Here is a 70,620-nt window from a genome sequence, read left to right on the forward strand (position 1 = left end):
AAGATTATTCTGCTAACACCCTTAATCATTGTGATTAAGTGCTGTTATCATAATTTAAGTCTTATTAATGATAGTTTCTTAGTTTCATTCTAACCATTTCTCACTTGGCTAACTAAATTGTCTTACTAAAATAATAAACAAATCTACTAAACTATGAACTTAATGAATTCGCCTAAACATTTAGGGTGGCGTATACTCGACAAAAGAATCCGTCAAACCACAGATCTCGCCAAAACACAGAATTCGCCAATTGGAGCATACACAGAATCCTATACTTGGCCAACTAACACTTTACTTACTCAGAACTACGCTTAATACCATAGCACAATAAATAGTAACTAGATACAGAGATTTCGCCAGTTGTGCTGTTACAAGAATTGTAAAGATGATAAAGGTCAAAATGGTTATTATTAAAATAAGATATTTATGGATAATGATTTGGCCAAAGTGCAAAGATGAGAGGATGAAGGACTAGGTAGCAAATTAACCATTTTTAAGTTAAAAATCATGAGATATTTTTTAATGAAGTGTGTAGAAATTGGAAGAAAAGATGAAAGCTCTCTTCCTTCTAAAACAAGCAAACGTCTTCCACCTACTCTTTCATTCTTCATCTTTTGTTTTTATTCCATCGAAGTTATTTTCCCCATTTTTTAGTCATTCAAGCTTGTTTCTTCATTTTTCTTTCATGATTTCTCAACCAAATCAAGAGTAGAGCAAGGTAGTTACTTTAGCTTTATGGAAAAGGAATTGATAGTTACTTGAAAGGAAAGAGAAATTTAGGGTTCGTTTGTATTACCAAGGATTTAAGGTGAGAGATGGAAAGTTTTCATGATGTTCATGTTATTTTCTATTGTTTGACCACAAATATGTTATATGTTTATGGTATTAACAAGTAAATTTTATATGTTTATCATGGAAATCAAGAAAAAGAGAAGAAAGAAGGGGACCAAATTGTAGACAAAGGAAAATGTGTAGCCAATGAGTGAAGAAAGAAGGAAACTCTACAATCAAGCCTTGTTCATAAGTACTACAAGGATTTAATCATATTTCTTTAGATATCTATAGTAAGAATTATAAATTAAGTGTTTAATTTTAGATTTATGTATAATAGTAATATAAAGGACTAAACTATAAAGATAATAAACTATGATACAAGAATATGAATGAGAATTAAAGTGGCAAAGTAAGTTAAGTATATTTAGATTATTGTATGTGTGTGAAAAAGATGTGGAGTTAAATAGAAGTTATATGTGAAATTATAAGATTAAAGGCTAAATTGAAAGAAATTTAAAGTTGGTATAATTGATACTAAACCCAAGTATATGGATATGAATTGTTAGGATATTAATGGCATGCCATTAAGGAATATATTGTGCGCTTATTGTTTATCCGCTTCGGCGGTGTTCAGTTATTCACTACAGCGATGTTCAGTTCTTTTTCGTATGTCCTAATTATTCTAATCATTTTACTTTGGGCCTTGTAAGTGTAATATGAATTGGAAAGTGTAATTTAATAAATGTGATTGTTACTATGAATAATTATACATGTGTATTTACAATATAAAATGTAGTTTACGATTAAGTTCTTGCAGTACTTACTAAGCTATTTTAGCTTAACACATTTTTCTTTTAACGTGTAGGTTAAAATCAAAGGGAAGCTAGAAGTGGTTCGAGACCTGCTCGTCCCATCACATCCCGAGGCCAAGAGAGTATGACTTCTAAATTTTGGGTTAGAATGGCATGTACATAGGTATTTAGTATGTGTTTTTAATAGGAAGGACTGAAATGTAAACTTTATAAATTATAAGAACTTAATCTAAATGTTTGAATAGTATGATTGTAAGATGGTGTTATGGTGGTTTTAAATGTTTAAATTATCAACTTGTTGGTTTGCTATTGAAATTTGATATACAGGGACTAAGGTGTAAAAGTTTAAAAATATTACAAAATTTTCTTCAATTTTGGCCCACATGGGGTCAGAGCGTTACATGGGCTAGCCATAGGATTGTGTTACCCACAGGGGCTAGCCACAAGGTCGTGTGAGTGCTGGGACAATTTTGGAATCACACGACCTCAAAGACTTACATGGCCATGTGGTAGACATGTCCTGGCCACACGGTAATTTGCCCTGTTTTTCACAAAAATTCATATTTCACTTTTAAACATAGTTTTAAATACTAAAATGTTTCAAAAACTTATAAGGCTCCTCTCTATCAATGATATTGGTTAATTAATGACTCGATAAGTTAAAAATAAGTTCCAAATGAAAGTTTACATGTTAAATTTTGGATGGTTAATACTCTGATATTTAATGTAGCATTCCTATATTGATAGTCGAGTTAGGTGTAGGGGTGTTACATTCATTATCATTTCCAATACTTAATCTTTTTGGCCCCTATTAACCAACGATAGACAATAGAACGAATATTTGGATCTATATGACAAATTCATGACCCTTTGGGAATTGGGACTATTTTATTCTGCCACTTCGGGTTGCCTGACAACAATGGCTTTTAATATCTGCCCATGACCCTCTGGGAATCGAGACTATTTTATTCTATCACCTTGGGTTGCTCGACAATGATGGCTTTTAGTATCTATCTACAACACTATGGGAATTGGGAATGCACATGACCCTCTAGGAATTGGAGCTAATAAACCATTGATAACGTTGACCCTACGGCATGCCAACTACACTCGGACTACGTCTAACATCGTTTAACAAGGCATGATCATACTTATTATCATTATGACATAGTTCAATATGGTATCAAAGTCTCAATAATATATACAATTATATCAAGCATATATGTAAACACACACATATATAAATCACAATTCAAGTATTCATACTTGAACCAACAATCACAATATCAAATTCATCATCTCATAGTTCTCGAGAAAGATATGATTACATTTATTTCTAATTCATTTATAATGACTTTTTAGACCATGAACAATTTATTGAAGTTGAATTATAGAAGCACAATCTGATTTCGCTATCTATTGTTCGCCTTCACCTTTAACCCTCGACGATTCGACCTCAAAATTAGCTTTGTACGATAATATGATTATAAAAATGATATTAAGTTATAATTAACAAAGGTATAGTTAACAACCATACAAAATTACATTCTTTACAAATAAGTCCCTTTTAATCTAAATATCCAGAATCGTCAGATATCTCGATATTTAACATTAAATCAAAATTTGATTTCATATTATTTCATTAGAGACTTCATACTTTTAATCCATAACATAATTTCTTAACAAATTTTAATTTATTCAACTTAATCCCTAATGTCATAAATAAACTATACAACTTAATTGAATTTCTAATCAATTTCAACACTTTTCTATACCCTTTTAATTTAGTCCTATGCAAAATCTCATCAAAATTAAGCCCAATTTCACTAAATTATTCATTCATGGTAACTTGAATTAACTTTATCAATATCAATAATTAACTAATGGATTAGTTAAAGTAAGTTCTGTACATGAAAATTCTACTAAAAATTCAAAGAAAAAGCTTATGATTTACCTTCAATTTGGACCCGCCATGGAAGAATGCTCAACCCCTTTTCTCTCTTGTTATAAACGGTGATGGATGGAAGAAAACTATAGAAATATGACTTTGGTAATGAAAATATATCGCAAAGAAAATAGAAATAGAAATAAAAATAAAGAACACACAGATTTTACATGGAAACCCTTTCGGGAAAAAACCACGGGCAGAGGAGAAGAAAATTCACTATGTCGAATTCGAATCATTACAAGAGGAGTAGACTATGTCTATTTATAGGCTTGAAAAACCATTTTCTAATAGGAGTGAAACACCTTATTCTAATCAATATCAAATAGATGGAGTTTAATAAGGTTTAAAAAACCTTATTCTAAAATAAAATAAAAGAAGTATAATTCTATAGAGATTTTACTTTTATTTTATTTTATCACAGTATTTTATTTAAATAAGGATTCGAGTCACTTAATTCTAACAATCTCCACCTTGACACGAATTCTTAATGAACAAGTTCTTCATCGCGAACTCTCAACGAACAAGCTCTCCACCTCTTCCATAAAACCCTTTAAGGGTTTATCTTCAACAATGAACACCAACCAAGTCTAAGCAATGCTCAAACTTGGTTATAGGAAGTGACTTAGTCATCATATCTGTAGGATTTTCATGAGTACTAATTTTGCTCACAACAATATCACCACGAGCAATAATATCATGAACAAAATGATACCGAACATCAATGTGTTTTGTTCTCTCATGAAACATTTGATCTTTTGTAAGGAAGATGGCACTCTGACTATCACAAAATACTATATTGATTTGAAGGTCTTCATTGAGTTTACTAAAGAGTCCCTTCAACCAAATAGCTTCTTTACAAGCCTCAATAATCGCCATGTACTCAGCTTCAGTGGTAGACAAAGTGACTGTAGTTTGCAAAGTGGCTTTCCAACTGGTTGCACAACCTCCGGTTGTAAAGACATAACCTTTGAGAGATCTTCTTCTATCGAGGTCTCCAGCAAAATCAATATCAACATACCCAATGACACTATCTCTAGTTCTTCTAAATTGTAAGCAAACATCTGTAGTACCTCGTAAGTATCTTAAAACCCATTGACCTGCTTTCCAATATTCTTTACCAGGATTTACCATGTATCTGCTAACTGCACTAACTGCATATGATAAATTTGGACGTGAACAAACCATGACATACATGAGAGATCCCACTGCACTAGAGTATGGAACATGTGACATGTAAGCAATCTCATCATCTGATTGTGGAGACAAAGCCAATGAAAGTCTGAAATGGGCTGCTAAAGAGTACTAACAGGCTTAGCATTCTACATATTGAATCTGCTAAGAACTTTCTCAATGTACCCTTTCTGACTTAGGTACAATTTACTTGCTTTTCTATCTCTGAGAATCTCCATACTAAGTTCTTCTTTGCTGGTCCCAAATCTTTCATCTCAAATTCTTCACTTAGTTGGGCTTTGACTTTTCTTATCTCTCATTTATCTTTCATTGCTATCAACATGCCATCAACATAAAGGAGTAGATACACAAAAGAACTATCACTATTTTTCTTAAAGTAAACACAACTGTCAAAGCTACTTCTTTTAAAATCATGAGAAGTCATAAATGAATCAAACCTCTTATACCACTGTATTGGTGACTGTTTCAAACCGTAAATGGACTTTTTCAGCAAGCAAACATAGTCCTTTTTTTCTGAGACTATAAAACCCTCTGGTTGTTGCATGTAAATATCCTCCTCAAGTTCTCTATGCAAAAATGTAGTTTTTACATCTAACTGCTTAAGCTCCAAATTATGGATGGCCACAATACCAAGCAAAGCTCGAATCAACTATACTTCACAACTGGAGAGAACACATCTGTGAAGTCCACTCCTGGAATTTGACTGTAACCCTTTACAATAAGCCTTACTTTATATTTGGGTTCTTCAACTCTTGGAGTCCCCTATTTTTTCTTAAACACCCATTTACAGCGAACAACCTTTTTACCTTTAGGAAGCTTTACAAGATCCCATGTTTTATTTTGTGTAGTGATTCAATCTCCTCTTGCATAGCAAACATCTATTTTTCTGAGTCTTCACAACTAACCGCCTCAGAATAATTAGATGGCTCTTGGTTTGCATTTATATCTTCAGCCACATTTAAAGTATAAGCAACTAGATCAGCCTCGACATGCTTCTTTGGAGGTTTAATTTCTCTTCTAGTTCTATTTTTGGCTATAGAGTATTGTGGTGAAGAAGCAACTTTATTTTGAATTTTTGTACTCGCTTCAGTTGTCGACTCTGTTATAGTTTTTGTATTAATCTAATGCTCCACCTGCTTTTGATTTTCTTTATTGGAAGAGTCTTTAATAGATAAGTTAGGTAGCATAGCAGTTTCATCAAAAACATCTCTGCTAATCACAAATATTCTATTTTTAGGACACCATAACTTATACCCTTTTTACAACAGCTTTATAACCAAGAAAAACACATTTAATGGATCTCGGTTCCTATTTTCCATTATCAACATGAGCATACACAGCACAACCAAAAATTTTTAAATCAGAATAGTCAGCAGGATTACCAGACCATACCTCTTGTGGAGTCTTTTTCTCAATAACAACGGATGGAGATCGGTTAATCAAAAAACATGCAGTAAAGGCTACTTCGACCAAAAATGACTTTGGTAAGTTGGCATTTGACAACATACATCGAACCTTCTCCATGTTCGTTCTGTTCATTCGTTCTGCAACGCCATTTTGCTGTAAAGTATGACGAACTGTCAAGTGTCTCACGATCCCTTCTAACTTACACAGTTTATTAAATTCATTAGAATAAAACTCTAAGCCATTTTCTGTGCAGAGGTATTTTCTTTTCTTTTTCTTCTGTTTTTCAATCATGGTTTTCCAATACTTAAATGCGGAAAACACATCGCTTTTCTACTTCAGGAAGAACGCTTACACTTTTATGAAAAAATAATCAATAAAAGTTAACATATAATTAGCTCCACCTCTCGAAGGTACTCTGGATGGCCCCCACAGGTCAGAATGAATATACTCCAACGTTTCCTTCGTGTTATGGATTCTTTTAGTGAATCGAACTCTCTTTTGCTTCCCAAAAATGTAGTGCTCACAGAACTTCAGTTTGTAAATTCCTTGCCCATCAAGAAGTCCTCTTTTGCTCAATTCTGTCATGCCATTCTCACTGATGAGACAGCTACATCACCAGTAACAGTAGAACCCTGAAAAATATATAACTTGGCAGTCTTTCTTTACCCTTTCATCACAATGAGAAACCTTTAGAAATCTTCAAAACCCCACTTTCAGCTGTGTGTTTGTACCCTTTTAAATCAAGAGTACTCAACGAAATTAAATTTCTCTTTACTTCTGGAACATGTCGTACGTCACTAAGTGTTCTGACAACTCCATCAAACATCTTAACTTTAATTGTTCCAACACCTGTAATTCTACATGAAGCATTATTTCCCATCAAAACAATACATTCAGACACTATTTCATAAGTTGTAAATCAATCCCAATTGGGACTCATGTGGAAGGTGCAACCCGAATCAAGGATCCACTCCCGCTCGCTTTAGAATTGTTGACAGAAGCGACTAGAAGTTCACCATCGCTATAGTCTTCTACAACATTAGCTTTACCGAAATTTTCTAGTTGTTTTCCATTTTGATTCGCAGCCTCTCTTTTGATCTTGTTCTGTGGCTTATAGCACTCAGATTTAATGTGCCCTTTCTTCTTGCAGAAGTTATAAGTTTTACCTCTATTTGAAGACTTTGATCTACCCTTAGATTCACTGCGAGGATTCTGTTTCTGTGTCCTTCCACGATCATCATCAGTATTACGATCTTGTCTCCCATGAACAATAAGACCCTCTCCCTGAGAGTCAGTTTTAACCACAAGATGATTCATCTTATCATACGAGGTTAAAGAATCATAGACCTCATCAACTGTGAGAGACTCACGGCTATATAAAATCGTATCTCTAAAGGTTGAATAAGATGATGTAACGAACAAAGTAGAATTAACCCTAGATCTTCCTTATCATACTGAACCTCCATGGCCTCCAAGTTTGAGAGAATTTATTTGAACACTGTTAAGTGTTCGTGCACAGATGCACCTTCCTCTAAACGATGAGCATAAAGACGCTTCTTCATATGCAGCTTGCTAGTTAGAGTTTTCGACATGCATATTTGTTCCAACCTCTTCCATAATCCAGCGGCGGTCTTCTCCTTCATCATATCCTGTGAAATTTCGTTAGACAAATACAGATGTAACTGTGTTAACGCCTTTCGATCATTGCGCTTCTTCTCTTCCTCCGTTAATGTTGAAGGCATCTTATCTACCCCTAACAGGGCTTCCTCTAAGTCCATCTGTGCAAGAACTGCCTGCATCTTTATTTGCCACAACGCAAATCTAGTATTGCAATCCAACAGCGAAATTTCATACTTCAAAGACGCAATTACCGAGATTGAGATGAACAACCCGGAAGCTCTGATACCAATTTGTAGAAATATAACTTTGGTAATGACAATATATCGCAAAGAAAATAGAAATAGAAATAAAAATAAAGAACATACAGATTTTACATAGAAACCCTTTCGGGGAAAAACCACGGGCAGAGGAGAAGAAAATTCACTATGTCGAATTCGAATCATTACAAGAGGAGTAGACTATGTCTATTTATAGGCTTGTAAAACCATTTTCTAATAGGAGTGAAACACCTTATTCTAATCAATATCAAATAGATGAAGTTTAATAAGGTTTAAAAAACCTTATTCTAAAATAAAATAACAGAAGTATAATTCTATAGGGATTTTATTTTTATTTTATTTTACCACAGTATTTTATTTAAATAAGGATTCGGTCACAGATAATCTTTCTTCTCTTAAATAACCATTAGGTCCTTTGCTTATTTGTTAATCAAGTCTTCATGTATTTTTAAATTAAAACTTAATAGCAATTGCATTTTATAACTTAGACCTTGCACTATAGTTAATGACTTTCGGATTTAATAACTTGATAATTCTATAATATATTCTTAAACTAAATATATAAATCATTTTATTCATGATTTCACTGACTAAATTTATGGAATTTGATTCCAAAATTACATTTTTACATCTGACTAAAATCGGGTTGTTACATAAACTCTATATAATTCAGAGACTTGTATAGATTTATGTCTTGAATTTGAGAGCACTTAATCATTAAAGGGAAGAACATTATGTATTCAATTGTTAATATGCATTTCAATAACCCAACACAAATAGATATAAACTATTCTCAAATTCAAATAAAATGAAAAATTTTAGTTTGATCAAAATAAAATATTAATTTGATTAAAATAAATTTATTTTATTGAAAGAGAAATGACTAAATTAATATTAAAAATAAAATAACACTTGAGAGTCATCACCTTAAATGGTGACTTCAATCAATTTAAACATTAATTAGATTATCATTAGATTATAATACCCTCACAATATTAAAAATATATAATTATGTAATAAATATATTTATAAAAATTAATAAATAAATAAGGTTTTGGTTGAATGATAAATTATACTTGTTAAGGCCTATAGAAATTTGAGTTTAAATTTTATTATTTATATAAAATATATAAGATAACAGAAATATTCTCAAAATAATAAATTAGGACGTGTTCAATTAGTAAATAATTTATTTTAATATTAAAATAAAAATCAATATATAACTTTTCAAAATTTTGATGAATTCGTTGAGAAACCTTTTCCCAACAAATTTCCTTTTCATATATATATATATATATTGCTTTTAACAAATGTTAGGACAAAAACTCAATATATAACTTTTTTTTCTTCAAAATCTTATTATATTGTCACTCTTCTTTTATTCATCTTTATATAAAGTATACTACCTAAAAGAATATAGGGTAAATTACACTATTGGTTATTAAAAGTAAATTTTTGTTTTGGTTATTTAATTTAAAAAAAGTTACAATTTGATCACTGAACTATTCAAAAGTTTTTATTTACGTTAATGGGTTGTTATTTTTTTTGTTATAATTCTGCCAACGACCTCCAAGCGATGATTCGACAATCGATATGGTGAATCAGTACCCATTAGTGAATAGAAGAACATACTTTAGATCCAAGTTGATCTAATGGTCAATGCGGAGATTGGAGAAAAAAGTTATTTGTATTTAGTTCGCAATTTGTGACGTCTAAAATTGTTTCATGAAAAAAAAAATTGAGCTATAGAAGAGAAGGGGAAATAGAGCTTTGATTGGTGCAGGTAGTGCGAACAAAGAAAGCCATATAACTTCGATTTTAATAGTCCAGAGACTTAAAATGGAACTTACAAATAGTTTAGTGACCAAATTGTAACACTTTTTAATTAAATGACCAAAATAAAAAACTTATCCATAATTTAGTGACTAATTGTATAATTTACTAAGAATATAAAATTTAGATACCGTTTACATCACTCAAGATGTTGATAGGCAATGGTTCCAAAAATGGGATTAAACTTAGACCAAATATTTGCCTTGGAAATTTTATTATAATGACTATTCAGCTTTGAATTTTTTGTATAGAATTATATTTTCATCAGTAAAATAAAAATTTTTGAACAATTTTAATATAGGTTGTGATCATATTTGATCTTTTTGAACATAATACCTAGAATTGCCCATAGCTTCTCCCTAACCTATAAATAGGAGGATAACGCGCTTCAGCGCACTCGAACCCACATTCTCCTACATTGATAACAATGCTTATACCAATCGAATTAAGACTCAATCAACTCATCGGTAAAATTAATTTTTAAATCACAATAATTGAATCAATCTATTATATGTATTAAAGGGAAAAAAATAAACAAGTTGAATTAACAATAATTTTATAGCTACTTTATTTTTATTTAAAATATTTACAAAAATTTGATGACTGAAATTAAAAATATTAACAGTTTATTGACACATCATACAGTGATTATTAATAAATATAATTAAAGTTTTATTAATTGAGATTCCAGATTCTATTATTTGCAAAGTCTTCTCTCTTTTAATTAAAATAACCAATAATATATAATTTAATGGAAGATGCATGGTATGAGACGCCAGGATTAGACGGAGCAAAATCTGCACAACAAACTAATTTTATGGTATATATTCAATTTGCAATACTAATCTCCCAACCAAAATATTATTGGGATTTGACTTTCATTTTAAAGAATAAAATAAAAACAAATTGCCTTTTCAACATAATTAAATAAGTGTCATATGTGTTACCCAACAACTATCATTCATATATTATTGTATTTGTATTATTATTTAAACTATTAAATGAATTGGTAATACAAGTCAACCGAACATTAATTTTTTTGGTGTTACAAGATTTTTTTCTTCCACTACTCCACTTCTTTTCACAATTGGAGTGTGGTCATTTCCTCTTCAACGAAGGCCCTCCTTAAGCCATGCATGATTAACTACATCTCCCATTGCATGAACTTGGGTACCCTTCATCAGCTCGCTTATAGTAAGGTGAGCAACATCACTTCTTAAAGCTTAGCTTGGATATAAAACCTCTGTTGAAGCTCGAGGAAAACTCTCATCCCAATTAGCGATCACATTGGTAGGAGAAAATGGGAATTCACTTAAAAGAAATTTATACTTCCAAGCGTAAAAGCTTTGAGGAGGGTTATCAACCAAATGTGAAGTAAACCTTAGGTAGAGGAGTAGCATTGGGACCACTACTAACGGTACCAAAGGTGCGAGGCACGATAGGGAGATTGTTGTCAATGATCACCAGAGTACCTAGAAAAGCATAAAAGTTAGCAGTAGATGGAGCACCTTTGGACTTTTCAATCACCTTGTCCTTGTGAGGTTCTTTGTTGATGAATGAGGTCCTTCCATTTTTTTTGACATGATTCTTCCTCGCCATACGAGTCTTTTTTTTTTACTCTATTGAGATTCCCTTATTTCTTGTAAGGAGCCCTTCCTCTCAAAACTAGTCTCTTCACTGTCACAAGCCTGGTTGGCAATAGTTTTTTTAGCAACTAGATTAGCATCCTTACTAAGTTCGTTGCTTTTGGACCATTTATCACTAGAAATGTCTTTTGTCACACCCTAAAATATATAGGGGTTTGTTGTAATAAATAAGCAAGAAATAAGCTTTAGACTTCATGGTTAAGTAGATTGTACATCCCTTAGAAGCTTTAGGTTCAAACCACACCTTTCCCAATTTTTCTCTTTTTATTTTCAGCAACCTAGGATGAAAATCACATTAGAATAAACAATCTTTAAAGTGAAAAATAAACAAGAAAGGGGCAATAGCCTAATGCTTAAGGCATCAGCCCCCTAAAGTGACCAAGATTTGAGCCTCCTCCTTCACCCCTTTAATTTTCAATAAAATTTTCATTCTATTGCTTAGAATTACTTTTGTTTTCTCGAATTGAAATTGATTTCCGTTTGAAATATTTTCTATTGGATTCGTAATTACCGTTCGAAATACCTTTAAACTTTGCCAAGAAGAGGTAAGTAAGACACAATCTCGATGTTTAATATGGAATCCTTATAGAATTTCTATCTAACACAATCCTACAATTGATTAAACGATCTTTCTCAGTTTTTGCCGAAAACTTCCATAAATCTTGAAATAAACCATTAATTCTTGTGTAAATATCATTTGAAGGACATGTCTTAGGTGACTTAAACCAAATTTATAGGCCACATATGTGGACCACACGGCCCCTCACACGACTATGATCCCCTGAAACCCTAGGTTTTTTAATTCTCACAAAGCCTAGGACCCTCCACACGGTTGTGCCTCCCCTATAGGTTGATTTTGTAATTTTCACACGGCCTTAGTCTGTTACATGACCCAGCCACACGACCATGTACTCCCTTTACACAGTCCAGTCACATAGTCGTGTGTCCCCTGTTTTACAAATTTACAATTTTGCCCCTATTTTTTTTCAAATTTTACAATTTTCCCCTTACTTTTCTTATTTTATAGTTTTGCACCTATTCTTCAGATTTTACAGTTTTTCCCATTTTTTTAGATTTTACAATTATCCCCTATTTTTTAGATTTTACAAATTTGTCCCCTGTTTTACAAATTACAGTTTTGACTCAAAATTATATGATCTGTTCAGTTTAGTCCCTAATTGAATCCCCAAATTATTTTTAGTATTTTATTTCATTCAATTGAGTCCTTGATAATATGAATATGATCGATTGATTGGATTATTACTGTATATGCATGATATGAAAATATTACATGTTTATTGTCATTGTAATTCTGATGAATTACTAATGTTTTTGATACAATTGTGTTATTGATTGCATGACGTACATGCCTACTGTTACTGTTAAACCAAATACATGTTAAGCAAGTTTATTACTACTATCATAATCTGTTATAAGCATGATAATTGTTGCTATATATATTTGTTATAAGCATGTTATTGCTACCATATTGATCTGTTATAGCATGTATGTTGCATTGCATGGGGTGGGACGATTTGAATGGAAAAAGTATTAGCAGTTTGTCTGCACTGATTAGTGGTTTATCCACACCGTATTAGCAGTTTTAATATGTAAATGTGTCGTGCATCCAGAACCTACTGGTAGCTTGTCTGCAAAATTTTTTTTATCAAAAACCTCGGTGGTTTATCTACCCTTTTTATTATTAGTGGTTTATCCACATCGTACTAGCAGTTCATCTACAACATTAGTGGTTCATCCATACCGTGGTTTAAAGGTAGAGGAGTTCTAGGGAACTCCTACTGTGTTGTGTAGCGGAGTTGGGTAGAACCTATTCTGATTAATTAAAATTGCATTGCATTCATAAGACATATACATGGCTTTGAAATTGAGATATTATGTTGATGAATTGATCTAATTTACCGATATTCTGTATTGTTAATTAATTTTGATGTACTCTATGAATTGATATTCTGTATGTTTTGTCTACTGTTTGCACTGGTTTTCTTATGATTGAACTCACACTGAGCTTTATAGCTCACTCCCATTTGTTTTCCATCTTTACAGATAACCGACCAGGTTAGGACGCGGACGCGGCATATGAAGGGCTCAAAAACGCTTTATTTTTATGGTAATATTATTAGGCTTATTTTTATAATTTTTGTTATGTCGGAACTGCACTGTTTTATTTATTTTGTGGCATGAGACTCATTTTTAGGGTTTATTTTACATGCATAACATTTATCTTAATTTTAAAATATAGTTTTATTTAATTAAGGCGTGAAATATAGTTTTATTTAAACCAAGTAAAAATCATTTTTCCGTTACCAAATTAAAATTAAAAATTGGGAGTAATAGATAAATGTAAAATTAACTAAGTTTTTCTTAAAGAAGTCACTGTTACTTAGAAAAGTTAAACTACGATGTTTTTTTTTATAACTCGCCAGCTTTTTTGAAAATAAACTAAATTTTCTTCTAAAATAAATAATTTTTTTAAATTGACTATTTTATAAACCTCAATCGTATTAGGCCATCTCGGTGGTCGATGTAATCTCCCGAATTCGAGTCTAACGTCTAGGCCAAGTTAGGGAGGTTACATATTTGGCCAAATAGAGAATATTCATTGGGTTTCCAACAGACGAGGATCACAAGTATGCACTTGGGATGAACTAGAACTTCTCGCAAAATAATAATATAAACAACATTAGTTCAATGAAACAAGGTTTGTGAGCTACCAAATCTTGACACACACCAAAACTATTAGTCTAAAGTCCATGGTATCTTTAGTATCACCATAATAAACATTCAAAGAAGTTACATCTAGTACATCATTGTCATCCAAACAAGTTAAATCTATCATAGGGATGTTGGTGCTGCTTACTATAATGATAAAAAAGGAATCTCATGTTCGCTAACTTCCATTACTTCATCGCAAGCTTTAGCAATGCCTGTACCAACAAAAACAACAGTGTCAGCACCTTTATTAGAACCATTAATGCTCACCAAATCATCTTTATAGAGGTCTTTTCTATGTTACTATTCATGTATGTGTAATTTACAATATAACCAAACCCTAAATCATCTTCAAGGCTAGGCGTCTTTGCAAAATACTAACCTTTATACATTTATGCTTCTCCTGACATCATCTACCTTGAAACCATTTGGACTCCTTTCTTCGAGGCAATACTTCCAAACCTTTTCGATGGTCACCAAATCCTTTACATTTAAAGGGTGATCCCACCTTAACCAAGTATATTGGGCATGCACAATCATATTTTCTAAATTCAAAACATTCATATAACTGGTTTAAAAGGACACATATCCTGATTTTATTTGATTCCAATCAATTTGATTTGATTTAAGTCAAATGGATTTAATTGCTCTTTTAATGCAGATTTTGTATCCTTATTTCATGGATATTTCCAAAATTCCTCTAAATTGAATGCCTGTAAAAGGCTAAGACTTCTTCAAAAAAAAATTTCTAAATCAAACTCTCCCATGCCGAGTTTATTTTACTCTAAAAAAATTCTACTCTTTTCCTCTCCATATTTTCCAACGTTTCGATGATAGAAAAAGGCAATGTTTGTTCATTGATCACTACAGAGGTGCTATTGCTTCGATTATCGTGTTGTTGTATCCAGGGAGATAGTCGATCAACGTTTCTCCAAGTACCATAAGAGCAGACAAATTTACCTTAAGGAAACTGTGTAAAACAGGCCTCAACATATAGTAAAACTCGATTCTTCTTTTCGATTTCTGATTTTCGTTATATTATTTATTATTTTTTTGTATCTGATAATTTAAATATAAATTATTCAATTTATTTTATTATATATATAAATATTTGTTTATTTGTATTTATATTTTTATTTACTAACGTGTTTTGTCCAACAGTTGTGAAGAGGTACAATCAAATGTTTGGAGTGAATTTTTAGAAATTTTTGCTCTTATGGCACGCTTGGATACAATCAGGATGTTACTTGTTTTGGCCGCACGAATGGGGTGGAAGATTTATCAGTTGGATGTAAAATCTGCATTTTTAAATGGTTATCTTCAAGAAAAAAATCTATGTAGAGCAGCTTGAGGGATTCCAAGTCAAAGGGCATGAGAAGAAAGTCTACATGTTAAACAAGACCTTATACGATCTTAAATAAGCTCCTAAGGCCTAGTACAATTGGATTGATGAATATCTTCAAAACCTTGGATTTGTTAAAAGTCCAAGTGAAGCTACACTATATGTGAAGAAAACAAATGCTAATTTAATTATAGTTTCTGTTTATGTTGATGATCTTCTTGTAACAGAAAGCAACAAGAATTTGGTGGAAGAGTTTAAAGCTAAAATGTTTGAAGCATTCGAGATGACAGACCTTGGTTTGATGTCTTATTTTTTAGGCGTAGAGGTGAAGTAAGATGTGATAGCTCAAAGTACAGCAAAGGCAGATATTAAGTATGACTCCTATTTTCAGTCAAATTTGAAAAATAATCTTTTAGTTAAACTCTGTTTATTTGTTTCAGTCAAACACTGATTAGTTTAGATTATTTTATTATTATTTGACATATGAATTTAGCCTATAAATAGGCTCTTTTACAACCTTAGTAAATACACCCATTAGAGATTAGAACTCATAACACATTAAGAGAATTTTGTGTTTACGTTTTGAGGGTTCTTTGTTTTCGGGTTTTTGGGGTTTAGTTTTATCTCCATCTTTTGTACTCTTCGTTCTTTTGCCATTATAGTAAAACTATCTTTGCCCGTGGTTTTTTATCCTCTTTGGAGGGGTTTTTTCACGTTAAATTTGTGTGTTCAATTTCTCAATTTATTCCGCTATTTTTTGTTACTTGTTGCTTAATCGGGTCGATCCCTAACAACAGAGTATGTTGCAGCAAATGCTATAGTGAACAAAGCAATTCGGATTAGAAAAAATACTTGCAGATATATTAATGAAGCAAATAAAGCCAACAAAGATTTATGTAGATAATCAAACTGCTATTGCAATTTCAAATGATCTTGTTTTTCATGGAAGAACAAAGCATTTCAAGATCAAGTTGTATCATTTGAGAGAAGAACAGAAGATTGGTGAAATCAAGTTGGTTTATTAAAAGACTGAAAATCAAATTGCAGATATGTTAACCAACACTCTTCCAGAAGTTATGTTTGAAGTTTTAAGAAATAAAGTAGGCCTTTACAATTACTAAGGCAATGAGGGTTGTTGAGAATGTGTCTTAGGCTTGCTGAATAATAGGTTTGTAGACCAAGTCTTCCGGTATTTTTTAGTTTGTGGCATGAATTTAAGAGTTAGTTAGGATGTGGCTAGAAATCAGCAAAATATATTTTCTGTTATATTTTCAACTATATAATTTGAACAACGCAACAGATTATAGTGTGCTTCCAACATATTTGCTTTCACATTTTTTGTCTTTTATATTTTTGACTAAAATAACAATAGAGAGAAATTTGCAGTGTTGCATTATACAAACGAGCCCATGCTTTCTCTCAACACTCGTTATTTATCCTCTTTAGATGGTGTTGATTTCATTAAGACATCAATGTGAGATCTGGCCGGGGAAAACACAATTGTTGCCATTCATTTATCTATTATCTAGTAGTAAATTTATCATACTCTTAAGGTTAAAGCACACACACAAAAAGATAAAAATATTTTAAAGTTTTTCTAAAAATATCAAAGTTTTTAATAATATTATTATTCAATTATAAAAATATAAAATTACTAAAAATGCACGTCTAGAATGAACTTGGAAAAAAGATGTCTAGATTGATTGGAATTTGGACATACATTTGTCTAGATTCATTATGCACATGAAATAAAAATATATTTTTATATTATTTTTGAAATTATAAAATATAAAATTACAAAAGAAAATGTACATCCATAATGAACTTGAATAAATGGATGTCAAGATTTGTCTAAATCTAAACACCTATTTGTTTAGGTTCATTATACATGTGAATAAAAAATCGGGTTTTATTATAGTATTAGTTTTTGAAATTATAAAATGTATATATAATATTAAATTACTAAAATGCCCATTCAAAATGAATTTAGATAAATAGGTGTCGAGGTTCATCTAAATTTAGATATCTATTTTTCTAGATTCATTACGCACATGAAATAAAAAAAAAAGGTTTTTATTTTTATTTTTTGAAATTCTAAAAATTGTATTAAAATATATGTTATATCCCTTCACCACCTGAACATGTGTCAACAAGATAGAAGGTGTTGGCCTCCCCTTTGACTCCACTTGAGGCAATGTTTTGGTTGACCATCCGTCCTGACCAAAAAATCGACACCGTTTTTGTTTTCAAGGCCTTTTGCTAGATAAGCATTCCTGACAAGTCCATCCACTCCTAGATAATGAGATGAGCGCTTATTTTTGAGGCACTCGCTTTTAGGTGTGAACGCTCTTCAAGTGTGAACACATTCTTAATACAATAAGGGGCCCATTTATGCGTAACATACTCATATTGATTGAGTGCATGACGGAATGGGTCCCACGATGCTCGTCCTTCACTCTTTACATAATGGTAACTTTCCTTATAACAACTTGCCATGTCAAGGTAGTGAGCAAGAAGACCTCTTCTATAAATACCTTTTTAACAATGAAGAAGAGATCAATTTTTCAACTCTAAAGTTACTCTGAGCAAATCCTTTCTCTCTCTTAGTTAATCGGTCCTTTTGTTTCTTTCTAGCTTTCCGCCTCTTTAGATGAACCAACTTCCATAAAACCACCAATAACTACTCTTTACTCTCCTCCCTTCTTGTACTTTGTATCAACGATATATTTTAACAAAATTTGAACACACATGACAATATTTTATTAGTTGCCAATACAAAATTTAACAGTGTCCATGTACTCAAGAAAAGGACCAATTTGGTTAATGATTTTCAAGTTTAGGTATTAGTTACGTCCAAAATAAGTTTAAATACCAACCAGGTACAAATTACCAAATTCAGATACTAAAATATACATTACCTTATAGTATTTTAATAGATGAATGGAAATGATTTACGAATCTTTTCACAGAAATAAAAATATACATCCATTTAATAGACAAGTTAAATTAACAGTAATATCAGCACATAGTATTGCGATTATAAACTTTATTCTTTTTATAAATCATATTGTATAATTTATAATGAATTGAAGTCTTCTCTTTTAGAATTAAATAATGAGAAGAGAAGAAGGAAGGTGCATGGTATGTGACGCTAGTGTAAGCAAATAATCACAAAGCCATTTTAAAAAATTGAAAACACCTTGCCCTTTCAACATTATCAAACAAAACTTACTTATGTCATCACTGACCTAATGCAAAGTATTTGTTGAAAAAAGTTAATGTTTGATTTTTTCCTTTAATTTTGTAATATTTAAAAAGCATGAGTGCATGAGAAAGGGAACGTTTAAAACGATTATGCCGAATTGTTCACCAAATTCAATCATTAGTAAGCAATTAAAATTAGATATTTTGCTCACATTTTATAATATTTTCTTTACATTTTTTGATTTAATTAATTCACTTCATAATAAAATTCATATTTCAAGGCATAATCTCATTTTATTTAGTATTAAAATTTAATTTGATAATACAAAATATATTTTAAAAGAACTTCAAATTTATTGATACAAATCACGAATAATGAAAAAGAGCACCAATTCATTTGTGATAAGTGAAGAGCTTGTGTAAGGAGAGAGGAGAAGGAGAAGATTGTTGCATAATGTTGGTAAGGAAATGAGCCGACCCTTGGCCTCTTGTGCACTTAAGATTATATAAAGAGGTCATCCCTTGTCTTGTGACACAACATAGTTAACAATACTATGTCCTACATGGTTGTAGTCTGGCCAAGTGCCGAGTCATTGCAGGTTAATTATCGTCATAGAATATATTGTGTAGTCTTACTCTAACATTTCCATCTTTGAGGTCATACGTACGAGGCAATTATACATTAATGATCTCAGCGAGGACTGTTTGAAATTCAATGGACTATTTTTCATGATGACGTCGGACTAGATTTCTAATCTTGGCTAGTCCGTACTAACTTTTCTTCTTCTATAAAAGAAAATAAAAGGTTGGATATCGACCCGATTAAGCAACGAACAAATAAAGATAGTTAAAGAAATTGAGAAATTGAACACATAAATTTAACGTAGAAAAATTCCTCTAAAAAAGAGAAAAAACCACGGATAAAAATAATTTTACTATAATGACAAAAGAACGAAAAGTACAAAAGATAGAGATAAAAACTAAACCCAAAAACTAGAAAACAAAGATCCCTCTAAAAGTGTGTATTTTCTAAGATTGTAAAAGAGTCTATTTATAGACTAAATTTATAGGTCAAATAATAATAAAATATAACCCTTTTTTGAGAATAGAGTTGTGAACTCAAACAAGAATCGCCACTATAAAAGGCAACGCAACCTGCCTATGTTTTTCACGTCTTAGTGTCTATTTTCAAATCTGTTCGTTTTAAAACTTGTTTTATTATTCTTTTGAAGAATATGTCGCTTCTTACAGATCTCGTTAACCAAAATCTCTCGGACTGCACTGACAAAATCATTGCCGAATACATATGGTCGGTCCCTACTCTCCTATTCCTTCCACAATTTCTTTCTTTCTTCCAAAACATGTCTAACTCAGTGTGCTCTTCAATGTGTGCGCGCTCTACATCCTCTGTTTTGCTTGGTAACATAATCAAAACAGAGTGTTCATTTTTTTGCTTTCAACAAGGTTTCTCTGTTAAGTAATAAAAGGGTCTATATAATTAGAAATGCTCTTTATAACTGGAAAGAATCCAAAATCTTTTCTTCTCTTCTTACACAGTTACACTAAACTACATAGCCGACTGCTTTACATCTTGCTTTTGAATACTGAATATTAGGTTAAAAAGTGTTTGGAATGGCAACTTCTGATCTGGTTTTTGTTACTAATGGAAGCTTTTTTTCCCTTTTGACATGGTTGAACAGGGTGGGTGGATCAGGCATCGATCTCAGAAGCAAAGCAAGGGTAATTGATTTGAACATTTGATTTTGCAGGTATTTTTCTTTACATTGTAATAACATGATATGCTTATATACATGCATATATAGACACTTTCTGGGCCTGTTAGCGATCCTTCAAAGCTCCCAAAGTGGAATTATGACGGTTCCAGCACCGGTCAAGCCTCTGGCGAAGACAGTGAAGTCATCTTATAGTACTACTTTTTGCTCCTTTTTCTCTTTTAAATGTTTTCATACTTTTTGTTAGATATATTGATGGATTTTTTTATTTTTGTTTTTTGTGTGTATATTTACAATTAAATGGAATAGTCCTCAAGCTATATTCAAAGATCCATTTAGGAGGGGCAACAATATTCTTGTAAGTTGTGTCTCATCTATGTTATTTATTATTCCATACATGCTCTTCACCTGCAATTTTTCTAAAATCTTATACAATTAAGAAGTTGAAACAAAAAGAAAATTTAAATTTTTCATAAATTCATATGGAAATAAATATTTTAATCAAAATAATATAAAATAGATATAAAAAGTAAAAGTTGTATTTTAGTAAATATATTGAGATCGAACCGCTTGCTCTAAAAATTTTAATTCATAAAACCCGATTTTCAATGCTATGAAATTTTTAAAAGAATGTTGGGCACATCCATCCGCACTTGACTCCAAATAAGATAAATGTTAAAACGGCTGAGTCCTAACTTCCATATTAAACAGTGATGATTTTTTTTTAGGTTATGTGCGATGCTTATACTCCAGCTGGTGATCCAATTCCCACAAACAAGAGATGCGCTGCTGCTAAGATTTTTAGCCATCCTGATGTTGTCGCCGAAGAACCCTGGTATTTCCCTTTTGTTCTTTTCTTTCTTTGAACTATTTAAGAATGTGTGATTTAGTACATACATATATATATTTGTGTTGATTTTGCATATGATATATGAGAGCAAAACAGGTATGGAATAGAGCAAGAGTACACCTTGTTGCAGAAAGATGTTAAATGGCCAATTGGATGGCCTGTGGGTGGCTTTCCTGGACCTCAGGTAATCATTTCTTTCTTTTTCCAATTGCTTGTTTTATAGAAGAAGCAGCAGTGGGTGATAAATATAATCTTACTTTTATGACAGGGACCTTACTATTGTGGTGTTGGCGTCGACAAAGCCTTTGGCCGTGACATTGTGGATTCTCATTACAAAGCTTGTTTATATGCTGGAATCAGTATCAGTGGCATCAATGGAGAAGTCATGCCAGGACAGGTACTATAACCTTTTGGCCTAAATCCAAATATATTTATATTCGTTTGTTATGCTGAATTTTCTTTTCTTGATGGCTTAAAGTGGGAATTTCAAGTTGGCCCAACAGTTGGCATCTCTGCCGGAGATGAGTTATGGGTTGCGCGTTACGTTTTGGAGGTAATGAAGCACTACCCCTTCACTTGACAACACTTTCGCTTCTTTTGATCTTAATATTCTAGTTTCTAAATTACAGAGGATCACTGAGATTGCTGGTGTGGTGCTCTCATTTGATCCCAAGCCCATTCAGGTTTGAATCCTTTGCTTCCCTTTGCTTTTACTTTAGCTCTATTTTAATGAACTTGAAGATTAACTCATACACCTTAATACTAATGATCACAGGGAGACTGGAATGGTGCCGGTGCTCACACCAATTACAGGTATATTTTAATAGATCTTTCCAAGTTTATTCCAAGAACTAATTGTGTGTCATGTATGTATGTATGTAACAGTACGAAGTCCATGAGATGTGACGGAGGCTATGAGGTTATCAAGAAAGCAATTGAAAAGCTTGGGGCGAGGCACACACAACACATTGCTGCCTATGGAGAAGGCAATGAACGCCGCCTCACTGGTCGACATGAGACTGCCGACATCAACACTTTCATATGGGTATACACTGCTACGCATTCCATTGATTCAATTGGGAAATTCTAATTTCTTATTCCTTTATTCAATGTACAATATGCAATGGTTGAATAGGGTGTTGCAAACCGTGGGATATCGATTCGTGTTGGTCGAGACACAGAGAAAGCCGGAAAAGGTTATTTCGAAGACCGGCGGCCAGCTTCAAACATGGACCCATACATTGTCACTTCCATGATTGCAGAAACCACCATCCTGTGGAAACCCTGAGGCATATATATACCTTGCCTTACTGTTTCTGTGTGGTACAAAGGAAAGAGCTATGTTTGTTTTGTTTTGCTTGCTATATCGAGCCGGATCGGACCAAAGAACTAGTTTGTTTTGGGGTAGGGTACAAATAATCATGTCTTTTTACTTTGATGGATGCTGCTACATTTAATGGCTACTTGGCCTTTCTATATCTTCTGTTGATTCCTTGCCATTAAGTTATGCTCTTTTCAAATGTATCTTTTATCAATAATATTAAGAGCTATTTTTTGAGTTGTTTAATTGTTGATGCTGCACTGTAGAGGTGATCATGGGCAGGGTCGGGCCCATACAAAATTTTAGGCTCGGGCCCAGCCCAGCCTAAAATATGGGCTTAAAAATTTGTCCAAGTCCGGCCTGAAAGAAAATTATTAAGCTCAAGCTCAGTCTGGCCCGACCCATATTAAATATATACATTTAATATATATATAATTTATATTTGATTAAAAATAAAAATATATAATATTTGATTAAAAATAAAATATATATATTTAATATATAATTCGGGTCGGGCCGGGCCAAAAAAGTTTTACCCGAGACTCGGCCTGTTTTCTAAACGGGCCTCATTTTTTTGCCCAAACCCATATTTTGGGCCTATATTTTTACCTGAACCCTCTCATTTTTTGGGCTGGGCTGGGTAGACCAACTCATGATCACCTCTATGTTGCAATCCTTTCGTGGAGATTTTAATCTTATGGTTATTTTCGGAAAAAAAATTTAAATTTTTCTAAAATTATAATATGATTTTTTAAATTCCGATATTTGAAAGTAAAATTTTTAAAATTTCAATTTCATTTCAAAGTGAGCTCCCAGTGTTGTTCATCTTATAGAACTCATCTGGGTTTAAGTCTCTAGATAAGCAGTTAAAAAGTTCAATTTCAGAATAACTCACTCTTATGATTAGTGTGTGTGAGTCGTGTGGTATTAAAGTTCCTTCTAATTACTAAAAAGTGTAATTATTACTTTAATAATTACATTTTCATCTAATTACTTTAGAATCTCCAAATATAAGTTTAAGCACATTCAATTCAAGTAATTCATAATATTTCTTAGTTTTGAGTTCGAAGATTACTTTTAACTAATAATTTTAGATTTCCTTGGTAATGTGAAATCTTTGACAAATCTACCCAATTTGATTCATTTTACTTAATTAAAAATAAAACAATAATAATTTAGGATAAATCTCAATATGAACTTTGATCAAATATGAAATTTGATACATAAACTTAGATTTGATGTAATTATACATATGAAACTTTTTTATTGTGGTTCCAATGTTTACATAGAAATTTGATTTTAATTTAATTGTACGCATCTAAGTAAATAGATCAATTTATTTATCATAAAATGATGTTACAAAAATCACATTAAATGATTTCTTTTTAGACAAGGGAGTATGGATGATTGATGTTATATAGATATTCGTCTTAAATTCTGAAATTTATGTGTACAAGCCCATTTTGCCCGGGCCCATACCAGCAAAACAGATACACTAGGCCTAACTAACCCAAACAAACCCAAAATTATTAACCTAGCCCAAAATTTAAAAAAGGATACCAATGGCCCAAACGGCCCAAAACATAAACAAATTTCAGCAAAAAAGAAAACCCTAGGGTTTCCCTGCCTCTCTAGCGCCGCCACACACTACTACCATGTCGTCGACGCCTCGCCACCTGCCATACGGTCACCTGCAAACACGCAAGAAGAAAAGCAGAAGCAGACAAGACTAGACAGAAAAAATTTAGCTTTCTTTGGCTATAAAGCTGAATATTGTAAAATGAAATAGGGGGCTTCATGACTGTAATCGGGAGTCCCGATTTTTGAAAAGAAAAAAACATTAAAAGAAAGAAATACAAAGCAGAAAACAGAGAAGGTTTCCCTTCTTTTTCTCTATCATTCTGTTTAGAAGATCTTTTTTTCTTTTGTTTTATCTACTCATTTTTAGAATATTAGTAATAAAATAAATAAAAGGGGACTCACCGGGAACCGCCACGGTTTCACCGTCAGAGGGCTTCTCCTCCGTCTCCGATTCGGATCCGAAAGGGGTTGAGGATTCCCCTCTTTCTCGCGGGTTGAGAGAGCTTGGCTCTCAAGGACGCCGCAGCGAGGGCTAAAGGGCCTTTCTTTCTCGGCGTTGACCGCCGGCCACGGGGTGCCGCAGCGGAGGCCGAAGAAGGCCATCGTTCGGATGGTTGGGGGGGGGAGGTGGAGAGTTTCTGTTTTTTTTTTATTTCTTATTTTTTTTGAAGCAGATTAGAATGAGATTTAGGGTTTTTTTTTTTAGTTTTTATAGCATTTAAAACGGCACCGTTTTAGCCCCATAACCCGCGCGTCGACCCGACCCGCGACCTAGGGTCCGCGTTTTTTTGTGCAGGTGGGTTATTTACATGCGCGGTCCTTCCGCTTTTGAAGCGCGTTACAATTTGCCCCTTTTTGTTATTTTCTTTTATTTTTAATTTAGCCCCCGAGTTTTATTTTGGTTTCATTTTGGTCCACTGCAGCACTGCCTTTTGGGGCTATGGTCTATTTACCTTTTTGGTCCCCCCTCTTTCGGCGAATGTCACAATTTAGTCCTTTTCGTTTTTTATTTTAAATTCGCCCAATATTTTCTTTTTTATTTCAATTTAGTCGGCATTTTAGCACTTTTATTATTTAAGTTTATTATTATTATTATTATTATTACTATTATTATACTAATATAATTGCTTCTATATATATATATATATATGTATATATGTGCCCATATGTACGTTTATTTTTTATATATACTATAGTTTATATATGTATGTATTTACATGCATATATACATTCTTACATGTATTCTCTTTTATTTGCATAACTATATATATATATTTACATATCCTTTATACTTCTAATATATGTATTTTGTATATACTCTTTATATTTTATGTATTCCATAACTTTTATATACATATATATACATTCACTTTATGATTTATAACTTAAATATGTTTATATATATACATGAACATTTTATTTCCTACTATTTGTATTGTTATTGTTATACTATTTGATATTTATTTATTTATTTATTTATTTATTCATGTATTCGTTATTATTTTTAGGAACCGCTTTAATTTTCTCATATCTTTGGATTTGTTATTTTATGTATTTTATTTCCTTTTGATTATTGCTTATATTAGTTTTACTTGTATTATCATTATCATTGTGTTATACATGTTAATATTGCATTTATTCCTACCATTTTGTGTTAAGTTAATTTTATTTAATATGATTTTTAAATAAAACCAAATCTCGTATTTAGATTCGAGAAGGTCGTACCCTAACTTACTGGGTTTCGATTTTCATAATAAATCTAAATACACGAATCTTTTTAAACTCAAGTTTTAAACAATCTCGGGAATTAAGAAAAGATTATACCCTAACTTACTGAGTCTCGATTTTTTCGTTAAACCCGAATAGCAAAAATATCCTTTTAAATTTCCAAACACATAAAATTTTGAAAATAAAGGCAATATTCTGTATTTAGAAAATTTGAGAAAATCGTGCCCTAACTCACTGAGCTTCGATTTTTTTCGTGTTGATTCTAAATAACTGAATATCCTTTTTAAAATTAAAACGCATGCGGTTTAAATACAAAATAAAAGGCAAGCTTACTCTCAAAAAATACGAGGTGTCATGTCCTAACTTACTGGATGTGACATCTTGTTAATTCGAGATAAGAAGGCATTTTTCATTTTGATTTATTCGAGTCATTTTTAAAATAACGCAATGTAAAGAGGGATCGTATTTTTAAATTCTTTTCGAGTTTTTAATTTTCGACACCAAGACATTAAGTAATCAACTAGGTACTAATTTTGGGCGCATCGAGGGTGCTAATCTTTCCTCGTGCGTAACCGACTCCCGAACCTATTTTTCTGAATTTCGTAGACCAAAAGCGTTGTCTTAATAAATCTAAACCGTTTATTAAAAATAATCATTCTTCGAGGTGACCCGATCACACCTCATCAAAAAAGATTGGTGGCGACTCCCACATTCGATTTCATTTTTCAAACCCCAAGTCGACTCCGTTTTATCCAAAAAATGGTGTCAACATTATGTATTATATTGTATATAAGATAAAATTTTTAGATTTATCCCTATTTTTAAAATTTTTGATATATTGACCTTTTATGAAATATTATTTTTATGACAATTTTATCATTTTTTAAAATCAATTTGATTAAATTTTCCTTTAATGGCAACAAATAACATAATTTAGTAAAAATATAATAATAAAATAATAAAAGAAACACAAATTATGTAAAAAAAACAATTTAGTAAAATATGTACCAAATAATAAAATCTTATATTACAACTAAATAAACCAAAGGATAATGTGCTAATTAAATTTACATTCCAATAAAAGAAACTTATATTGAATTGTTAATAAATATAAATACAAGGAGAATTATATATGAATAGTTCTAAAACATAGAAAATAGATGCATTCTTACAGGGAAAATATAAGCTTTTTCATTAAAAAATAATGAAGGAAAAAGAGGGAAAAAAAGGGTTAAAAATTAACAATATTACACATCAAATGATCTGATCCAATGATCATAATCAATGAATCTTATCCAAAATTTAGAGTCAAGACATCCCCCTTTAAACTCTCTCATGTAATGGCAATTCAATTACCATGTAACGGTAAAGCATTGAAAACTCAACTGATTTGCTTTACATTACAGGTGCATTCAAGGCATTAGGGTGTTCCGATCCCTTTGTTCTTGGCCCCAGCCACCGCTCGGATTCCCATACTCTCTATCCCTTTGTTCTCGACTCCAGCCACCGCTCGGATTCCTGTAATCTCTATCCCTTTGTTCTCGACTCCAGCCGCCACTTGGATTCCCATTATCTCGACTCTTCCAGCTACCTTGACTACCATCGTCTCGACTCCTCCAACTGCTTTGAGAGTGATTAAAGAAACTCGAACTGTAGTCTTGACTGCCAAATGCTAGCCTTTGGAACATTCTGATTTGTGCAGATTGTTGTGCTGAATCGTAGACTTCACTTTGGCCAGGTTTCATTCCGTTTGTGAGATCCGATGACTCGTCCAGTGAGTCTAGAGCTCTCACCACCTAAGAAATAAATGAGGAAGAACACACATAAACACGCAAGTTGCTTACTTTTGTTACTCGGATTCCCCATTTTGTTTTGAGTACTAGTATGATCCAACATATATTCTGACATGAGTATAAGACATGACCCTCTAATGATTCTCAAAATAGTTCCTTAGTACTTTAATCTATTTACCTGACTCATTCTAGGCCTTTTAGCAGCTGAATGTCGCACACAAGCAGCAGCTGCCTCAATCATTCGAAACATTTCATGACCCATGTAGTTCTTTTCCAGCCTCGGATCCACCAACATATCAAAGTCTTGATGTTCAATTGCTTCGGCAAGCAAAGGTCGAGCCTGAGTAACAAGGTTGAATCATATTATATGTTTGAAATTGGAACATTGCCACAGGTTCTGTTAATAACAAACAATCAAGGTCATACAATATTAGACTGCAACTTCAGATTTTATTCAGACGAAAATCAAATTTCTTGAAGATTCTAACAGTATAAGCTAAAACTTACGAAGAAAGCCAAAGCAAAAGGCATGTTAAAACAAGAAAAAACTTTTGAAAACACAACAAAACATAGCGGAATAGCCTTTTACCCATTCAACCAGGCTCTCGTCACCTAACGGCTGAGAATCATCAACAGGTTTGCGCCCGGTAATTAACTCCAAGAGAACAACACCAAAGGAATAAACATCGGATTTTTCAGTTAACTTGCCACTTGTTGCATACTCTGGAGCCATATATCTAAAAAAGAACAAATCCATTTATCAGAAAAAACCTGAATATTCAGTAGTTAATTTCCAGTAATATAGTATGATTTTAACGATTGAGAATCAGTAATTAATTTTTCAATTTATTGAACAATGTCTAGTGCTAACTTACCCAAAGGTTCCCATCACACGTGTGGTTACATGGGTATTTGAATCCAATGCTAATTTTGCAAGCCCAAAATCCGAAACCTGAATTGCGAGACAGAAAGTTAGATTTGACAAAAGAAGTCCCAATGCAGGTCCTAAGGAAGAGTACAATTTGTAAATTCTAAAAGTAGTGCATAAGTCTCGAGTTAACAAACTTGTTATGTTATTCATAAGCACTGTCAAGAAGCAATTCAAGATCAAAATAATGATGCTGGCAAAACTTTATATTTGTAGAAAAGGGAATACCTGAGCCTCAAAATTCCTGTCAAGAAGAATATTTGATGACTTGATGTCCCTATGAATGATGCGAGGATGGCCTGATCAAAGGAACATATTACTTTTATAGCATAGCAACTCAATGGTATAGATGTTTAATCTACTGTTGTTTTTTCTTCATATTATTAAATGGTTTGCAGCATATGTCAGGGTTTCAAAGTACGACAAAGAAAAGAAGAAAGAACAAAAGATTACAGTCTTCATGGAGGTAAGCTATCCCGCGAGCAGCTCCGGCAGCAACCTTGACTCGAAGAGCCCAATCCATAACCGGCCCGCCTCTACCTACAAAATTCCATAAAAGTGCACAAAACTAAAACATTATCTTCAATCCAATCTGTATAGGGGATGATTGTGTGCATGAAAGTGTTAGTCGCGAAAATATGGAGCTTCCCAACTTAAGTACAGATGCTCAAGTGGTTCAAATCCAAAGAAGCTAAAAGACAGGAATCCTCTCACCGAGTTGGTATAAATATCCATGATATCAATTTAATTTGAACCATATTAATATTCGTGCAAACTATTTTGACCTTTGAACTTAAAATTATATCCAACTTCGTCATAACCAGAGAATGCATGGAAGATGTCTTACCATGGAGATGGTAATGAAGGGTATTGTTCGGGACGTAATCATAGACAAGCAATCTTTGATGCTCAGATATACAGTACCCCACGAGTGAAACCAAATGGCGATGATGTACTCGGCTAATGATCTCAACTTCTGCTCTGAACTCCCGCTCTCCCTGCCCACCACCAATTTTTAGCTGCTTTACAGCCACTTCTCTACCATCTGTAAGGATACCTTTGTATACACAACCAAATCCACCTTCACCCAAAAGATTACGTTCCGAAAATCCATCTGTTGCCTGGATTAGCTCTTCATATGTAAACCATGACCTGGAACTATTGACCCCACCAGGGTCTGACGGTGAATAAAAACCACCACTAGAACCACTTCCTACCACCAGTTTAAGTGGAGACTGGGGCCTCAAAAAGGCTGAATCTGCGGTGCAATGCAAGTACATTATAGGGCATAATTGAAGTAATATCCAAAAGGAATTGAAACATAATTTGCACAACCCGGAAACAAAATTTATCCTATATCGACTTTAAATCTTTGGCAAGTGATAATTTAAGATAAAAAAGGTTGATTTCACTTGTCAATAACATGGCATGTTTACACATAATATGCATAAACTATTGTAGATAAGCAATGTTTCAACCATATACCTGAATTTTGAGAAGAGGCAAATGGAGAAGGCATGGCATACCCAATTTTCGTTCCAGCACTCTTCCTTTTTCGTTTTTTTGCAAACCACACAGCCAACACAAGAAGACTGAGCACTATAAACCCAACACCAATGCCGATTGCCACAGACCCTCCTGTGCCTAAACCACTCTTACCAGAGGATGCCGCATTTTCAGATCCATTGGTACCATTAGTTGACCTTGCAGTTGGTTTCTCGGTTGGAATTGAGGGCAATGAACTAGGACTTCCAGTAGTATTTGGGGATTCCGGAGATGAAATTGTAGGTGGTGAGGAGGTAGATGGAACTGAAGGAGGAGGGGATGATAATGTGGGTGTTGAGGGAGAAGTTGTGGCAGGAGCGGGAGCAGTCTTAGAACTGGGTGGTGGAGGTGTAAGCCTAGGAGGCGAGGAAGAGCTTTCCGGCGGTGGTGTTGCTGATGGTGAAGATGGAGACTTTGAGGCAGGCGGTGTTGGAACATTGTCAGGGGGTGGTGGTGAACTTAAAATGACAGCAGGTGGAGGTGAAGCTGCAACAGGAGGTGGCTGTGCAGCTTGTGGAGGAGGAGAAGCACTGGATTGTGTTGGTGGAGATAAAACCGGAGAGGGTGGTGAATTATCGGAGGGAGGAGGAGCATCAGGAGCTGAAGGTGGCGGAGATGTCGGCAGTGATGGAGGTGGGGAAGCTGGAGGGGACGGAGGAGGTGAAGCTGGGGTCGATGGTGGAGGCGAAACTGGTGGTGGGGTCAATGCCGGTGGTGGAGACAGAGGTGGTGATGGAGGAGGAGCTGTAGGGACAGCTGGAGAGGATTCAGGGGGTGGAGTTGAGGAATTTGAGGGTGATGGTGGGGGATCAGTAGTTTGATTAGGCTGAGATGAAGTAGGGGAAGGCGAAGTGGTTGAGGAATTAGAGGACAAGGTAGGAGACAACGGTGGCGGTGGGATATCATTAGAAGTTGGTGGAATTACGGAAGGTAAAACTGAAGTCATATTTCTATAAATGTTCAAGCCTAATATATTCCCTACACTTTCATATCCATTTTATAACATTCAAGTCTCCAATTATTCTCCAACACTAATCACTAATCTTTTCCACAACACAAAATGCTAAAATTCAAGCCTTCAAACGTGTATTCAAACTTCCGTAGCTAAAATAAAAATAAAACTCCAAAAAATTGGCAATAGAAAATGTCTCAACAAGTCAGTCTCAGGCAAAAGAAATAAAAACCAATCAAGTCAATTCCGTACTCCAACAACCTCTAAAAACCCAAACTTAAACAAGAAATGAGGAAAACCCAGAGTTTAAAATCCTCCAAAAAGCAAAACCCAGATTGCCAATCTCAAAAATTCACATCAGTAGACTGAGTTCTCACTTCCACAGAACGACAAAGCAACTGTTAATAAGCAAAATGCAAGATTACCATATGGATGAACACTGAGGGAAAAAAACCCAAGAAGCTGGAAAGAAAAGAAATGCTTACCTAGCTCTCCAAGAAGTGAAGAAAATTGGAATCTTGAAAAGCTCCCGAGATGGAGGTGTTGATTAGTAGCAAGAAAACAAAAGAAAAGTTGAAAAGAAAAGGGAAAAGGCTGTCCCTTGCTTCTTTTTTTCTTTTGAAGGAAATGTGTAGAGAGGGAGGGAGAGAGAGAGAGCGTGTTTTGGGGAGAGAAGAAGAGAAGAGAGCCCACAAATGGTGCAGAGGAAACGTGGGGGCAACTTGGAATAGGGAGTGAAATAGTGAGGCAATCGTGTCTTTCATCACATGTATGAGAGCCTACCAATGGCACTGTCTCTTTCTTAGCTGTTTACTTAATATTCTTTCCTTTTTTTCTTTTCAGGCTTAATGCCCCTGCCCTCAACCATCATCAAACCCTGTATCCACACCATTCTTTTCTTGGCCCCATTATCGCCCTTTTCAAAAAGGAATGGTTAAATTTTGATATTAGTCCTTCTAGTATACCTAAATTATGAATTTAGTTCTTATATTTTAATTTAGTCATTTTCAGTCCTTGTACTATTTTGAAGTTTTAGTCTTGACCAAATGGTGGTTGTTAAATTCACGAAGTTAAATTTTTTTATTTTCAAAATTTAATACGATAAACATATTATTGCACATGTAATGGTATGTCAACTTACTATTTTCATTAATGACTATCATTTTCATTAAGACTGAAAATTTAGAATTAAAAAATATAGCAATTAAAATGATTCAAATAGAGTAAATCTACAACTTTATGCATAATTCAAAACTAATATAAAATTTTAATCAAACATATTTAACTACAACTGTTTGGTCCGAACAAAAATTTAAAATTGAAAAATATAAGGATTAAAATTAATCAAATTAAAATATAAATACTAAATTTACAGCTTATGCAAAGTATAGGGTCTAATAGCATAATTTGATTAAAAATTTCAATTGGTGGAAATAAAATATTTAGGTTTTTTTATTCATAATACTTAACAATGATTTTTTAAGTTTGAGCTTCGTTATTGGTCAGGGTTTTCCAACCAATTGATTATTATATTTTAAATATATTTTAAAAAGATATCGAAATCTTTTTAAAGCTTTCATAAAGGCTAAATTATATTATTTTAATTAATCTTAAAATATTTTATGTTGACAATTTAAAATAAATATTTAAATAAATAAAATGGTCAATTTTAATTATTGTTATATTATAATTTAAGCTGGGAGATTTTAAATATTACAACTTTAAGAATTATATTTAATAATAAAATAGTATATTATCATTCGTGTAAAATAAAAAACATTAAATAAATAACATTAGCTTTATTAAATATAATTAATTATTTTTTCTTTCAAAGTTTCGAGTTTTAAATTTTAAATTTAGGTTTTTGATTTTAGATTTCAAATTTCGTATTTTTATATTTATTTTAAAATCTTTCAATATTTTTGACATAAATGATGATGTATCATCTTATTTTCAACTAATGAATCTATACATCCCAAACTGTATAACCAATATTTTACCTATGAGTTGGAAAAAACTATGTAAAGACAAAAGAAGAGTATCTTCCAAAGCCATGTTGAGATATAGCTTAGTTTTATGACGAATATATTATTGGATTTTTGAAATATATCTATTTAAAAATAATTATTATATTAAATATTTAATTAGATGATCAGATTTTTTTAAAAAAATTAAATAGTAGTTAATTAGATATTTTTCCATTTGATTTAGCTTAAATATTTATATATTATCTATTTTAAAATTTGTTTTTAACATAAAAGAATTTAAAAATTAATTATCACATTTTAAAAGAAGTATTTTCTTAAATTAAGTAAATTATATATTAATTAGATGTTATCATTATCTAAAATAAATTTAAAATGTTTATTATATATTTATATTATCTTAAATAATATTATGCAAAAAATAATTTTGAATAATCAAATATTTAAAATGATCTATTTAAGTAATTAAATTTCAAAATTTAAAACCAAATTTTATTTTAAAAATAAATTTTGCCTATTTATCCCTCTCATTTTGAATTTTGCTTTTTTTTTGAGTAGTTTCCTTTACTTTTATGTTTTAACTAACATGGATTTTTAATGTTTTAATATATTTATTTATATGCTTTTTAATGTTCACCCAACATATTTTTTAACTAAAATTTTCAGAATATTTGAAAAATGGAATCTATTTAAAAGTTGTCAAAATATTATTATTATACTTTTATTATTCTAATATTAAAACATCATGTTAAAATTAAATTTTAAATCGATTTTCAGAAATTTCATTTTAATTATAAAATCTAGAATATATTTTTAAGCATATAAATTTAAATTAAATTTATATATTTGAATATTAAAATTAAATAATTAAATATTGAGAATTTTTGAAGATTTGTTTAAATATTTGAAAATGGTAGATAATAAGTCAGCGCTGAGAAAAATGGAATAATTTAAGATCCCAATTCTCACATCCAACCGCCCATGTTTGTGTTGAATAATGAATATGCTGTGTTACAATAAACAAAATCACATCATGAGAACTTTGTATTATTAAATAGATTTATTTTATATTATTTGTCATTTTAAATAAAATAAATATTTTATTAAATTATATACATAACTTTTTACTCAGCAGGAAGGTTTAGAGGTTTGTTGAGCTAATGATGGAAGTTGGTCTGCTTCTAACTTCAATTTCAAGCCAAGTTACTTTATTTTCTTTAAATTAAACTATTATTTTCCCCTTTTCATTAATCGATATACACTTCCGAGCCGATTAAGACTTAGTTTAAGAGGAGAGAAAGGGTTATACACAAAATTAAATATTAAGATTTAGTTTAACAATATTTTTAAGAAATCAAAAAGAAACGCGCTTTTAAAAGAAGTTGAAATTATTTATTTTTGAAAAAACACTTTTTCTTTCAAAAACGTGTTATTTAAAAATAATTTTACCTTAAAATATTTTATTCCAAACATACTCTTTAAAAATATTGCAAGTAAAGATAAAATGATATTAATAGCTAGTAACTTGTTGTCTTTTAACAAAATCTGTGATGTATTGCCACTTGTTCACGTGATTTCATTTAACAATTTTTAAGAAGTGACCAACCAAAGCAAATATATATTTTTAATATTTTATAGGTTAATATGAACATTGATGTGAAAGGGCCAATTATTTTGACGTCGATGATAAGGAGGAATAGATGCAAGCATTTAAGCTCCTTTCTTCTTCTTCTTCTTTTTAAGTTAAAATAGTAAAAACTTACTTTAAATCCTAAAGTTGTATGTTATTTTTTTGGTCTTTCAATATAAAACATTGAACAAAATGTAAAGAATAAATTTCTCAAAAGAGGGAAATAGAAGTATTACCAAAAAAAAAAAAAAAGGATAAAATGACTAACAAAGTTGTCTCTGTCATTGCCATTATAGGTGGAGGAAGTAGGAGAGCTCTCCAAAAGGATACTGTTTATGGGGGAACAATTTTTTTTGAGAGATAAGTTTAATGGGTAAATTGAACAACATGGAAAAACTTTCAAAGGGGATGGATTATGATGAGATCAACTGAGAATTTTTAGTGAATCCTCTCTATCTAGTTTTTTTAAAAGTTCGTACACTAATGGGGAAAATCATGTTTAAGTCAATGATCATCTTGGGCATGAAAATTTTATTAAATGCATTATTGAATAAGATATATATGTTAGGGGATCCTTTGCAAATAAAACAAGTACTAATGACTATTATATGGTTAAGTTTCAATTATTAGAATATTACACAAAAGTTTTACCGAAAACGTATAGGTGGTGTATGGATAATATTTAACTGTTCAATTATGAACTTATTTATTTTTTATGTCATAATATTTTCCTTATAATGTATTTGTTTGGATTCATTTACCGGGATTGTTTGGTGTTATGTATAAACAAAGTACCTTAAAGTGATAAGAGATACAATCACGGAAGTCATCAAGATAGATTACAATACTGATGATTGGTACAAGATGGAGAATTTTGAGGGTGACAATTTGTGTGGGTTTAAGATGCCTGATTGTTTAAAAAATTCAAACTGATGGTAACCTTTAAAGAGTTGAATATGATAGCTTATAGAATGTTTGCTTAGAATGTGATTGTCATAGTCGTGTTATATAAAGATGTCATAGTCTAGGAAGATATTGAAGGTTAAGAAGAAAATGGGCAATATGTAAGATTGGTAGTCAATCAGTGTGTGTAAAGTGCAACGACAACTTGGGAGGTAAGGATTTCCGGAACTTGGAAACTCAACCAAAATTAGGTTAGGAGATCAAAATTTGGGGTTAGATGAAATGAAAGGAAGATAATAATGTTGATGAGTTAAATGTGTAAAAATTGAATACAGGTGAAAAAGAGGATAACCAAAGAAGCATGTTGACTTTTAATGGTAAGAGACTTAGATTTGTAGGCAAGAAATTAGACAAAGGGACAGGCATGGTGAGGCAAGGCCTAAATAGAATTAAGAATGTGAAATGCTCAATGAGTAATGGCGATGGGGCCATGCCATCAATGCATAGTAATGAGCATGGTACTTCAAGCTTCACCGGTTTAAAATTTAATCAAATGATTATGTGTCTTTACCAATCAAGGCACATAGTGGTTTGTTTAGATGCAAATTGTAGCCCCAATGTTGAAGGGAGTGAAGAAAGCAATGTTTGCAAAGAAAGGGATTTTCTTGAACGTTTGCAATGTTGAAGGGTTTATTTAAGTTCGTAATTGAGTTGGTGACACAAGACTCGGTTAAAAAAATTACGAAATTTTTTTCATAATTAAAATAAGTTATATTATTTGAGAGCATTTTAGACTTTTCATTTAACAGAAAAACAATAAACACATGCATATTGTGAGACTTGAACCTATGCCAATTGTATTGGTAAAATCATAAATTTATCATTCAACCAAAACTTCATTCTTACATATTTTATACCTTTTATTTTAACATGCACAATTTATCATCTCTATCAATTGTATCGAGATAAAATTCATCTTAAAAATGTACATATTAAAATAAAATGAATAAAAAAGTTTTAATTAGGATTTTATTAATTTTATTGGCGTGGGTTCAAATTTTGCCATATATATTTTTATTTTCATTGGTTTTGTTAAAATAAAAAAATAAAATACTCTCAAATATAATTTATTTTAAATATGAAAAGATATTAAAATAATTTAAAAAAAAATAGTATGTATGCATATATGCGTCCTACTCAGCCTTTTATTGTTTGTTTTGAGTACAAACCAAGCTAATCTAGCATTGGAAAGCCCAATTAGTTTTTATTCAATTATCAGATTATGTGAAAAGAAGTACAAAATCCTTCAAAGAGAAAAAAATTACAAGAGAAAAGAACTTAAAAGCTCAAAAATTCGACATTTTCAAAAATAAAATAAAATGAAAAACACATTTAATTAAGTCTTCCATTATTAAAAATTATTAATTATCTGATTAATGTCTTTCATCACTGATTGTTATTATATTAATGTGTGAATTAATTGTGGATATATTAATATAGTGAATCATGATATTTCCATAAAAGACATTAACAATTAGAATGAATATCTTTTACCAAAATTTAATGGGTTTTATACTTAATAATTTTCACATAAATTTGAAAAATTAATGCAAACTTTAATGTATTCCTCTTCTTTTATTTAGCCTCAAAGGGTGCATCTTTTTCAAAAATTATAATTATATTTATCTAACCAATATCCTCTTCAAATTGCAATGTTAAGTGTTTTTTTAAGGAAATTTTACGTTCTCATTTTGTATATATAGATATATATTTGAATTTTATATATCGATAATATTGAGTAAGTTGTACTTAAGGTTACTAAGATATTAATAAGTTTATGTGTTTGTTATTTGACTTTAAAAGTTACAAAATGATCATTGAATTATTCGAAAGTTTTCATTTAAGTTCTTGAACTATTCGTAAGTTTTATTTAAGTAACTTTTTTAAAAAAATTGGTTAATGAGCTCTAAGTGATGATTTAATGATTAATACAAAAAATTAGTACTCATCAACTAATAAAATAATAAATCATAGATTTAAGTCAATTAAACGATGAATTCAAAAATTAGAGAAGAAAATGGTTAGATTTTGATTCTCAAATTCCTAGCATTTAAAATTATTTTTTTGGAAACTTGAGTTAACGTACACGATGTGATACAAGAATAAGTGGATAACTATTTGGAGTTGAATGGGTAAAAGTTGAAGGGTAGGTTTGGATGGGCGATTGGGTACGGTGCGTTTAATTTACTTTTTGTTTTACGCTACAGTATCGCTATAGTATCTAATCTCAAACATATCTAATCTCAAACGCACCGCCCATACAAACTCAGCCGAAGTTACTAATAGCTTACTCATCTTACGTGTAGTTTACCCATAATGATATTAATTGTCATATTTTGGGGCAAACAGGAGAAACATAACACAAAAGGATTGCGATGAGAACCCCAGTCCTAAACCGGAAAGCCTGAAAAACTTCGAGAACAAAAGAAATATGGCGGGATTGTTAGCATGGGCGGCGGACGTAGTCGGAGGCCACGGCGGCAACAGCAACCAAGACGATGACTTCAACAATATCCCGTTAATTTTCTCCCCAGAGCAGCAGCAATACGTGCAAGAATTGGATCGAAAGGCTTCCTCTCTCACCCGTCTGATCCAAGATCTACGTCTCAGGTTGCCTCCTCCTGACATCTCCCAACGCCTCCCTCATCTTCACGCCCACTCCCTCGCATCCAATGCCGCCCTTGCTCTCCAACTCAACGCTCACTCTTCTACCCGTGAGCAGGTATTTTCCCTTTTCCTTTTGGGAATTGAGATTTTATTTTCTATTCTTAATTTCATTTTCTGATCTGGGTATATGTTTTTCATTTGAATTCTTTTCTGGGTACTTATTATTTTCTTAAGTTGTGATTCTTCGATTTTTATTTTTATTTTTTGCATTGTATCTAAATACGTGAAAAAACACCACTAATAAATTGAACATTTTCATATTTGATAGGTACATGTATCTGCCGCTCATACTTGGTCTAATTGTTATGTCCAATACATTCCTTACGGAAATTTTGATTAATTTATTTATGCAAAGTTGTTGCTGCTTTGTAGCATTTCTTTTTCTGGCATTTGCTGTAGCTTGATGATAGCTTCTGAGCTGTAACATTGAATAATATAGAATAGAGGCTGCATTAAGAATTTCATTTCTTAAGTTGATCTTATCTCTGTCAGTGGATAATGTACATAGGACTATAGGAGTGAAGAAAAAAATGACTTTGACTCAATACCATTGTTTTTAGCACTGATGTTGAGGCTACTTATTTGTTTCTCAGCTTGTTTTGATCCATGGATATATTTGCCTTACTAATCATTTGGCACTTCTTATGACCAGGCCCAATTGCGAGAGGAGACGTTGCAACAAGAAAACACTGCATATGAAAATGCTATACCAGATTGTGATGGTAAAATACACGAGAAGGTGCAGGAAGCAGATATGCTTCGTTCCAAGTTAAAGGTCAGGCCGAAGGTCCCAAAACTTGTGTTTCATGCTACGTTCATGAATGCTATATTATTCATCAAATTATACTTAATACCTTTTTAGAAGTAAATAATATTGTAGGATTCCTTACAATCATGCTAAAATATCTTTAGTTTACAGAGCACGTTCACCGAGTAGATATGCTGTTCAGAAAAATGAGTTCTGAGATGATGGATTTAAATTTGATTCATTAATGGAAATTGTGAGAAATGAAGTTAAACATTATCTAAAAGCTAGCTAAGATTTGATACAATTATGCATTTGATAGAGTCTAAATGGATGAATTTCAAATTCCCAAGACATTGTCTTAGAGATCTTGCATATCCATGAATTTGCAAATAGTTAAGAAAGTTATGAGCCTAAAACCTAAGATAAAAATAACACAAAGAATCCAGAATATGAGCCTAAAACCTAGTACTTGGAAATGAAATAACCTAAACATATTTTGAAATGGCCTAATCTACATTAGGCTGCAATTAAACCCATTAATATAAAACCCTGAATTATTTATCCCTTAACTAGCATATATCAATCCTTCATCAGTTTATCTTCTTATGACATCTTAGATCTTCTTTGGATTTTCTTTTATAGGAGATGGATGAAATCGAGAAGAATCTGAGAGCTGAACTAGAAGATGCTGAGACTAACTTTCATGCCAGCCATTCTAGAAAATTGGCTGACTCTGTGGTTGAATCCACAATGAGTGCAGAAGATGAATCCAATGCTGAAGCGTCAAAAAAATCTGCTATACTAGACAAGTTAGAGAAGAAGAAAAACGAATTGGTCCATTATATCTCTCTTCTGATTTTATACACTGCATTAATTCTTTTTCCTGTTTTCAAAGAAGTACTTTAGTTAAGTTGCTGCTGCTTGGCATTTTGTTTTGCTGATGAAAGATCTGTAATATTCTCAGATCTCAATGGAAGAGACAGTTAAAGATTTAGAGAATAAATGGGAAAGTATTCAGAGTAAAGCATCAAAGCAGCTTTCTCCAGGTACCTTACATCATAGACCTTTTAGGACTTCCTTTATGAGCTAACAACAACTCATAAATTTTAATGAGACTATATTCTACCTTGTTATATCATATGATATTTTTTCAATCATTGCGTGTTTCAGCATGCCTTTAAATTTGTTGTTTTTTTTTCCTTCTAAATTTTTCTTTTCTGGTTCTTAAAGGATAAAACTTTGATGTTCCTCACTTAAATTAAAACCACATGTTTTATTGGATATAGCAGAAAAGATGTACTATGTGGAATATGTAACAAATGAAGTTGGAAAAAAAATTGTTTTGCTTGTGTCCTAGCGTTGTTAATGCATTTCTAGAATGAAAGTAATCAGCTGTAAAGAACCCATTATTCCGAAGCAATACCAGAGTTTTTCTTTTTTCTAAGCTCTGGTTGAACTAGGTTTAAATTCTTGATTTGAAGTTTCCATGGGATTTTGTAGTTCCTACACGGGCAAGGTTTGAAGGGAATTAGTTTAGATCATTATTGCAATCTTGTTAGAATGGTGAAAAGTGAATTCTTTTAATGTTTGAATAGAGAAAAAAAAAAAGAAGAAGAAAAGAGGAAGATAAATTGAATAAATAGATAAGAAATCTATGTCTGACACATATTCAGGTGTAGGCATTGGGATATAATCCTTCAAGGACCCTCTAAATAAATGAAAGAAACTTGGAAAAAATTGAATATACTCGTGCCAGATACATATTCTTATCTGACACTCACAACTATAGGTTTTCACTAATCAATTTCTGTTATGCAGCTCAAAGAGAGAAGGCATTAGATAAACAACTTCACAGCCTAATCGAGCAACTAGCTGCAAAGCAGGTTAGTTATTTAATTTATCCTATAAAATTTAAAGTGGATTGAATCACATGTATAAAAAAGGTTACGCCTGGGAGTCACTATAAGCTTTCAGCCATCGATCATATACCCCAAGTAGGCTGCTTGCTGTTCATGGTCATAACTGAGGTGCATTGGAATTGAAAAATGTTGGATTTTCTTAGCTTTCCTTTTAATATGTCTTCTCCATTAAGATTAACTTCATTATTGCAAAAAAGAAAAGTTGTTTTAATGCCCTTTTCTCCGCAATTAATGATCATAACTGAGGTGCTTTGGAACAATATTTTTGGCTTTTTGTTGCTTTCCGTGTAATATGTATTCTCCATCACGTTAACATTCTTTTTTTGGTCATTGTCCTAAAAGAAGGTTGTTTTAAATTGTCTTTGTGGTGTTGGCATAAGCTTCTTTTATGATGTCATTTTCAGAAAGGAACATTTTAAATGTTTTAGGCACAAGCTGAGGGTCTTATCGGTGAAATACATTCGAAAGAGAAAGAACTAGAGAGGTTGAGCGGTTTGTGGACAAAGCTAGAAAGTAGTAATGCTGAGGCAACTGCTGCCCGGAATCGATTCGGAAGAGGTTCTTCCGATAGGGGATCCTCTTCGGATTTTTCTGTTGATTATAATCCCAAGCTTCCTTATTACACTGGTGGCCGGAGTGAGAATCAACAAAGGCTCATGCTACTCAGATCGGCTTTCGTGCTCTACATTTTAGCTTTACACATCTTGGTCTTCATCAGGATTTCATTTTAAAGAACATCATCGGGATTACTCTAATCGTTATCGTAATGTTTTTCCACATACAGAAAACGATGTATTCTTATTATTGTAGTATAATACTGTTTTTTACCTGAAAATTGTGTATAGAACACACATGTTGTACATTGCATCATAGTTTCTCCCAGATTTGTTCTGTTATTGGCTCAATGATTAATTAATTGTTGTAATGGAACGGGTTTAGGCTAGGTAGAGATATTCATGGGTCGAATTGGGATCAAGCTAGGGCCATGAATGATATTAGCATCATACAAAATATGGGTCTTAAAATTTTTTCAAACTCATCCGAATTTGTTAAAATATGTATATATCAATTTCTTGTTTGATTTAAAAAAAGTATATTTTTATTTATTTAGTAATTATGTGAAATTGAAAATTTAAATATAAAAATCGAAAAACGAGTTGGTGCAGAATAATGAGTAACATGAATCAATAAACTTTTACAGATATGATTTCAAACATAATCTCAAATCCACAAATCTTTTATATATATATATTTGAATAATAATATTGAATGTAAATTTGATCAGGCATTTCTCATCAACTTTGCTTTCAACTGTGGGAGGACATCTTTCTTCATCAAATAAAGCAAAAACTCATTCAATGTATCAATGGGGCCAGGCAAACACCAATGAACACAATCATACACACTGGCATTCTTAATCATGGAATGTCCATAACCATTTGGATGTCCATCTGGTCTCATCCACATGATTTCAGTTGTGTTCATCAACTCAAATATTAACCCAATTTTCTTCCCTTTTTCCTCTGCTTCTCTCAATTCCTCAACTTGAACCCAGTAAAACTCCTTATTGAACTCTTGTAACTTCATTTCATTGCTTGTAAATGGCTTTGTTCTAGGACAGTTCCCTCCCTTATCCCAATCTCCGTTCTCGAAATGCGACGCCAAAAACGTCCGTAAAAACGCCATCCCGGTGTAGTTTTTAAGGCTCAAAAGAGTTCTGAAAGCTGTTCTGAATGCCATTTTGTATGCGTAGTACTTGGAAACACTTGTAATATTGTTTTGATTACATATATGACATCCAAGAAGCCGACCGGCCTCGTAGAACAGCAGCGGTCGGAAGAACCATTGTCCGACCGATATGATAACGTAATCGAATTTCTCGATCTCGTTCGTCCATGCTTCGTCGGGTTCATCGAGGTAAAGACTAATGAGGCCATTGATGGAATGTCCATTAATGTGTGCACCTCCGGATTTAACCAAAAACGGTGACCAAAATGCAGCTAAGGTGAAATTGTAATCAGCATAGAACCAACGCTTGAAATAGTTTACATCTGCTGAAGAGTTGCGAGATATATCCAATGGATATGCTTCCTGAAAGATACACATGTTGCACAGTTCAGTTATGTAAGAATAAAAAACTCGAACCAGAGGTCGAACCGGTCCAACTTACATGAGCTAAGAGGCACACTAGTGATTCCATTTGGTTCCTTCCAACGGAATCACCAACAAAAGCCATTGATTTCCCTCTGACAATCTCCAAGAACTGAGCAGCATCAAACAGGGGCAGCTCACAATCATGTGGTTTCCACCTCCATTTCATGAACTCTGTGTCTGGTCTCCCAAACTTGATGCAGTTTTGTTGGTCGACGATCAGCCGACACGTTTCGTTACTGTAATAAGGACCTTGTGGATAAGGCACCCATTTCCCAGTAAAAACATCACATTTTTTCTCTGAGCTACTGGGAAATGGGAATGGCAATGGCAATGGCAATGAGAATCGTGAATGGGAAGTTTTCAAAAGGCTTAGAGGGATTGAACTGATGAAGATGAGTGAAAGGGTTAGAAGGAAAGCTTTAATGGAAACTGTTTTGTCGAGAGTTTTTTCCATTGTGAAGAATTGAATGAGCTGGAAGTTCATAGTGTGGGGAAAGCCTGAAGGAAAAAAGGAGGAGGAAACTTGAATGAGAATATGGATGAACAGTGGGTTTTCACCAACTGATTGGTGATCGTGATTTAAACACGAATTTGTCAAATCATCATGATGAATGATAATTAAGTTCTTTATCACAATGAAACGACTCCCCTATGCCCGTCTTTTCTTACCTTTTTGTTCTTATCAAAACAATATCAACAAATTATGCTTTAATTATATAGATCAAATTCATCACACTAATGATTCAACTTGAATTTAAACCAACATTCATTCTAATATCTTAAATTCATGAACTTCTTAGAAATATATTCAACAAACCATTTACATCATAAATAAAAACTAAATTAAGAAAGAAATTATTACAAAATTTATTATTTATTCTTAGATCACATTTGTTGATCTTTATAGTAAGAAGAAAGAGATGTCCATAGCTGTCAAGTGAACCACCATCCATAAAGAAGACGCAACCCTTATTCTTTACCTTTATAAAAGAAATCTACGATAGTATCTTACTAAAACAAATTTCTAGTAGATTAAGTCTTAACTCGATTGATATGAATAGTATTAACATTATCCTCTTATTTATGAGTCGGGAGGGGCTATAGATAGTTCTAGATATTATATTATAAAGATCAGATATGATTAGAACCTTGTCATAAAATTCAACCTCATATATAAAACAAAAATGTGGTGCGTGAATTTATATTTTGAGAAATTGATGTGAATTGTTAAATAATAAAATATCTTCTTTATTAGTGAGCGAAAAATACGAGAGAATCATCTTTATTTAAGTTATTAATTATATATATATATATATAAAAGGTAGCCCCATACTTCTTTTATATCAAAAGATAATGTAATTTAGAGGAATACAAATGAAATAATAATTCATGATTTTGAACAAATCATATCCAATAAACCTTTGATGAAGAAACTCTTGACCCACCAAATCCTTGCAAACTTTATATCCAAATTGATACTTAAACAACCCCATATTCTTCTTCCTTCTTCTTTTCTTGAATTATTTTTGAAGTGCAGCTCAGATATATATATCAAGCAACCATTTTTTCTTTTGGGTAAGCCTTAATGCCAATCAACATTTCTTTAGTAGGCCATGGTCTTCATATACCACCTAAATATCTTTTTGTTTTTTGTTTTCTGTTTTTTCTATAAAGGTTTTTATTCTTTTCATTCATCATGAAAAAAAACCCCAATTATTTTAGTTAATTTATAAAAAAAATACAAGTGAAAAGAAGAAATAAATGTGAAGATCATATGGACTATAATTTGTTGAAAAATAATTAAGAGACTTTTTGGTACCTATAATATATAAAAAAATCCTAGGGTGTTAATTAAGGGGTAATATAGAGAGTATCTTTGGAAATTATGGCAAACCTTGTTAACATTTTTATTCCTCTATAATTAAAAAAAAATGGATAAGGAGGGCCAATGAATGCTGATAAGAAAGGTGGATAGGTTTTCGCATGGGATGTGGTCTATATGTACACGCCTTTTATTTCATTCATCCATATTTTGTTATCGTTTGATCATTATGAATGTTGTTATCAATGTAGAAGAATATGAGTTCGAGTGTGTTAAAACGTATTATCTTCCTATTTTTGGGTTGGAGAGAATTTATAAATAACTCTAGATATTGTGTTAAAAAGAGCACACATATACATATATATAATTAAAACCTATACTGAGATTGTTAAGAAAAAAATTGAATTTCAAGATTGTGCATTCAAAAGGCAACTAAAAAATTTTAAATTTAATATTACTAATTTATAATATTTCTAATTTTAAAGGAATTGTAGTTTTATTTTTTAGTTAGGGTGGCTAATGTTTTTACTTGCTTCAGATTGTTGTTATATGCTTTAAGTACATTTTACTACTTTTAATTAGGGGTGAGTATTCGATTGAGTCGAGTCAAAAGTTTTTTAGTCAAGTCGAGTTGAGTTAACAAATCTTATTATTTATACTCAATATTGCGTTTACATGGACCGATTATTTAACTAATAGATGAAGTACAAGATTATTTAACTACATAAACAATATAATGGTTTTGCCTTTTAACTTAATGAGTAAACATTTATCAAAACGACGCAATTTTATATTTTGACTTAATGATTTTGACTTTTAACTTTAGAAAAGGTAAACATTGATCAAAATAACGTAGTTTTACCTTTTCTTATTCGGATTTTCGGATAATTCGAATTGTGTAATTCATATTCGAGTTAAACCAAAAAACTTAATTTTTTATTCGAGTTGATCTGAATAAATTGATTAACTTAAATAACTCGAACTATTTAATTCAAAATTTAAATTTTTTATCAAACTTTTCGAATCAAATCGATTTTGGCTCATCCCACATCTAACAACATCCTTGAAAATTTTTATTATTTCTCACTCAAATTCAATCGGAACTTGCATTAATTATGGATAGATATAAAAGTACAATTAACAAAAGAAGGACTAATAAAAGACGAATTAGAAATAAATAATAATAATAATAATAATAATAATAAATAAATAAAAACTTAGATTGTTTACTTAAATCTCATTCTTTTTCCACCTGAAACAAGCCTCTCTTGATGTGATCTTATTCCTTCCATCTTCAACATTTGAAGCAAGAAATCATTCCAATTATCAATCGGACCAGGCAAGCACCAATGCACACAATCGTTGTACAATGTCACGTTTTCATTAGGCCAATGCCCATATCTGCTCGGATGACCATCCGGTCTCAATAGCGACGCATGCGTCATATCCATTAACCGATATTTCTTTCCCTTCTTTCTCCCTTCTTTTTGAGCACGTTTGAATTCCTCTATTTGAATCATGTAAAACTCCAAATTGTCCCCATCCAATGCTATCTCTTTGCTTCGGAACGGTTTCGTTCTTACGCAATTCCCGCCATCGTTCCACAATCCATTCTCAAAGTGCGGCGGTGCAAAAGTTCTTAAAAACGTTACACCTTTGAAGTTTTCCAAGCTATTAATAGCTCTAAAAGCAGTCCTAAATGCTTTTCGGAACCCGTAGAATTTTGTCAAGTCCTTAACATTATCAATTAGGCAATAATGACACCCAACAATTTGATGATTTTCATAGAAAACCGATGGACGATAAAACCAATGGCCGCCGTTGATGATTACGTAGTCGAATCCTTCGATTTGGGTTGTCCATTGTTCATCGAACTCATCGAGGTAGAGATTGAAAAGGCCGGTGTGCGTCGGACCGTTGTTATCTCTTTCTTTTGATTTCACCAAATATGTTGACGAAAAGTAAGCAAGGGTGAAATTATAAGATGTGTATTTCCATCGTTTAAATCTCTCGTCCGATGTATACGAAACATCTACGGGATATTCGATCTGAAATAAGAATCAATTCAAAATTCTAAAAAAGAAAATCTTAATAAAATCTAGTAAGCAATGAGAATAGCGATGAAGAACAAGATGATTCAAGTTGTACTACATCAAATTAAATATATTAATATTAAAAAAGAAAAGAAAAGCAATCTATTGGTGTGGATCAAAGCAAAACATTATGGAATAGAAAAGAATATAAGACCAAAATAATGCGATTCAATGTTTTAGCGACAAAACAAACTAAACTAAAATCTATGAGCAAACTTATAGAGACATAGGAGCCCACGTTACCATCAACTGTATGGAATACGCCGCCTGTAATAATTATTTTTACTATAAAAAACTAATTAACATTAATTTTTAAAATTTTTATTTTTATAAATATTAAAACTTTTAATTTTCTTTGTTGAAAAAATATTCTATTACTTGGTGGTCCATTATGGAATCGTTTTATAGTGATATTATTGAATATCAATTTGGCGTATTCATGAATTTTTTAAAAAATCCCATATAAATATCATATTAAATAAAACAAATTTTCATTAGTTTCCTTTAAAGATGGAGTTTTTTATCTAATATAAATAATTTTATAAAATAAAAAATACGAAAAGAAAAGTTTAATAAAATAAATAGAAAATAATGCTCACCAACTCAGTGAGATGTTTGAAGGAATAGTTTTACTAAACTTCAAATTATTTAAATTTTAAAAAAATCAAAATTAAATGAAAATATAGTGATAAATTCATCGTTATAATAATTAATTGTAGAGAGATTCCTGGGGTATTAGTTGGAATGTCCATCTAGATAGCTGCCAAACATCTTAATAATTATTAGAGACAAAGACAGGCAATTTTTTAAAATTTTTTCTTCCAAAGATAAGAACATCATATTTACATGGCCAAAAGAGTGATGATTTATGTTTGGGAATTTTTCAATTCAGTGGCTATAATTTGTCAAAAAAAATTATCTGAATATTTTCAATTTACAACCAAGCATTTCCAAAATAGTAAAAAACATAATTAAGTTTTGTTTTTAGAATCAAAATTAAGGTTAACTTTAAAAATAGGCTAAACCATCACTTGATGTCATATGCCTTTTTTTTTTTGAATTATAAAAATAGGGTAAAGTTTGAACACATATTATGGGTAACGTAGGAGACATCTTTATTCTCCCCCGGGGAATCTTTCGAATTACCACTGCTTAGCTTTCAATTCGCCAATCAACACGATTAGTGTAACTCAAACCCAGGCCACATTTAGGGCGATGAACACCTTTGACCATCAAGCCATCATATGAGGTTCTACCATATGCTTTTATTTTCGTGCATTATTACCCAAATATGATATTAATAAATGAATTAACAAAAAGAAGGCTTGAAAACATATAAATTCTCTAAGTTGTTGGCTTTTAGCTTTTGGCATTTATGCTTTTGTTAGTAGCTTGTTAATGTTAGAGAACTTGACTTTATCTACAATGGTTTTAGAAAAATATATTATTTTAGTACAATTCATGTGTCCGTGTCATTGATCGAAATAAGTTATTGTCGCCCACATATCATAAGCAGATAATTTTTATAATTTAACTGTGAAGTGATCCACTCATAATCAAAATCATATCTTTTACATAAAAAAAATGGATGCTTTTAACTATGCCAACTAATAATTGAACAACTATGTTCCTAAAAGATTCCACATATTTCCCACCCCATAATTTTACCTAATCTTTGATTTACTTAATGTGGCTTAGGTAAACTAACGTTGCTACTAACTATAATTGATTGGACAAAAATGTTGAGGGACCACTTACAATTATTTCACAGATTTACTGTTAAAATAGAAAAGTTTCAGCTCTAAAATCAACATTAATCACTAGAATTTCAACAAGACAAATTAATCAGTTTTAGCAATTTTTCTCCATTTTAAAATCATGCATTGATAGTGTATACTAAAATCATGTCACATTATTAGTGTTTTTTAAAAAAAATATATTAGGAGTTTTTATTTTTAGTATATTAAATATAAATCCATAATATCGGCATAAAATAAGAACGGATTGCATGAAGATAGATGGAAAAGTAGAGAATTAAGTGGCTTACTCTTGAAAGGAGGCATATCAAGGACTGCATTTGGTTTCTACCAAGTGAGTCACCAACAAAGGCCAAAGATTTGCCCCTAACGATCTCCAGGAACTGAGCTGGGTTCAGCACAGGTAGCTCACACCCATCAGGTTTCCATTTCCATTTCATGAACTCAGTGTCAGGCCTTCCATATTTCATGCAGTTCTGGTGCTCGTGTATGGCCCAGCACGTCGTGTTGGTGTAGTACGGCGCGGCGTGGTTCGGCACCCATTCCCCCAAGAATATGTCACAGTCCTCTCCTTCGGATATCTTTATCGAAGGCAGGGGTTCGGGTTGTTGAGACTCGTATGCGGTGGTGGGCAAGGGCCTGGAAGATGAGGCTTTTGAGACGTATAAAGGATACCCTATCAAAGGGTAAAGTACAGGGATTATTGTGAGAACAACTAAGGTGACAAAGATTATAATAAGGACAAATTTTGGCTGAAAATGGTTTCTACCAGAAGCCTCCATTGCATGTAGCTTCATTTGGGAAGGAGATGGGAGTTTTGGGAAACAGTCAAGGCATTTAGCTAGAAAGAGACTTTGCCCATCTATTTAAATTTGTGGCATGCTCAAATTATTTATACTAATCATAATAATAATAATTATTTGGTAAACTATTATCACTTACTTTAAATTAATAGACGTCACATATTTTTAATTCCGTTTAAAATTAAAAAACTCCACCAATATATCAACTTAAAATGGTATTAAATTTCTTCAATTTTTATTATAATTTTAACATATATGAATCAAACAATAACTCGATTCTCAATAATTCTGTATATGAATTAACTTATGAGGGCTTATTTGCAAAAAACAGTAAATTAAAGGTTGCAGGTAATGTAATCGTAATGAAGGCAAGGAATAATTTGGTTTCGTTATTCTTTAATTCTTTAATTTTGATTTATTAGTCATTTTTATTTATGAAAATGGTGAAAAGAACCCTTTAACCACAAGCTTATTGTATACAAAAGGGCACCCAATTAAATTGGATTAAAATATTCATTGCTTGATTGGGCATAGTTGGTAAGAGAGGAGAAAACTTTACAGTTGTTGGCTTGTTCAACTTTCACCCATTCTAGATTCCACTTGGTGCCTCTCAAAATTGGAAATTATTTTCTTAGGAGAATGTAGTCTTTTTTTTTTTTGAAATTTAATTTTTATTTAAGGTTTAAGAAGTAAAATCTTATATCAGGATGTATAATTTTTTCTAATATTGTTAAGTATTCGTATTATTGATACTGGGTATCAATAAAAGAGGAAATAAAATAGAAACGATGGTAGTGCAAAAGATGTTGATTCACTTAATCAACAGGAGAGCTAGAAAAGTGTAAGGAGGTAGAGAGGAGAAGGCATGTCCTTGTGGTTGGCCAAGTGGCAAGTTGATTACATATTGATTGTCGTCAATTGTTGTACTGTTCAGACATTCTCCTTATTGAGGTAATACAAGGTTGTTATGCCAGAATGATCCTCAAGCGGGTGGCAATATAGCGAGTGGTCTATTCGGGTGGCGATTCACCTAATGACCAACTGGGTGATGAGAGGCGGAGGGCCATCCATGAGTGATTTTAGGTAGCTTCTCATGATGCCAAGTGTTCAAATCGGGTAGAGATATAACACACATTTATGTGTTTTAGTTTTAATTTTTTATATTTTCTATTATTTATACATAAAAATTTAGGATTCTACCAAGAGAATTTTTGGCTGAATTCTACCAGGAGAAACCTTCATTGCATGTAGCTTCATTTGGGAAGGAGAGATGGGCCCTTTTGGGAAACAGTCAAGGCATTTAGCTAGAAAGAGACTTTGCCCATCTATTTAAAATTGTGGCATGCTCAAATTATTTATACTAATCATAATAATTATTTGGTAAATTATTGTCACATATTTTAAATTAATATTTTAAAAATAAATAACGCACGTCACAGATTATTAACTCCATTTAAAATTAAAAAACTTTATCACCAATATATCAACTTATGGTATTAAACCTTATAAAATAAAAATTTTCAATATTTTATTATAATTTTAACATATATGAATTAAACAATAATTTGATTCTCAATAAGTGATGTGAGCTCGTAATCGATTTAGAATTACAAGTCACTCGGTTGTCCGACCGTTTCTAAACAAATACTTGTTACTAAAAAATATAAAATAGGAATCCTTGATTCAACAACTTGTACGAGAAAAGAACTAACGCTATAGAACGTGACCTGTTTTCTATACGACAAACAATTGGAAACAAGAATTAAATTCAAACAGACCCCGACCCGTTGTTTATGAAAGAAACAAGAACCGAATGTATAGAAAAGAAAGAAGAACGCCATAAAGCAAGAAGCCTTGATAAGTTTAGTTTGTTTGTTCTTAAGAACTCAGGAGAGAAATATTCTCACATAATCAAATTTAATTTCAAGCAAAAGTTTTTTTACATGAATGACTTAAAACGAAATTTACAAACAGTATTGTGACTATTCGAATGCCTATGTGAGACCTTTCATCTTCAGCAATTAACTAAGGTTAGTACAAACTTTAATTTCGTTTTAAACTCATGTAGGGAAGCCAATGGTCATGTCCCTTCACTTGATTCTGGTGTAGATAAAAAGGCATGGCTCTACTCCTTAATGAAGACTAAATGTGCTTTTAATGTGCTTAATTGATGTCTCTTCAACTCCCTTGAAATCGAATTATAAAAACTTGTGTAACATTATCTTAAAATGACATTATAATGAATGTTAAAGACTCCAAAACTGATCAGACTTGAAGAGTCTCCTTTGGTCCATTAAATAGCCTCCATAATGTTCTTTTAAAAGCTTTGAAACTGTCCAACTTGAAGAGTCTTTAATCATACGAAAAGTTACCTGCAAAAATAGATAATTAAGCATTAAACAATAACTTAAAACACTCGTAAAAACAACATATTTAATAACACTCAAGCATACGAATTAATTGAACATGTAACTTAAATCACCTTATTTAAAATGAATATAAAAACACTTTAATTTATGCATTAAAAAGTTGCCAAATTAAATAACATACTTATATAAACAAACTCAAACATATTTAACAACTAAAATGCTTAAATGCATGGTTTAAGATGCAAACTAAATGAACAAATGAGTTACTTAATGCATGACTTAATTTAATGATGTAAACTTTAACTAACATGAGAGTTACATAATGCTTTTTTTGTCAAATTACGATGAAAAAATTACTGTTTGTTAACTTTGTTGTCGCATGGATTGCCACGTAGATAACATGTTAGCAATTAATTAATTTTTTAAATTTACAAATATTAAAATATATTTTTATATTTTATATTTTTAATAATTTAAATGATTTTAATTTTTAAAATATTTTTATATTTTTTGAATTTTAAAATTTTAAAATTAAATAAATGTTGATGTGTCATCTACGTGCATGACACATCGGCAAAGTTTTTTATCCATTCGAGATAATTTAACAAAATACACAAGTTTAATGACTAAAAAATGTGAAAATTAATTAAAGGATTAAAATTATTATTATTATTTTTTGTAAAGTTAGAAGATCAAATAAGTCATTATGCTCTAATTTTTTTTCGGTTTGTTTGGATGCCATACTAGATGATGGAGATTTACGTCATAGTATCGATGGAAGCTCGAATGCACAATCATGGTTTTAACGTGTGAGCACCCCTTATATGCTTCTCTTGAATAGAGCGATTTGATTGGATTTTACGACAATTTAGGATATTCAAAAAATCCTATAGATCGAAACATCATAAATAAATACTATTTGATGAATTTGCATACGAGGTCGGAGCGTAATTAGACTATTAAACATGTCAAGCACGTTGCACATTGGACAAATTGTCTTCAACATAGATGAGAGGCCACATTGATGGAGGATGAATATTTTGCAGCATCCGCAATTTACATGAAATGATTTACAGCCAATGGTAAACCAAATCCGCCCGAGCAGACTCATGTACGTCACATTCAACGTCTACTTTCACAACATCAGAGGAAGAACATGGCTGTGCAAGACAAAGCTGACAGAGTAGACCAAGCCAGGGGAAGAAGAAATCTATAACCTTGTGACAGAGGTCGAGGTTTAGGCGAAGATGTTGATGCTGAGCAACAAGGCTGTGGTCAAGGGTTGAGCCCAAAGCAAAAGATGTTGAAAAAAATATATAACGAAAAATATTGAAGAGAACTAAAAATAGTGTTTTGAATGTATTAACATTAACCGAGTATTTCTTATAAGTGAATAAATATTTATATGTTTAATTTTAAAATTTTTAAGTAATTTTTAATTAAAAAATGAATCATTCTTAAGTATTCACAAATAATAGACATATTTTATTTTGTTAGAATTAAGTGACTCAATTATTATTTAAATAAAATATAGTGGTAAAATAAAATAAAAGTAAAATTCATATAGAACTACATTTCTTTTATTTTAGAATAAGGTTTTTTAAACCTTATTAAACGCCATCTATTTTATATTGATTAGAATAAGGTGTTTCAATCTTATTACACTCATATTAGAATATGATTTTACAAGCCTATAAATAGATATAGTTTACTTCTCTTGTAATCATTCGAATTCGACATAATAAATTTTCTTCTCCTCTGTCCGTGGTTTTTTCCCCGAAAGGGTTTCCACGTAAAAATCTGTGTGTTCTTTATTTTTCTTTTCGATATATTGTCATTACCAACATTCTATTTTTTACAAATTGGTATCCGAGCTTCCGGGTTGTTCATCTCGATCACGGTAATGGCGTCTTTGAAGTATGAAATTCCGCTATTGGATCACAACACCAGATTTGCATTGTGGCAGATTAAGATGCAAGCAGTTCTTGCACAGATGGATCTGGAGGATGCCTTGCTAGGGATAGATAAGATGCCTTCGACATTAACGGATGAAGAGAAAAAACGTAAGGATAGAAAGGCGTTAACACAATTACATCTGCATTTGTCTAACGAAATTTTGCAGGATGTGATGAAGGAGAAGACCGCCGCTACATTATGGAAGAGGCTGGAACAAATATGTATGTCGAAAACTCTAACCAGCAAGTTGCATATGAAGCAGCGTCTTTATGCTCATCGTTTGGAGGAAGGTGCGTCTATGCACAAACACTTAACAGTGTTTAAAGAAATTCTCTCAAACTTGGAGGCCATAGAGGTTCAGTATGATAAGGAAGATCTAGAGTTGATTCTACTTTGTTCGTTGCCCCCGTCTTATTCAACCTTTAGAGACAAGATTTTATATAGCAACGAGTCTCTCACAGTTGATGAGGTTTATGATTCTTTAACCTCGTATGATAAGATGAAACATCTTATGGTTAAACCTGACTCTCAGGGAGATGGTCTCATTGTTCGTGGGAGACAAGATCGAAATGCTGATGATGATCGTGGAAAGACACATGAATGGAATCCTCACGTTAAATCTAAAGGTAGATCAAAATCTTCAAACAGAGGTAAAACTTGTAACTTTTACAAGAAAAAAGGGCACATTAAATTTGAGTGCTATAAGCTGCAGAACAAGATCAAAAGGGAGGCTGCGAATCAAAAGGGAAAATAACAAGAAAAATCTGGTGAAGCTGATGTGGTAGAAAACTACAGTGATGGTGAACTTCTAGTCACTTCTACAATTCTAAAGTGAGAGAGGAGTGGATCCTTGATTCGGGCTGTACCTTCCGCATGAGTTCCAATCGGGATTAGTTTACAACTTACGAAACAATGTCTAAAGGTGTTGTTTTGATGGGAAATAATGTTTCGTGTAAAATTGCAGGTGTTGGAACGATTAAAGTTAAAATGTTTGACGGAGTTGTCAGAACCCTTAGTGACGTGCGACATGTTTTAGAATTGAAGAGAAATTTAATTTCGTTGAGGACTCTTGATTCAAAAGGGTACAAATATACAACTGAAAGTGGGGTTTTAAAGATTTCCAAAGGTTCCGTCGTTGTGATGAAAGGGTAGAAAAAAACTGTCAAGTTAATGTTCTGCAGGATTCTACTGTTACTGGTGATTAGGAGTGTGAAAAATTCAGGTAAAACCGAAAAAGTTCGGTTAACCAACCGAATTCGGTTAATCGGTCAGTTAACCGAATTTTTTCGGTCGGGGGTCAATTAATTATTTTTTAATTTTTCGGTTAATTGAAATTTTATTTTTATTTATTAAATTATTTGTAATTTTTATAATTGGGTTGGGTTGGGTAATTGGGTTGGGTTGGATACTTGGGTTTGGATTGGGTTGTTGAAGTTAAACCCTTAAGGGGTTTTATGGAAGAGGTGGAGAACTTGTTCGTTGAGAGTTCGCGATGAAAAACTTGAAGAATTTGTTCATTGAGAATTCGTGTCAAAATGAAGATTGTTAGAATTAAGTGACCTGAATCCTTATTTAAATACAATATAGTGGTAAAATAAAATAAAAGTAAAATTCATATAGAACTACACTTCTTTTATTTTATTTTAGAATAAGTTTTTTTAAACCTTATTAAACTCTATCTATTTGATATTGATTATGATTAAAATAAGGTGTTTCAATCTTATTACACTCCTATTAGAATATAGTTTTACAAGCCTATAAATAAACATAGCCTACTCCTCTTGTAATCATTCGAATTCGACATAGTGAATTTTCTTCTCCTCTGCCCCTGATTTTTTTCCCGAAAGGGTTTCCACATAAAAATCTGTATGTTCTCTATTTTTCTTTCTCTTTTCTTTGCGATATATTATCATTACTAACATTCTATTTTTTACATTTTTTATTATGAAATAAGATTTATATTTGAATATGATAAACATCCACTAACATTACTTCAAAAAAAAAAAAAGGATTATATGAAACTGTGATTCTACGTCATTCATATCTCTTTCTAATAAGAGAATAACAAATCAAATTTTTCATCCTAATTTTCAGCTTTGAGAAGGAATTGTTTGAAACTGTGATTCCACATCATCCATATCTCTTTCTAATAGGAGAATGACAAATCAAATTTTTCCTCTTGGTTTTCAGCATTTTCAATCTTACTTGTTATTCTCTTATTGGAAAATGATATAGATGACGTAGAATTATAGTTTCATACAATCACTTCTCAAAGCTATCACTAGAATCTGCAAATTCCATTATTTTATGGGTAATTATGCAAATTTTCTAAAATAAACTTTATTCATTAAAATTATATATTTAAGGAATTCAAATATCCGAAAGATAATTTATTTTACTTTTATTTAAATTTTCACATTTTATGAAAGTTAAATCTCACAACAAAATATGAATCTTTAACCTATGCCTGCACTTGAGGAACTTTGGCCAATGATTCTTTAATTTTCTCCTCTTCAAATGATAAATCAACTAAACTTCCCTGCAAATACTTCTCATAAGAAGCCAGATCAAAGTGGCCATGCCCACACATTGCCATCAATATCACCTTTGATTCCCCACTCTCTCTGCAGCGAACAGCTTCCCGAATGGTAGCTGCAATAGCATGAGTTGGCTCGGGAGCTGGAATTATCCCTTCAGATCGCGCGAATCGTATTGCGCCTGCAAAGAAAGCTCATACCTCTTAGCTTCATATATTTGATTGGAATTCAGAAGTTAATAATCGTATCGATTAAGATGTCTGTTGCTGGTTTTCAAATCCGGATGAATGAACTCACCCTGAAAGCACTCAGTTTGCGGGATCGAAATTGCTTCCATGAAGCCTAATTCATGGACGTGCGAAATCAAAGGTGCCATACCATGGTAACGTAAGCCACCTATAGGATGAAAAATGCATCAATAATGAAAGAATTATACGGATCAATCAATTAAAGATCTCAGATGCTAATAATCAATAACAATACCGGCATGAATTGGATCCGGAATGAAATCATGCCCCAGTGTATGCATCTTCATCAATGGAGTCATCCCAGCAGTATCACCAAAATCGTATGCATAGACACCTTTTGTTAATGAAGGACAAGCCGCAGGTTCGACTGCTCGTATAACAGGGTTGATTTTTCCCTTGAGCTTTTCTCTGATAAATGGGAAACTAAGTCCTGCGAAATTCGAGCCACCGCCGGTACACCCGATGATTAAGTCCGGGGTTTCACCGATGGCCTCCATTTGTCGAATACACTCCTCTCCTATCACGGTTTGATGTAGCAAAACATGATTTAGAACACTCCCCAGGCAATACTTGGTACCATCATTTGCAGCGGCAATCTCTACAGCTTCTGAAATAGCTATCCCTAAACTTCCGGGGCTAGAAGGATCCATTTGAAGTATTTTACGACCTGCGTGGGTAATGTCAGATGGAGAAGGATGAACCTTTGCACCCCATGTTTGCATCATCAATTTCCGATATGGTTTCTGATCATAAGAAGCACGAACTTGCCACACCTGCAAAAAATTTTCAAATGAAAAAGTCCATAGCTTACAGCATGAAGAATTCGAAACAATAATTCGACCGAAGAACTTATTCTTACTTCACAGCCAAGACCGAATAAGCTGCAGGCAAAGGCCAATGAACTACCCCATTGGCCAGCACCAGTTTCAGTCACGACATTCTTGACCCCTTGCTGTGCGTTGTAGTAAACTTGCGGAACTGCAGTGTTCGGCTTATGCGATCCGGCAGGGCTGACACCTTCATACTTGTAATAAATCCGAGCAGGTGTATCAAGAAGCTTCTCCAACCTCTTGGCTCTGAGTTAAAATAAAGACATTATAATTCCGAAACATCAGCAATATCTTTGAAAAACAAAGACTTCAGTTCAGATAACAGCTTACCTGATTAAAGGGGTCGGGCGCCAAAGTCTGTATACGTCAATAACTTCTTCTGGAATATCTATGAACCTTTCATCGGTAACCTCTTGCTTAATTAATTCATCGGCAAATAAAGGAGACAAATCTTCTGGTTTAACCGGTTCAAATGTTTTGGGATGCAATGGAGGCGGAGGCTTTATAGCTAGATCTGCAACCAGATTGTACCATTGATGAGGAATTTCGATTGCTGTAGAATTGACATTTATAGCTGATCTTGCTCTTGCTCTATAACCGTTGGAAAGCCTTACATGCATTTGTTTTCCATTAAGCATAAGATATCCAGGCCATTGCTTGTCTCCTAGAGGTGTAAAAGTAGTCGAAAAGCATAAGATCGAAGCAATAAAAGAACACTACAAAGAATTGAATGTTACTTCCCTAATAGATAAGATACTATATACAAGGATTAAATATAAGGAACTTTGCAATCAACAATCAAACTTGTAACTCGAATTCGGTATAAGAGATATATGTGAAGTTCAAAGATTTGCAATAGAGGTGCTAAAATGAAACCAAACACGAAAATCTGCTTTAAAAAAACCAATAAATTTCAAAATCGAAAACTTGAACTTTAAACAACCAAAATGGTTACATTTACATAAATCTACAAACGATCTAACTATCTAAAATCTAAACTGGCTCAAACTCGAAAATAATCAAACCACAATAGCCACAAACCCGAAATAGTCAAAAACGGCATGACCCGTACTTACCGGTTTGCCACCATTACGTAGGGTGTATTCAAATTTTAGGTGGTTCCTAGCAGTTAAGAGTGCTTCATTTGTTGTAGTTCTACACAGTTTTCATGATATGATTATTAAACTTCAAATGTCTGGGCTTCTATTTTTGCCTTTGATATTTCCTACATTGCTCTGACACTTGGTAGGAATGATAAGAAAAATGAAAAGAAAAAGTAGTTTTCTTTCCATCCATTGTTGAATAGAGTTGAAAAATAACATACACATATCTCTCGTTTTCTCTTTCTCTCTTTTCTCTCACTCTTCTTCCCTATTAAAGACACTCAAAATATGTTTTCTTTCCACTTTCCTACCCAACCAAGCAAACATTTAATTTCTCTTTTTAAGTGCAGAACACATGGAACATGAGTATAAGATATGACACTAAAAGTTTCTTCCAATAACATAGAAAACCATAGGATGAGGATATCTCTATACCATCTTTAATACAACCCTACATTCAAGTACAAACCCAAGTAGCTTTCAGTGACAAAGCTTGAAAAGTAAAGAGGAATCAATTGGACAGATGGGATCAAGTTAGGGTTGGGTCACTGTAAACATTTTGTTTGCTTTAGATTTTCAGTCATTTCAGACACGAATCATTTAAAATTGGGTTAAGACCCAAGTTATTCAGGCACAAAACTTCGTATCATTTTGGGTTCAAATTCATAGTTCATTTTCAGATTGAATGGTATGGATTTTTTTCTTTTACTCTATTTAATCAAATCGGATCGGATTCGGATCGAACAAGTTATAAACTCAAATTGAAATCCTCCCTAGGTTCACTAAGTACAAGCAAACACAGCAAATTACCCCCAAATAGGCCTTCAATCAGAGTACTTGATTAAACCACTCCCCCAAACAAAGATACATTTTCCTTTAACCTTAATTTTCTCAGCAAAAATTAAGACACGGCATTAATTGTAGCTCATAAGGAAAATTCAGAAACAAAAAGAAAGAACATGAAGGATCATTCATTCCCCATCATAGCTTCACAGTAAAAAGAAAATTGCAGTAAAAATCATGGGGTTTGTAGTATAGACATTAAATAAATGGTTACCTTTAGTGGAAATGGTGGACGAAGTAAAGGTGGAAACTGGGTTTGGATTGAAAACTGAGTGGGTGGCCATTTTCTAGTTTGAGACTGGAAACGTGGACAGATAGAATACACTACCAAATCAGACGGACCGGAGCAGAACAGAACAGCAGAAAGAAGGGGACAAAATATTGTTTGTATGTATTTTAGTCTGTTGATTTTCTGTTTTAGGAGATGATTTATAGAATCAGAAATGACTACAATTTTCTCACTTGATGAGGATTCTGAATCACTATATTCTATGCTTTGGATTGACTGGTCGAATTAAAAGTCAATCACATGGCTTCATGTGGACGGGCATAAATAACCCGTTTTGAACAGTCAATTTAGGCGCTGCAATTACTATTGACGACATCATTTTTCATGGGTCCATTATTGATTGGTTTTTACAAAAAAAAAAGTTTTTTTTTTGGGTGTCTTCGCTGTCATTGACAGTACAAAATTAAAGTGTGATTATGTAAAATATTTGAGGATTTGATGAAGTAGTTACCCTTTTAAATTAGATGAAAAAAAGTGATGCCATCTTGCTATTGTACCCAATTAAATACATTTAAACTTTTAATTTATTTGCATATTAAATTTGTCTCCTTTTAAAATTAAATTTAAATAGTACTTAAAATATATAAGAAAAATAAAATAACTTTTTTTATTTTTATTTTTGGAAAAATAATAAATTTAAAAATATATAAAATTTTTATTTAAATTACTCAAATATATCTCTCAAAATTTTCCTCACTTAAAAATAAGAGGAAAAAAAAAGAATTTTATAAATATTTTTAATTTATTTTTTAGAAAAATAAAAAAATGAAAATAGTTTATTTTTATTATTCTTATATTTTGTAATAGTTATTTAAATTTAATTTTAAAAGATTTAATTGGGTGACGTGACGTAACTCATTTTTCATCAAATCTAAAAAGGTAATTGCTTTATCAAGTCCCCAAACGTTTTATATAACCACACTCCAATCTGGTGCCACAAATAGCAACGGCGCATTCAAAAAAATTAATATTTTTTTTAAAACTAGCCAAGGATTGGCTCATTATAAAATGTGGTGCCACCAATAACAATGACAACACCGAAATTCACCTATCAAAATAGGTCATTTTCGTACATAATTTTACAAGTGAGTCCTTTTTATAAATATATTAATTTATATGGGTTTTTTTCTGAAAAAGCCCGCTTTCGCAGTAGGGACAAGAAGCCTGCTATAATTTTGTATTTTTTATTCTTAAATTATTTTAATTTATCTATTTTAAAATATTTTTTTCGTAATATCTATTTATATCTAATCTAATACTTATATTTAAACATTTTAATGACCTTTAACACATCACCGATTCAATTATATTTATATTTAAACATTTTATTGAGTTTGTGAATTGATATCACCTTTGACTTGGGTGACCAACTCAGCTATAAAATTATAAAAATATCTTTTATTTTAAATTATAATTAATATTTTTATATATCTATAAATAAAAGAATTAAAACTGGATAGAAGATTATTTAATAATATTAAAATGAATTTATTAGCAGTTCAATTATAACATAAAATATTTTCTTTTAACTACAACATTATTATAATTATAAATGTAATAAAATCTAATATTATATTAAAATTTGGATTAAAATGATTTCACTCCTACCTTTAATATCTCAAATTTATTATTAAAACTAAAGTCATATTTCATTTATCGTATCAATTATTTTACCGACATTAGTGTTTTTTTTAATAGCAACATCAGTGTATTTTAGTTGGTTGATTTTGTGGTTTTCTTTCTTCAACTTGGAGATGATGACCCTCGTAATGACAAATGACATTGAATTTGGGATAAATCAACCTTTAGTTATTAAACTTCATTTTTTTTAATTTAGTCTTTAATTTTTTTTTTCACCTTAATCCAAAATTTTGGTGATTTTTTTTATTTAGTCTCTAAATTTTGTTTTTTTTAAGTGTGATAATATGGCCGGGTCATCTATCTAGACCCGAAGATCTACTCGAAAAGTGGAAAGATTTGAGTAAAAGTATATGCTTAAAAAATGAGCTTACACAAAAAATAAGACCCGTTTTTTTAAATATGCTAAGCTTCAGGTAAGATTTTTTTTTGCTCAAACCAGTCTAAACTTTCTTAAGTGGAAAATTAATATTAAAATAACCTACACTAATTAGAGTTTAGGTGGGAAACTGAAAATAGAGTTTAATTGGGAGAAGAAAAGCCGAAAAATACGAGGCATAACGCCATATTATTGTTTGGATATTTTATCACTCATGTTTTATTGTTAATTTGCTACTATTTTAGAGACATTTGTTTACTAAGTTGCAACTATGTTAGTGTTATTTAAGTATAAAGACTTTTTTAATGTATTTTCAATTTGTTAGGAAACATTTACTTTAATATTTTTAGTATATTTGATGTATTGTATTTTTTAATTTTGTTTTTATATAAAAATTTAATACGGGAGGGCCTAATCGGGTTCAAGTTTAGCATTTTTAATCTAAATCGGGTTTGGACAGAATTTTAGGTTAATTTTTCGAGTCAGGCCAAGGCCTAAAATAAAGAACTTACAATTTTACATCGACTTGACTCAGCCCATGATCACATCTATATAATATTTTAAAATTATGCTACATTATTATCTGAAAGTGCTTAAAATTTTATATAAAATCTAAAATATAAATTTTAAATTATTAAAATTTGTTAATTTCGCATATCATCGTATCTTACTAGAATCTAAGTTTAGACATCGAAAACAAAAAATGTCATGTTCCAAAATGTGACCTTAAATAATTTTAAGGTTAAAATAAAATAATTACTAAATTTAAGGACTAAATATTATTTTATGAAGTTTTACTAAGTTAAATGAATTATAGTGAATCACATGGTTACATGTGAAACATAGTACGTAACAACAGGGACAGGAAACCATGCTATAGTTTTTCTACTGTGTTTTTTCCTTAGATTATTTTAATTTATGTATTTAATACAAGGTAAATTATATAATTGGTCATTCAATTTTATAAGTTTTATTTTGGACACTAAAAATAAAAAGATTGTAATTTAGGCATTGTTGTTACATATTTTTATCATTTTAGTCATCCCGTTAATTTGCCATTACATATACTTATTTTAGTCACTCAACTTTTATAAGTTTTCATTTTGGTCACTCATTTTCTTTTTAAAATTATATTTATCTTAAAAAAACTAGGTTTATCTGGAATTAGGTTATTAAACTGTTGAAATAAAACTCAAGTTTTTCACTTGTAACTCAATTTCATGTAAAAGCTCAAGTTTTGCCCTATAAAAAGCCTAGTTAATTCCCTCTAAATCCTTGAAATTTTCCCTACTAAAAAAATGAAAATTAATTCTTAAAAAAGAAAAATAAAGGAAATTAAAAAGTTAATGTAATGACCCGGTTTTTAGTGGTACCAAGAAATGCGATTGCGAGATCCCGTTTTCGTAAATCAAATCTGTAAATATTAAATAAGAATATTTATAGAGTAGTGTATTGATGAATTTAGTTTTGGGTAAGTAATTTAGCTGAATTAGTGATTAATTGTGGCTCAGAGAATAAATCATAAAAGTTCAAATATCGCTATAGATTTTCAATTAGAATATAGCTTAAGGACTTAAATAGCAATTAATCGAAAGAGGCAAAGTGGTTATTAGACCATTTTAACAAGGAGATAGTGGATGATGATGTTAAGTTTCATTAATTAAATTAATAAAGAATTATTAAAATTAAAACTTAATTAAATTAAACTATAAATAAGAAAAGTTAGTGGATGTTCACCATTTTTTTCATTTGTGCCGTCCTCCATAGCCAACAATTAGCAAAACTTCAAACTTTTCCTTATCACATTCAACCATATATAGGTAAGTGAAATTAGGTCATTTTCTTATAATTTTTATATATTTGAGGTAATGAGAGCTTGATTTAGCTAGTCCATGTACCAATTTGTAAAACTGTTAAAGTTTTAGAAAGTTTCCATTGTTGATTTCTTGAAGATTTAAGTGTGAAATTGATAGGAATTAAGCTTAGTTTTAAAAAAGGATTAAATTGTAAAGCTTAATTGATAGATTTGTACATTAGGGGCCAAATTGAATAAAATGAAAATTTTTCATGGAATTTCAATAGAAATAAAAAGTAGGAGGTCCCTAATGAGTAAATGCAAAATTAGATTTTAATTCGAAGGTCTACATTGAAAATTATGCTAGTCCCGGTTTTAGGGACTAAATTGAATAAATTGTAAAATATGTGTGACTTTGTAATTGAATGTGATTTGATATAAAATTTGATATTTTGTATTTTCGGATTATTATTCGTAGCTAAAAACGACGCGGGGACGTCGCGAGGGATTAAGATTTTGTCATGTGTCATTAAGTTATATATAAAAAATAAAAAATAGGACATGTGACAAAATCTTAATCTCGCTTTTGCTTTAAAAATTTTCATCATCAGTGCATCAAATAGTCACTCATTATATATTACTATAGATTTAATTTTTATGCATTATAAATTATGTATTATATAAAAATAACATAATATAATATATTACAAATTTTGAAAATAGGCTAGGACATTTAAGGTCCGAGCCTAGCTCGACTCATATTTCAAACTGATTTAATTCTTTTATCCAAGCTCATTTTTCAAGCTTAATATTTTTGTTCAAATCTTCTAAAATTTTGAATAAACCTTCGGCCGTTTGAGCAGTTAGCTTGACCCTTGAATACATCTAGACTAGTAGCTAGCCAATTCAAGAGTAGGGGTGAGTGTTCGATTGAATCAAGTGAAAAATTTCGAGTTGATGAGTTCTATTTTATTATCCTAACTCAATTTAAAATTTTTTTTGAATCGAGTCTGTAATACCCCCTACCCGTATTCGTCGCCGAAACAGAGTATGAGGCATTACCAGATTTTACCGAATTTTTTTTAAGATAGATTTATCATATTCATAAGATAATTTCATAGATTTATCATATTCATAAGATAATTTCATCACATACCAAAACCAAAATTTGTTAGCCATACCAATGGCTAACCATACATTCATTTCACATTAACATCTAATTTACTAGCTTATACATGCCATTGATTTCCAAAATAAAGTTCCTTTATGTACCGAGATCTCGAGATTGATAGTGTGATGTGTCTCCCACCAAATCCGACTTCGAGCTCTTAACTCTACAAACAGGGAAAAAAAGCAGGTAAGCACTTTGTGCTTAGTAAGTTCATGCAACAGAATTATACTTACCATACTTATACATCCATCATTTAATAACACAAGCACACATCCAATTCACATAAACATATACCTATCACATACAAACTCAACCTCATACAAATTCATTACAAAGATAAATGATTGATGAGCTCATCAATTCCATGATTTCCATTTCCTTGTTATTTTTCCATATTTATCCCGTTGAACTAGTTGGAATTTCGATGGATATTCAGGGTACACCTAAGTGTACAAATCCGGTCCGTCAATTCATATTCATGTGCGACATTTCCATTTCAGAGAGCACACTCATGAACCTCATCCTTACAAATGGATTACCGGTCCGAGCTAAATCCTCAGAATATAAACTCATAGAGTATTGTCGGGATTACCGGTCCAAGGCTAAATCGCAACGACAATTACTCTAATGAGCTTGATCTGAATTACAGTCAAAGGCTAAATTCAGACCCTAATTCGGATTACCGTCCGGGCTAAATCCATTTTCCACATATTCTTGGAGGGCTATATCAGGATAGGATCACCCGTCCGGGCTAGATCCTTTTTACCGTCAATTCCTTTTCAGAGATCCATCGAATTTTTCCTTTCATTCAACTGGAATTTAGTTCCTCTTTTCATCAAGAATATCAGTACTTCATCAATTATCATGCAATCAACATCCAAATCATATTCACATCAATAACAAACATTTCAAGCATTTATGAATATAATTCAAGTTACACGAACTTACCTCGACACTTGTTCGTAACCAAAAATCTACTAATCCCGAACTTTTTCTTTTCCTCGATCTTGCTTCGTATTTGAATTTTCCGGATCTAAATAAATAAATTTAATCATTAATCTAATACATTTCATTTTCATATGTAACTTTCTCTACAATTCCATTATTATTTATAGTGCGTTCAAAGCTGCCTCACTGAGTCACAGTCACTAAATTATTTATATCTTGAGCTACAGAACTCCAAATTAAGATCCGTTAATTTTTCCTGAAACTAGACTCAATAAGCTTTAATTTCATATTTTATTCATCCTCTAATTCAATCTCTACAATTTTTGGTGAATTTTCAAAGTTAGAGTACTGCTGCTGTCCAAAACTGTTTTAGTGTATGGTGTTAATTACCATTTTTCCCTTAAACTTTCAACAATGATAATTTCGTCCCTGCTCAATTAACCTCTCAATTGAGCTGATTTTTCTCAATAAACACTTTATTATATCACTTTAAACTACCTTATAACCTTTGGAAATCAGAGTTTCAGCACTAAACTTTAATTCCAAACTTTTTCACAATTAGGTCCTACAAATCAATTTCTATTGGAATTACCTAATAAAATCATCTCATAAACAAATTAAAGCATCAATTTCATCCTATTTCCTCATAAACTTCCAGCACATATTCATATCAACTTTCAATATCATTCATAAGATCAAGAACTAATGAATTTAGTAATAGGACCTAGTTGTAAAAGTCTTAGAAACACAAAAATTACAAGAAAAAGGCAAGAATTAACTCACATGGTGCAAAAATTATGAAAACCAGCTTGAAGAAACCCTTAGGACGTTTTTGGCTGATGAGAGTGCAGAAAATAAAGAGAAATCTAGATAATTCCACTTTAGTCCTAACTTTTAAAGCAAATTTTGTAATATTCCAATTTTACCCTTATTTCTTCAATTCTCCTGATTTTTCTCAGCGTATGCCGCCCAAAATATCTCCTTTTGGGGTTATTTGCAATTTATGTCCGTCCTCATTTCACAATTGAGCTATTTAATCCTCTAGTAACTTTTACACCTTTTTAATTTAGTTCTTTTACTTAATTGATTACCCAAACATTAAAATTTTCTAACGAAATTTTAATACCATATTACTAACACTTCATAAATATTTATAAAAATATTTTTGACTCGGTTTTACGAGATCGAAGTCTCGATATATCATTTTTACCTAATCGATATTTTCATACGATTTTTCCTATCATATCAATATTCATGCAAAAATATTAAAATAAATTTCTCTTTAAATCAGATTTGTGGTTACGAAACCACTATTCCGATAATTTTGAATTTGGGCCATTATAGAGTCGAGTGAAATGAAATTCGAGTCAAGTCAAATCGAGTGAAATTGTTCGAGTTAAATTAAAAAAAATTAAACATGTCAAATTAAAATTTTGTTACAGTTTAATTAGTTTCATGCTAGAGCACATAAATTTGAAACCATATATATTTGAAAACTTTTTTAAAGCAAAATAATAGTAAATACTTTAGTATGATAAACTTGAATCATTAATTAACTTAAGTCCCTAAAATTATTATTCTAGAAATTTTTTAATTTTAACTTTCTTTATATAAATTTTAGATGTTTTTGAAATTTTTATAATTTTTTTAAAATATAAATTTTGAATTTTTTTATAAATGTTTTGAATTTTTAAAATTATTTTGAATTTTTGAAAATTATTTTGTAATTTTTGTTGAGAGAGAGACCAATTTTCTCATTTTCAAACTTGATAGAGACCAAAAGGGTATTTACTAGGGGTGAGCAAAACTCGATTCGACTCGAAAAAATCGAAAAAAAATTCAAATTTCGAGTTAAACTAATCGAGTTATTCGAATCAACTCGAATTTTTTTTCGAATTTCGAGTTCGAATTGAGTTGAGTTTTCGAATTCGAATAACTCGAATAATTCGAATATCAAACTATAATATTTTACATTTTTACCCCAAACTCCCAAACCTTTTTACTTTTCCCTCAAAACTTTTACTGTCCACTTTTCCCCCAAAACTTTTACTCCCCTCCCCTCCTAACCTCTCAATCTACCCAAAATCCATTTCCCACCAAAATTTTACTCTCCCATTTATTTTTTCTCAAAATTTTACTCCCAAAAACCCTCAAAACTTTTTATTTTCCCCCAAAATTTTTACTCCCTCCCACTTTTTCCCTAAAACTTTTATTCCCTTCCCATCCCACCTCCCATTTATCCCAAACCCTCCCCCCTCCAATTTTTTTTTAAATATTTTCCCTCCAAAATTTTACTCCCCCTATTTACTTTCCTCAAACTTTTATTCCCCAAAACTTTTATTTTTCCCTAAACTTTTACTTCTCACCCTTTACTCTCAAATAAAAATCAAAATTATCCAAAAATCACTAAACATAAATAGTAATAATTTTATTTATATCTACTATTTATATTATTAAATTAAATTTCACATTTTATATTATTTATATTATTGAATTGTTTAGTCATATTGAATATTTATATTAAAATTGAATTATTAATTATGCCATAAAATATTCGTGTTAAAATTTTATATTGGTATTAATTTCACATTTTATTTTAAAATAACTTTTATTAAAAAATCATATTTTTACATTTAATATATTTTTAATTCTAAAATACATAGTGACAAGAATCAAGATAATTGAAATAACTAAGCAAGCAAAGAAGCTAACCAATATATAAAAATTAATAAATAAATTATGAAGTGATGAAAGTTAATAAAAAATTTGATTAATGTGGACAAATTTTATTACGATGGGTGACAATGGTTACAAGGACCCAAAATTATTTTTTTAAATTTAACTCGAACAAATATATTCGATTCGATTCGATTCGAATTCCATCTCACTCGACTCGATTCGAGAAAACTTCAAATAAAGTTAGGATGATAAAATGAGATTCGAAAACTCGATTAACTCGAAAATTTTCGATTCGATTCGATTCGATTCGATCGAATGCTCACCCCTAATATTTACATCAATTTAACTTGATTCAAATTCGAAACTCGAATTACTTATTCGAGTTGACTCGAATAATTTAAATAACTCGAAATTTATTTTTTTATTTTTTAATTAAATTAAGTTTTGTTTATTCCCAAACTTGAAATATTTTCACTGAATAGCTAAACTCTTTTTAGCCCATTTGAACTTTAAATTGTGTCCATCATGGTACATATTCATATATATAAATTGTTATAATAATAGATAGATTATATAGCACATCGAGAGGAAAAATATATGTAATAAAATTATAAAAAAATCAAATATAATAACACGTGACTAAAAGGATTAGTGATGAGATGACTCTATTTTTTTAATAAAAACTTGTATTTTAAAAGTTATAATTTTCTTGTTTTCTCAAATTTGTTAAACTAATTTCATTTAAAATTAGTTGTGATAGCTTGGGGACTCTATTAGGAATATTTTGAGAAGCCTAAACTTAATTATGAGAAGTTATATAATCCCTTCAATTTTGTAAACAAATATGTTAAAAGTTCTCTCTCATGCATTCATGTATATTTTTGTACATCTTTTCTTTTTCTACTATATATTTCTAGACTTTTAAGTGTTTTAAATTTTTGTTGTATTATTTATTTTCGGGTTTTAATATTAGCAAAAGGTTTGCGAGGTCCTTTTATACACTATTCACTTATATTTTACATAACATAAATTTTATATTAAGTTTCGTTTAATTCAGTGGGAGTAAAAAAATATTACGTTTTTATGAGTAACTTTTCGCGTAGACTATCGAAATATTTTTGGAATACATACACTTTATGTCTTTATGAGTAACCCTTTGTGTAGATAAAAGGAAATGTATTTCTTCAAATTGAAATCGTAAACTTATAATGGATGAAGATTGAAAATCCTTATTAGTAACAACAAGGATAAGTCGAGTGCTTTTATAAAATGCAAACAACCTATAATTAACCGGAAGAATCCATCCGAGTAGAGCCATGTCGAACCTTTGTCACCAAAATAAGTGCACAAAATGAAAGGTTCTTACAATAGGCTTGTTATTTTATAGCTTTTGTATCCCATTCATTTCTACGATAGATTCAGTTTAATTTGTAAAAAAATTTGTTAAGGTATTTTAGATTTTTCCACATGTTTTTATTGTAAATATTTGTGCTTCAACTTGTCTCCATAACATGCATCATGTTAACCACATTTATTCCATGCACGCATACATTCATAATATGCATTTAAGTAGTAGTGATTGGCTGAGCTTTTTAAGTGGGTTTCTCTTTCAAATTAGAATTGTAAGAATCATTGAATGCCACCGTTAGTGTTTGCGTAAAACCAGAATCATGGAAGGAAACCCATTGCCTAAAATGGAACAAACCAGAGATGCCCAAGAAGAAAACCAAGAAAAGGTTGCGTGAATTAAGAGGAAATTAGGGAACAAATTGCTAAACTGATGGATCTGATGTCTGTTATGGTTAAGGAAAAGGGGCATCTTAGAAACATTGTTATAGATGGAGAGAAAAGATATAGTCGCCTAGTCGTATTCCCTGATGGCCAATGTTCTTATGAAATGCACCCCCAAGTAGTTCCACCGACTAACAGGGTACCATTTATCTATATTAATCCAACAATAGCAACACATCAGGATCCAAGGATGATAAGGTTTACCTTAATCGACCCAATTATGTCGAACATGGTTGAACCCACCAAATAGAAAGAGTTGAGAAGCAGTAATGTTGCACTACTTGAAT

The 70,620-nt window shown here is 31.6% G+C and overlaps 6 protein-coding genes across 7 annotated transcripts; 2 read left to right on the forward strand and 4 right to left on the reverse strand.

Moving 5' to 3' along the window:
• Positions 1-19,978: 19,978 nt before the first annotated feature.
• LOC105803633 (glutamine synthetase nodule isozyme) lies at positions 19,979-22,935 on the forward strand. Of its 2 annotated transcripts, XM_012635926.2 has the most exons (12): positions 19,979-20,094; positions 20,486-20,525; positions 20,609-20,712; positions 20,828-20,876; positions 21,247-21,353; positions 21,465-21,552; positions 21,637-21,765; positions 21,847-21,921; positions 21,998-22,051; positions 22,144-22,181; positions 22,254-22,413; positions 22,504-22,935. In XM_012635926.2, the coding sequence occupies exons 1-12, from the start codon at positions 20,021-20,023 to the stop codon at positions 22,654-22,656; spliced, it is 1,071 nt and encodes a 356-aa protein (XP_012491380.1). In that variant the 5' UTR covers positions 19,979-20,020; the 3' UTR covers positions 22,657-22,935. The 2 variants fall into 2 exon arrangements, with proteins under 2 accessions (XP_012491380.1, XP_052480287.1); XM_052624327.1 differs by lacking the exon at positions 22,254-22,413 and having other exon boundaries at positions 22,567-22,624.
• Positions 22,936-27,048: 4,113 nt separating this feature from the next.
• Positions 27,049-31,967, reverse strand: LOC105803632 (proline-rich receptor-like protein kinase PERK8). Its single transcript, XM_012635924.2, has 9 exons — positions 31,702-31,967; positions 30,205-31,614; positions 29,567-29,977; positions 29,173-29,259; positions 28,948-29,018; positions 28,667-28,743; positions 28,381-28,528; positions 27,970-28,131; positions 27,049-27,794 (listed from the first exon to the last, which is right to left on the reverse strand). The coding sequence occupies exons 2-9, from the start codon at positions 31,208-31,210 to the stop codon at positions 27,411-27,413; spliced, it is 2,346 nt and encodes a 781-aa protein (XP_012491378.1). The 5' UTR covers positions 31,211-31,614; positions 31,702-31,967; the 3' UTR covers positions 27,049-27,410.
• Positions 31,968-38,127: 6,160 nt separating this feature from the next.
• LOC105803631 (spindle pole body component 110) lies at positions 38,128-41,963 on the forward strand. Its single transcript, XM_012635923.2, has 6 exons — positions 38,128-38,516; positions 39,114-39,236; positions 39,852-40,043; positions 40,174-40,255; positions 41,028-41,092; positions 41,557-41,963. Exons 1-6 carry the CDS (start codon positions 38,226-38,228, stop codon positions 41,857-41,859), a joined length of 1,056 nt encoding a protein of 351 aa, XP_012491377.1. The 5' UTR covers positions 38,128-38,225; the 3' UTR covers positions 41,860-41,963.
• Positions 41,964-42,285: 322 nt separating this feature from the next.
• On the reverse strand, positions 42,286-43,948 carry LOC105801021 (protein trichome birefringence-like 19). Its single transcript, XM_012632369.2, has 2 exons — positions 43,299-43,948; positions 42,286-43,219 (listed from the first exon to the last, which is right to left on the reverse strand). The coding sequence occupies exons 1-2, from the start codon at positions 43,764-43,766 to the stop codon at positions 42,410-42,412; spliced, it is 1,278 nt and encodes a 425-aa protein (XP_012487823.2). The 5' UTR covers positions 43,767-43,948; the 3' UTR covers positions 42,286-42,409.
• A 2,206-nt stretch (positions 43,949-46,154) lies between these two features.
• LOC128034925 (protein trichome birefringence-like 19) lies at positions 46,155-49,830 on the reverse strand. The gene is made up of 2 exons (XM_052624360.1): positions 49,245-49,830; positions 46,155-47,152 (listed from the first exon to the last, which is right to left on the reverse strand). The coding sequence occupies exons 1-2, from the start codon at positions 49,749-49,751 to the stop codon at positions 46,331-46,333; spliced, it is 1,329 nt and encodes a 442-aa protein (XP_052480320.1). The 5' UTR covers positions 49,752-49,830; the 3' UTR covers positions 46,155-46,330.
• Positions 49,831-56,406: 6,576 nt separating this feature from the next.
• Positions 56,407-60,156, reverse strand: LOC105803630 (uncharacterized). Its single transcript, XM_012635920.2, has 6 exons — positions 59,858-60,156; positions 58,028-58,361; positions 57,727-57,943; positions 57,103-57,640; positions 56,917-57,015; positions 56,407-56,800 (listed from the first exon to the last, which is right to left on the reverse strand). The coding sequence occupies exons 1-6, from the start codon at positions 59,925-59,927 to the stop codon at positions 56,544-56,546; spliced, it is 1,515 nt and encodes a 504-aa protein (XP_012491374.1). The 5' UTR covers positions 59,928-60,156; the 3' UTR covers positions 56,407-56,543.
• Positions 60,157-70,620: the final 10,464 nt, after the last annotated feature.

Source organism: Gossypium raimondii, chromosome 11 (genome assembly GCF_025698545.1).
Source record: "Gossypium raimondii isolate GPD5lz chromosome 11, ASM2569854v1, whole genome shotgun sequence".
In the NCBI taxonomy this organism is placed as follows: Eukaryota; Viridiplantae; Streptophyta; class Magnoliopsida; order Malvales; family Malvaceae; genus Gossypium; species Gossypium raimondii.

Coding starts and splice junctions, on each gene's coding strand:
- LOC105803633 (XM_012635926.2), top strand. CDS start 20,021: ATGTCGCTTCTTACAGATCTCGTTAACCAAAATCTCTCGGACTGCACT. Junction 20,713..20,827: donor GACAGTGAAGTCATCTTATA/GTACTACTTTTT, acceptor TAAATGGAATAG/TCCTCAAGCTATATTCAAAG. Junction 22,414..22,503: donor ACATCAACACTTTCATATGG/GTATACACTGCT, acceptor ATGGTTGAATAG/GGTGTTGCAAACCGTGGGAT.
- LOC105803632 (XM_012635924.2), bottom strand. CDS start 31,210: ATGACTTCAGTTTTACCTTCCGTAATTCCACCAACTTCTAATGATATC. Junction 29,260..29,566: donor CCTTCATTACCATCTCCATG/GTAAGACATCTT, acceptor GGAATTTTGTAG/GTAGAGGCGGGCCGGTTATG. Junction 29,019..29,172: donor AGCTTACCTCCATGAAGACT/GTAATCTTTTGT, acceptor TCCTTTGATCAG/GCCATCCTCGCATCATTCAT.
- LOC105803631 (XM_012635923.2), top strand. CDS start 38,226: ATGGCGGGATTGTTAGCATGGGCGGCGGACGTAGTCGGAGGCCACGGC. Junction 38,517..39,113: donor ACTCTTCTACCCGTGAGCAG/GTATTTTCCCTT, acceptor TCTTATGACCAG/GCCCAATTGCGAGAGGAGAC. Junction 40,256..41,027: donor ATCAAAGCAGCTTTCTCCAG/GTACCTTACATC, acceptor TCTGTTATGCAG/CTCAAAGAGAGAAGGCATTA.
- LOC105801021 (XM_012632369.2), bottom strand. CDS start 43,766: ATGAACTTCCAGCTCATTCAATTCTTCACAATGGAAAAAACTCTCGAC. Junction 43,220..43,298: donor TAGTGTGCCTCTTAGCTCAT/GTAAGTTGGACC, acceptor TGTATCTTTCAG/GAAGCATATCCATTGGATAT.
- LOC128034925 (XM_052624360.1), bottom strand. CDS start 49,751: ATGAAGCTACATGCAATGGAGGCTTCTGGTAGAAACCATTTTCAGCCA. Junction 47,153..49,244: donor TGATATGCCTCCTTTCAAGA/GTAAGCCACTTA, acceptor TTCTTATTTCAG/ATCGAATATCCCGTAGATGT.
- LOC105803630 (XM_012635920.2), bottom strand. CDS start 59,927: ATGGCCACCCACTCAGTTTTCAATCCAAACCCAGTTTCCACCTTTACT. Junction 58,362..59,857: donor GTCCACCATTTCCACTAAAG/GTAACCATTTAT, acceptor TTACACCTCTAG/GAGACAAGCAATGGCCTGGA. Junction 57,944..58,027: donor CGCCCGACCCCTTTAATCAG/GTAAGCTGTTAT, acceptor ATTTTAACTCAG/AGCCAAGAGGTTGGAGAAGC.